The 70052-nt window shown below is 48.4% G+C and overlaps 2 protein-coding genes across 6 annotated transcripts; one reads left to right on the top strand and one right to left on the bottom strand.

The window, feature by feature from the left end:
- The first annotated feature begins 13516 nt into the window (after window positions 1–13516).
- CLSTN1 (calsyntenin 1) lies at window positions 13517–53131 on the top strand. The gene is made up of 19 exons (XM_065895721.1): window positions 13517–13547; window positions 15436–15558; window positions 27126–27155; window positions 28326–28521; window positions 29871–30079; window positions 33172–33321; window positions 33435–33620; window positions 36642–36890; window positions 37231–37352; window positions 42526–42688; window positions 46599–46655; window positions 47953–48110; window positions 49154–49302; window positions 49595–49821; window positions 50310–50480; window positions 50821–50966; window positions 51999–52134; window positions 52411–52595; window positions 52928–53131. Exons 1-19 carry the CDS (start codon window positions 13517–13519, stop codon window positions 53129–53131), a joined length of 2892 nt encoding a protein of 963 aa, XP_065751793.1.
- A 3306-nt stretch (window positions 53132–56437) lies between these two features.
- On the bottom strand, window positions 56438–67546 carry PIK3CD (phosphatidylinositol-4,5-bisphosphate 3-kinase catalytic subunit delta). 5 transcript variants are annotated; one of them, XM_065895268.1, is made up of 22 exons: window positions 67406–67546; window positions 66075–66303; window positions 65740–65969; window positions 65142–65321; window positions 64697–64846; window positions 64151–64240; window positions 62921–63142; window positions 61944–62040; window positions 61709–61839; window positions 61166–61216; window positions 60917–61084; window positions 60704–60825; window positions 60362–60505; window positions 60092–60191; window positions 59769–59947; window positions 59562–59674; window positions 59258–59336; window positions 58545–58712; window positions 57837–57960; window positions 57514–57659; window positions 57238–57370; window positions 56438–56575 (listed from the first exon to the last, which is right to left on the bottom strand). In XM_065895268.1, exons 1-22 carry the CDS (start codon window positions 67544–67546, stop codon window positions 56438–56440), a joined length of 3135 nt encoding a protein of 1044 aa, XP_065751340.1. The 5 variants fall into 5 exon arrangements, with proteins under 5 accessions (XP_065751340.1, XP_065751349.1, XP_065751357.1 ...); XM_065895277.1 differs by having other exon boundaries at window positions 60917–61081; XM_065895285.1 differs by having other exon boundaries at window positions 64697–64759.
- Window positions 67547–70052: the final 2506 nt, after the last annotated feature.

The following is a 70052-nucleotide window of genomic DNA, read 5'->3' as shown; positions in this document are numbered from 1 at the left end:
TATTTGGCCATGCTGTGCGGCATGTGGGATCTTATTAGCTCCCTGACCGGGGATCGAACCTGTGCTCCCTGCATTGGAAGCGTGGAGTCTTAACCACTGGACCATCAGGGAAGTCCCTAGGTAGCCTATTTAAATGTTAAAAAAATATTTGTTGGAGGCTGCTTTAAAATATTCACATTTTCCTGATAATTGTGAGTAAAATATGCTAAATACCTCCCTTAATGGCTTCGGATCGGTTATTATACTGTGTTGTGGATGGTACATGTAGATCTTCGTGGACCCATCTAGAGAGCAGACCTGGAACTTGTTTAAAGAAGGATATCCTTATTCTATTGCCTATCCATCCATCTGCCCATCTGCCCACCCACCCACCCAGTTTCCTTTTCATCTTTCTCATAACAGTGAAGTAAGAATGTTTAACTATGTAACCTTCTGACTAGTGTAACAAAGATGCTTTTCTATAAAACTAATTAGGGGAACAAGATGGAAGCAGCTCTCTTGGAAGTTATTTTTTTTTATTATTCTCAATAAAAGCATAAGACTTCTGTCTTTATCACTTGGGCTTTTCACCATTATTCAAAGCATACTCTATCATTTCAGCTTCAAATTAACTTCTTTATTACTTTCAGCCTCTCTGTGTCACTAGCCTTTACTTTCTTTAAAAATTCGTCAAGTGTCTTTCCTAATTTGTATTTCTTCCTTGGCTCTCTCCTGGGGTCATGTGGGGAAGTCTCCATGAACTTTTTTTTTTTTTTTTTTCCGGACGCGCAGGCTCAGTGGCCATGGCTCGCGGGCCCAGCCGCTCCATGGCATGTGGGATCCTCCTGGACCGGGGCACGAACCCAGTCCCCTGCATCGGCAGGTGGACTCTCAACCACTGCGCCACCAGGGAGGCCCTCCATGAACTATTAAGATATTGCTGCTGAAGACTGAAATACAAGTACAATTTGAGAACCACAAGCATAAAAGAAATGTAGTTTTACACTTTGATTTCCAGTTACATCAAGGTGCTAGGTGAAGACGCCAGGTTTCTGAGGGTCAGCTGATAGAGATTTCACTGTGTTTGGGAATAGTGATTCTTACCTGGACTGGTGTCAGCAGTCGTATGAAGCCCCTAAAACCTCCCGCCATGTGCCACATGTGTCTTCGCATTTTTACCTTGGGAGGGGGTTCGTGCCTTTCATTAGATTCTCAAAAGAGTCCATGATCTGAAAAGGTCCTGAACGTTGTTTTAGGAGGACCTGCCTCTTTACTAACAGACCTTCAGTTATTTGTCTCTTAGGTGTGTGGGGATGCTATGTTTAAGCTAGATTTAATATCAGAAATTCCAGTTGGCTTTTTTTTAGTCCTAATTTTTCAAAAGCACATTTGAGATCATCACACCCTGATTGCTCAAAAACAGCACTGTGACTGTTGCTGTCTCCTGCCCCATGGTGTAGCTACATCTTTTAGGAAATCAGTCTCAGTGGCAAGTAAAATTGAGCATATACAGTGCCTGGCACATAGTCAGTGCTCAGAAAATAAGTGTTGTATTTGATGTTGAATCTACAGAACTAGATATATTCAAGCCAGTAGAATTTTCAGGTCAGAACAGAAGCAAATTGAAATATATTGATGAAAAAAATTTTTTAATGACAGTCTCAATAAACAAATACAAAGTAAAATTCCTCTGTACAACATCAGGAAATCAAATCCAACAGTATATCAATACAAAAAAAAATTATACACCATGACCAAATGGGATTTATTCTATGTGCACAAGGCTGTTTCAGCATTAAAAAATCAGTAATCCACCTTATCAACAGGTTAAAAAAAATCATTATCATATGAATGAATGCAGAAATAGCATTTGACAAAATCCAACACTCGTTCATGGTAAAAACTCCAGCAAGTTAGGAATAGAGGGGAACTATCTCAACCTGATAACATCTACAAAAAAACCTACTTAAATAAACATACTTAATGGTGAAACAAAAATTGGGAGGTTGTGGAAACCATTAAAGCTTTATTGATTAAGTGTGATCAATGGTTTAAAGTTTTTTTCTTTCATAGCAGTCAAATTCATGATGAAACATCACAGACAGAGAGATGTATTGAGTTAAATTATTTGATATACCAAAACAGATTAGTATGAATCCTGACTGGATATTTGATGATATTAATTATTGTGAATTTTTAGGTGATAGTGCCATTATGGTTGGTTTCCAAAAGAGTCATCTTTTAGAGATGTATGTTGAAGTATTGAGGGGTGAAGTTATATGATGTCTGGGATATGTGTCAAAATATCTGAAATTGGTGATAGGAACGGGGGTGTATAAATCAAACAAGATTGGCCCTTTGTTGATAATTGTAGTGGTTGAATCATGGTTCCGTGGGGTTCATTATTCTAGTCTGTCTACTTTTATATCTTACATAATATAAAAAGATAAAATTACATGATATAGAACTTGTTTCGTCTCACCCATTAGGATGGCTGCTATCAAAATCCAGAAAGTAACAAGTGTTGGTGAGTATGTGGAGAAATTGGAACCTGTGCACTGCTGGTGGGAAATGTAAAATGATGCAGCCACTATGGAAAACAGGATGGCAGTTCCTCAAAAAATTATAAATAGAATTAATGTATGATCCATCAATCCCACTTCTGGGTATGTAGCCAGAAGAATTGAAAGCAGGGTCTCGATACATGTACACACATGTTCATGACAGCATTATTCACAGTAGCCAAAAGATGGCAGCAACCCAAGTGCCCATTGATGGATGAATGGATAAACAAAATGTGGTATATACATACAGTGGAATATTACTCAGCCTTAAAAAGGAAGGGAATTCTGACACATGCTATAACATCAGTGAACCTCAAGGACATTATGCTGATTGAAATAAATCAGTCATAAAAGGACAAATATCCGATTATGTGAGATCCCTAGAGTAGTCAGATTCATAAGAGACAGAAAGTAGACTGGTATTTGCTGGGGGCTGGAATGACAAGGGTACAGAATCATTGTTCAGTGGGGACAGAGTTCCAGTTTTGCAGGATGAAAACAGTTCTGGAGGTGAATGTACTTAATGCCATCGAGCGGTACACTGATAAAGGTTAAGATGGTAAATTTTAAGTTGTGTATTTTACAACAATTAAAAAATTTTGGAATTTGGAGGAATAAATAGAAGGCTCCCTTTAAGCTTGGAAAAGTTGGAATTGTAGAAAATGTAATTTTGCTCCCTATGAATGAATTCTTTTGCAGCATGTACTTAAAACTTGTCAACCATCACATAAGCTGTATGGGGGGCAGGGAGTGTTCTCTTCGCTATTATTTCCTCAGCACTTAGAAGACTACCTGGGGCTCATTAGAGATGGATGGATGGGATGATGGATGGATGGATGGACGGTGCATGGCTGGATGATGGATGGATGGATGATGGATGGACGGTGGGTGGATGGATGGATGATGGATGGTGAATGGATGAATGATGGATGGATGATGGATGGATGGACGGTGGATGGATGGACTATGGATGGATGGACGGTGGGTGGATGGATGGATGATGGATGGGTGGACGGTGGACAGATGGGTGATGGATGGATGGATGGTGGATGGGTGGGTGATGGATGGATGGATGATGGATGATGGATGGATGGACTGTGGATAGAAGGAAGGGAAAAGAAAGAAGCACCTTTTGCTGGATTCTCCCCAGGCTGTCGTCTCCTTAACTGTCAGTCCAGGATGGGAACAGCTGTCCCATCAGCCATGTGCTATGGAAGCCTAGACACCAAACCACAGTCTTGGGTCAGCCCCTTCAGCCATTTACTGTTTCTTATCTTGTCCTGACGTCTTTTACTGATTTCTCTGATTCCATTCTTGCCCCTTCCTGTCACCTCCAGCCTGAGGCAGGTGGTCTTCCCTCAGGCGCCCCATCACGTCTCTCCTTTGCTTCCATCTGCATTGGCTCCCCCCATTCACATTGATGTAATACACATAAGTTATAAAATTATAAAATACACAAACTATAAAAAATAATTCGGATTATTTTTGAAGTCCTCAAATGATTTTAATGTGGAAGACCTTGGTTTTCCTTAAGGTGGTGGATCTAAGTCAGTGGCCCTAGGGCAGCTGGGGGGGCGGTTGCATTTTGAACTTGGGAGAAGGGCACCCAGGCTCCTCCCTGTTCCATTCTTCCTTACTCTTTGGTCTCGCCTAGTGACACGCATCCTGTTCCCTGACACGTGGAACTACGGGTAGCATGGGCAGGTCACCAGCCTCCTCTCGTAAAATGGCACCGCTTAACACGTAGGGCTGCATGTTCATGGTAGGTGAAATGTGAATAAACACAAGCAATGTTTCACTGTACCATTAAAAAGGTTGTTCGTTTGCTTAATTTAAGGATTTATTTTATTTTTATTTTTTAAGGATTTATTTTACACTGAAATGTGATTTTATTTTAAAAATGAACTTCATATTGATGTAATACACAAATTATAAAAAATTCAAATTCTTTTTGAAGTCCTCAGATGATTTTAATGTGGAAAAACCTTGGTTTTCCTTAAGGTGGTGGATCTAAGTCAATGGCTCTAGGGCAGCTGGGGAGGGTGTTTGCCCCCAGTGGAGTCTTGGCAGAGTCTGGAGACATTTTTGGTTGTCACAGCTGGGGAGGTGCTACTGGCATCTAGTGGATAGAGGCCAGGGATTCTGCTAACCATCCTGCAGTGCACAGAATGGGCCACACCTGAAAAGTATCTGGCTCAGAATATCAGCGGTGCTGAGGTTGAGAAACACTGATCTAAACAATATCTAACGCATATAGATTTTTCCAGCACTTTGACATTAAATTTATTTGGGATTGCGATGAAGAGGCCCTTAAGACTGCTTACAGAATTTGTCTAGAGATTCTTTGGACATGTTCAGTTTTAATTATTTATTTAAAAAATATTTTATTGGAGTGCAGTTGATTTACGCTGTTGTGTATCTGTTGTACGGCAAAGTGAATCAGTTATACACGTCTCCACTCTTTTAAAAATTCTTTTCCCGCATAGGTCATTACAGAATATTGAGTAGAGTTCCCTGTGCTCTACAGCAGGTCCTTATTAGTTATCTATTTTATATATAGTAGTGTGTATATGTCCATCCCAACCTTCCAATTTATTCCCCTCCCCCATTTTACCCCGGTAACCATGTTTGTTTTTACATCTGTGACTCTATTTCTGTTTTGTAAATAAGTTCATTTGTACCATTTTTTTAGATTCCACATATAAGTACATGTCAAAGACATGTCAAATATCATGTCAAAGACATGATATTTCATGTCAAAGACACGATATTTGTCTTTGACTTACTTCACTCAGTATGACAGTCTCTGGGCCCATCCATGTTGCTGTAAATGGCATTATTTCGTTCTTTTTTTATGGCTGAGTACTATTCCATGGTATATATACACTGCATCTTCTTTATCCATTCATCTGTCAATGGACATTTAGGTTGCTTCCATGTCCTGGCTGTTGTAAATAGTGCTGCAGTGAACATTGGGGTGCATGTATCTTTTCAAATTGTGGTTTTCTCCAGGGAAGTATTCAGTTTTAGAAAAAAATTAAGAGTAATACAAAATATATTTTACAAAGTCAGAGGAAACTAATGCTGTATTAGCTAAAACCATTACCAGGAATAACCTCAGCTGAAAAGGAGAGCTGTGTATAAATTTCATGCAGTGTAACTTTGGTTGATTAAAAAGTTTCCTTTTTTGGTTAAAAAAAAATCGCCAGGTGTTTTTGGTTTGCTTTTTGTTTTACACTTAACAGTATCACTCTGTATAATGCTACTTCTCTCTTTTCTTTTGCCAAATAAAGGGGATAAAATGAGGCCAACGCAGGGTCTGAGGCTGTAGGGATCTCCTTTTGCTGTAGGTTGTATTCAGGAAGATGATGAGAGGGAGGTCGTCATGGAAACACCTCCTGAGTCTCCTAAGCTCTGGTCTTTCTGCCCTCGCAGTTATTTCTAAAACATAGCTACTGCTTATGATTAACTTATCAGCAAGTGTTTGTTGAACGCCCGTGTGTCAGGCATAGAGTGGGCCCTTCGCTTACCTCATTTATAATCCTCCAAACAAGGTTATGGAAGGTGGTCTCATCCCCCACTTAGGATGAAGAAGTAGGTACAGGATGGTTAAATAATCTGCCCCTAGTTACAGAGGGAGTGAGAGACAGAATTTATTCGTTAACTAAGTTCTGTCTGATCCCAAAGTTCCTGCCTTTTCTGCCAGACCACATTGTTTATAGCTTTTAACAGCTTCTTACTGTCTTAAAGAATTGAGAGAGCTCATTGGTGTAGCACAGAAGAGGGATGCTCCCCATGTTACCCTAAAATCACAGACCAAGCCCCCGTCCAGCTGTACCTCCTTATACGCTTAGAGCCATGCGTTCATCGCAGTCTTGCTAGTCCCAGAATGAGCCACATCTTTCTCTACCTTTCTACCTTATATGTATTTTTTATAACTATTTTTAAATCGAAGTATAATTTACAATGTTGTGTTAGTTTCAGGTATACAGCAAAGTGATTCAGTTATATATATGTGTGTGTGTATGTGTGTGTATATATATATATATGTTCTTTTTCAGATTCTTTTCCATTATAAGTTATTACAAGATATTGAATATAGTTCCCTGTGCTATATAGTAGGCCCTTGTTGTTTCTCTATTTTATATATAGTAGTGTGTATCTGTTAATCCCAAGCTCCTGATTTATCCCTCCCCTCTTTCCCCTTTGGTGTAACCATAAGTTTGTTTTCTGTCTGTGAGTCTATTTCTGTTTTATAAATAAGTTCATTTGTATAATTTTTTAAGATTCCACATATAAGCGATAGCATATGATACTTGTCTTTGTCTGACTTACCTCACTAAGTATGATCATCTCTGGGTTCATCTATGTTGCTGCAAATGGCATGATTTCATTCTTTTTTATGGCTGAGTAATATTCCATTGTATATATACACCACATCTTCTTTATCCATTCACATATCCATGGACATTTAGGTTGCTTCCATGTCTTGGCTATTGTAAATAGTGGCCCTGTGAACATTGATATGCCTGTATCTTTTCAAATTAGAGTTTTCTCCGGATATATGCCCAGGAGTGGGATTGCCGGATCATATGGCAACTCTCTTTTTAGCTTTTTAAGAAACGCTTATATGTATTCTTATTCTGTTTAAAATACTCCCTCACAGCTGAGAAACCTCACTTACCCTTTTAGGGGTGTCCCTGGGGCTGTCTCCACTTGTACTTCTGGTAGTCCCTAGAGTTGACCTCAGATATTTCCAGCTCTCTTTCCAGACACGTAGAATGGCACTTCCCCACCCTGGGGAATTTGGGTGAGGCTGTGTGACTAGTTCTGGCCATGAATTAGGAGCAAAAGTGACTTGTGTCCCTTTTGGGTGGAAGGTTCAGCTCCCACCGGGAGCTGAACCTCCAGAGCGCTCTCTTTCCCTCTAGCAAGGGGCGTGGCCACATTTGGGATGGTGGCTCCTTGGTCATCTTGGTCCCTGCTGATTGATGAAGTTCCTGGCACACCTCATAACCCCTTAGTTGTAGCCACATCATTTAGAATGTAGACGGTCTTTGACATGATTGTGTTCTCCAGAGATTGTGCCACGATTCCCCGAGAGCCCAGCACCTTGCCGTGTGCTTATGCGTAGCAGGTGTTCAGGGAAGATCTCTTGGAACAAACTCCAAGTCAGTGGTGATGTGAAGCTGAAAGGACCTTTGATGTTAAGCTGCTTTGAAGAATCAGGGATGGTCAGATCTAAATAAGAGTATTCAACCGGGACAGTACTGAGAGAGTCCCAGAGAATGTATGCTTTTTTATATTTTGCTTTGGGCCCTATGAATATTTTATTATAGTTTTCGAGAAAAAAATCGGCTGGAGATTTTATACGCATATAATTTAAGACACTTTTCTATACATACCATCTTTAACAAAGGGCCTGCTGACTCAGATTACATTCTGCTCCTTTGGTAAGTAAAGAGCTAGATTTTTAATCGAAGCCCGATAATTTGCAGCATGGACTCGGAGGCACCTGTCGCCACCTAGTGTCAGTGTTCCTTAATTGCAGATTGAGGTTAAACACTGAATCTGCAAATAAAACATGGAACAGCATCTAAGATATACCAGCAAAATGCCTATAATCCCTTAAAACTAAGTCACCTGTCATTATTTATTATGATATCAATATTGGCCCGATATGACCAAGCTAAGTGTTCTGGAATGCGGAGGGGCAAACTGGATTGATGTCAAGGCCACTGCACACAGGCTTTGGAACCACCTTGCCTGAGTCTGTGATTTGTGTGTCCTGGGTAAGGGGCCATCCTCTCTTTAGTCCAGAGAGTTGGGATGTACTTAGGGAGATGAAAGTTTCATATTTCAAGTTAATCCTGAAATTGACTCTTATATTCTTTTTATTTTGATTTTTAAATTGGTGGCAATTTCTAATGATTAAAGTCTACCACAGCCACCGAAACTAGCCGTGTCCTAAAATGATAGGTGTGTTCCCCAGGTATAGCCTACATTTATAGGGTTGATTGCTAACCTTGTTAATTTGATAGGGATGCATTGAATCTGTAGACTGCCTTGGATAGTAGAGTCATTTTGTCCATATTGAATCCTCCAATCCAAGAACATGGTATGTCTCTCCATCTTGTTTGTGTCATCTTCAGTTTCTTTCATCAGTGTCTTTTAGTTTTCTGAGTACAGGTCTTTTGCCTCCTTAGGTAGGTTTATTCCTAGGTATTTTATTCTTTTTGATGCAGTGGTAGATGGGAGTATGTCCTTAATTTCTCTTTCTGTTCTTTTGTTGTTAGTGTATAGAAATGCAACAGATTTCTGTGTATTAATTTTGTATCCAGCAACTTTACCAAATTCATTGATGAGCTCTAGTAGTTTTCTGGTAGCATCTTCAGGATTTTCTATGTATAGTATCATGTCATCTGCAAACAGTGACAGTGTTACTTCTTTTCCAATTTGGATTCCTTTTATTTCTTTTTCTTCTCTGATTGCCGTGGCTAGGACTTCCAATACAATAAGAGTGGCGAGAGTGGACATCCTTGTCTTGTTCCTGATCTTAGTGGAAATGCTTTCAGTTTTTCACCATTGAGTATGATGTTTGCTGTGGGTTTGTCATATATGGCCTTTATTATGTGGCGGTAGGTTCCCTCTGTGCCCACTTTCTGGAGAGGTGTTTTTCTTTTTTTATTTATTTTTGGCTGTGCGTGGGCTTTCTCTAGTTGTGAGTGGGGGCTACTCTTTGTTGCGGTGCACAGGCTTCATTGCGGTGGCTTCTTTTGTTGTGGAGCACGGGCTCTAGGCGTGTGGGCTTCAGTAGTTGTGGCACGCAGGATCAGTAGTTGTGGCTCACAGGCTCTAGAGCGCAGGCTCAGTAGTTGTGGTACACGGGCTTAGTTGCTCTGCGGTATGTGGGATCTTCCCGGACCAGGGCTTGAACCCGTGTCCCCTGCATTGGCAGGTGGATTCTTAACCACTGCACCACCAGGGAAGCCCTCTGGAGAGTTTTTATCATAAATGGGTGTTGAATTTTATCAAAAGCTTTGTCTGCATCTACTGAGATGATCATATTGTTTAGCCTTGCTATTCTGTGATTTTGGTTAATGCTATGCCATTCAAAACTTAGTTGGCTTTTTTATGATCTAGAATGTAATGAAATGAATTGGGTAAAGACTCTGAACATGGGTGACCTGCTCCTAGACTTATGGCCTGTAGTCTCATGTCTTTCTTTATGACTTTTTTTGGATGATTACAGGAACGTCAGTCATTTGTTTCCATAAATGTTTTATAATGCCAATTGAATGTGATGAAATATTTAAAATATCATTTATTAAATATTTAAAAGCTCAGTCAATGGAACTGGCCAAATCTCTTCATTCTGTCAGCTCAAGGAGCAATTTAGAAATTTTGAGTTATAAAATTAGAATAGTGGGGAAAAATAAAAGAACGGGGACCAGCTATTCAGTTATTATTCCCCTTGAACCATTAGCCATTTTCAGCTGCAGGCCTTTCCATTAGGGTAGGCAGAAATGCATCACAGGTTTTCTGCAATTCGCTTTGCCTAGTATTTTTACTTTTCTACTAGGCTAAATAAATCCACTTAGTTTAAGTCTCAGGGGTTTTATGGACTCACATATTGGAATAGTTTTCTTCAGTTTTATTTGATGTGCTTATAATCTTATTAATAAAATCTTAAATGTGAAAATAAATTGGAATTGAATATTGCTGTTAATAGTACATTATCAATAGTGAATTGAACTAATAGCCTCTCTGTTTCAAAATTAGTGACAAACGACGGAGGTTTTGGAGTTTTCTTTGATGGTCTTTTTTTTGTCACAACTCACACACACACACTGTATTTTATTTTTACAAGAGATAAATAAACTGACACCAAGCATTGTAAATGGATGACCACAACAGAATCGACAATGATTGCAATTACCAAACACGAAACACGCTCATACTATGTCTTAATATTGACATTCAGTCCAGGAATCCTCCACTGTAACAGCTCCTTTACTTTTGGAGTACTTTCTTTAAAATGGCCTGTTTATCTGTATTAGGTCTGTAACTCCAGGCAGTGTTCCAGCCTCTCTCGTAGGATAGTTTAACAAGGCCTGGAGAGGACGGGACTTTCAGCAGTTAGGGAAAACATTCAACCTGATTGCAAAGCGAGGCTCTTTTCTGTGCTCACTGGAGCCCTCTCAGCTCAAAGGCTGCAGCCAGCTGTGCGGCCCGTGCAGACCACTGTGCCAGTTAACTTACTACTGTCCTGGGCGGTATTTCAGAAGGAGAAGGGCAGGTGTACCACAACCAGCTGAACTCTCTCCACCAAATCTCTTGTCCCGGGAGCAGCTCTTGTGAGGGGAGATGTTTTCCAGAGGCACTATAAACTTTTGGCCCTTGTGACCTGGATTTGGGCTCAGCTTACTTTGCAGGCAGACCCCTCGGTATTTTGATGTATGCGATGCCTCCGGATTCTTGTCTCCTTTGCTTAGAAAATCCACCTTCCAGAAACAAAAAATAAAAAACATCTTCCCAATGTCTAAAACACCAAATCGTACCTTTTTTTTAAATCCTCAGCACCAAAACTTTCTTCTCTGTGAGAGAATTTATAAACCAGGGCACTGATTTTATTTGTACTCTACATGGGGTTCCTTATATACTCACTTACCAGCTATTTCCTGAGGAGTGAGATGCTATTGTGGCCCGAGGTACTGGGAATTAGCAGAGAACAAAGGTCACACCCTCCTGGAATCTCTGGTTTTGTACCAGTATATGTGCAGGAGAAGTAACAACACAACCCCTTTGTGGCATCTACTGAGCACCCGACACTGTCCTGAGCATTTTACACATGACTGGTTTGATCACACAGGAACCTACCAGGTGGGTACTGTTGCTGTCCCCAGTTTACGGGTGAGGAAACTGAGGCCAAGGGAAGCCAGGTAATCTGCCCCACGTCCCAGGCTGACTGCCTGTGGTCGGGAGGAGTAGCAGAGAAAAGAAGAAGGAAGTGGGGGGCTAGAGGGCAGAGCAGCAGATGCAGTTATAATTGGAGGAGGAAACATTTGAAGAGGCCTGAAGTGAGGGACCTTGTCAGGGCATTTGAGAGGTCAAAGCTATTTTATTTTATTATTATTATTTTTTTTGCGGTACGCGGGCCTCTCACTGTCGTGGCCTCTCCCGCCGCGGAGCACAGGCTCCGGACGCGCAGGCTCAGCGGCCACGGCTCACGGGCCCAGCCGCTTCATGGCACGTGGGATCCTCCCGGACCGGGGCACGAACCCGCGTCCCCTGCATCGGCAGGCGGACTCCCAACCACTGCGCCACCAGGGGAGCCCTCAAAGCTATTTTAATTATATTAAGATATGACTTGCCTTTTCCTCATTTTCTCATGAGTGTGCAGTGGAGTTCTCTAGAGGCTGCATGACGTGTCATAAGCATTATTGGCTGCAGGAGTGGCGGTGAGAACCCAGCTGTCTTCTCCTAAGCCAGAAGGTGAAAGGGTTTGCAAAAGTATAAAACATTGCCAGTCTTCTTAGTAAACTCTGTTTTAAAAAATAGTTATTTTCATTAAAATATTATGATAACTTACAATGGGGTTTTTTTTTAATGATAAATACTAACGTTTTTCTTAGTTTTAACTTCCAGCACAGTAAATACTGATAGATAGATGGGCCCCACCTAAGCCAAAGCTGTTTGGGGTCCTCAGTACCTTTGGTGTAGACAGGTTCTGAGAGCACAGGCCTTGAGCCACCCCCGTGTGAGAAGCGGTCCCCCAGCCACCGTGGGAAGGAAGAGTCAGTGCAGGAGGCAAGGATGAAGCGGTTACTTGGCTTTTGTAGTAGATCTAAGTGGGCAGTAGAGAGGATGAGAAATGGCTGCGTCTGCGTTTATTTTGTGGGTGTGGATTTTTAAAGAATGTGGAAAAATACCCGTAACATAAAATTTCCCATTGTAACCATTTTTTTTTTTTTTTTTTTTTTTTTTGTGGTACGCGGGCCTCTCACTGTTGTGGCCTCTCCCGTTGCGGAGCACAGGCTCCGGACGCACAGGCTCAGCGGCCATGGCTCACGGGCCCAGCCGCTCTGCGGCACGTGGGATCCTCCCGGACCGGGGCGCGAACCCGTGTCCCCTGCATCGGCAGGCGGACTCTCAACCACTGCACCACCAGGGAGGCCCTGTAACCATTTTTAAGTGTGCAAGTCAGTAGTGTTGAGTTTGTTCTTTCATACTGTTGTGCAGCCAACTCCTGGAACTCTTTTCGTCTTGCAAAACCGAAACTCTGTACTCTTTAACCAACTCCCCGTGGGTCTGGGTTTACTTCGAAAATGAAGGCAGAAGGATTTGCTCTTGGCTTGGATGCAGCATGTGTAAAATGTCTGGTGGATGCGTCATTAAGTAGAGAGATGGTAGCTTTTTTTTCTGCCTCGCAGGCATAGGCCTACACACGCCTGCCCATTTGGGATTTCACATGTGAGCGCACTGCTCCTCCAATAGGTCACGAGGGAGTTAAGTGCAGGTGAGGCTCAGGTGCTTCTGACCCTCACCTTCTCCCATCATCACATGACAGCAAAAAAAGTAGTATCACATCATGGTCACATTGTATTAAAGATGGTTAAACATTTAAATTTATTTTCAGTTACTTCTGGGTTGACTTAAACTTACTGAAGAGAATCTGGGTAGTTAATTCAAGAAATAGGCACCGACTATGTGGAAATAAAGTTTCATAACATCCCTTTTAATCAGATCAGCTTCAGGAGTCTTCCATGGTTAATTACATAGCCTGAGGTTATAATGTGAACATTCAGAAGGTGAAAGTAAAAGGAAAATGGAAAGGTTCCAACTGTGAGATGAGCCCAAAACAAGCTGGTGGAGATAGGAACCTGGGGAGGGGCTTGGTGGCCACAACCAGGGAAAGTCGCAGCACAGACCCCCCCCCCCCCCCCCGGGGGCAAAGCCCGGGGCAGAACGAAATGGACAGAAACTACAAATTCATTTTCTCAGGTAAGCAGACTGCCAGAGCAGATGTTCTTACCTTAAAAACAAAAGTAACAGTGCTAGTGCCTAATTGAGCAGGAAAAACACTTCTCCAGTTATCTACCCCAGCCCTGTGGGTTGTGGGGTGTCCCTGGTTCATAAAAGAGGAAATTGAGATCAGGAGAGGTCAGTTATATACTCCAGGTCACGCAGCAAATAACAGAGGAGAGCTGGACTCTGAGTGCAAGCTGGCCCAATCCCAAAGGGGTTTTTTTTTTTTTTTGGCTGCGCTGGGTCTTCGTTGCTGCGCGCGGGCTTTCTCTAGTTGTGGCGAGCGGGGGCTACTCTTCGTTGCGGTGCATGGGCTTCTCATTGTGGTGGCTTCTCTTGTTGCGGAGCACGGGCTTTAGGCGCGGAGGCTTCAGTAGTTGTAGCACGCGGGCTCGGTAGTTGTGGCTTGCGGGCTCTGGAGCGCAGGCTCAGTAGTTGTGGCGCATGGGCTTAGTTGCTCCGCAGCATGTGGGATCTTCCGGGACCGGGGCACGAACCCACGTCCCCTGCATTGGCAGGCGGACTCTCAACCACTGCGCCACCAGGGAAGCCCTTATTTTCTTTTAATACCTCATATTTGTAATTTTATATTCATAAGTCTTGTTTCACCTCTTTTATGTTTTTGTTTGTAATGCTAACTTTAAATAAATAATGTATTATTATTGTTATAAAGAAATAACATTTTTAAATTGAAGTGTAGTTGATTTACAGTATTAGTTTCAGGTGTACAACATAGTGGTTCAGTAATTTTTAGATTACACTCCTTTAAAGATTATACTCCTAGGGACTTCCCTGATGGTGCAGTAGTTAAGAATCCACCTGCCAATGCAGGGGACACGGGTTTGAGCCCTGGTCGGGGAAGATCCCACATGCTGCGGAGCAACTAAGCCCGTGTGCCGCAACTGCTGAGCCTGTGCTCTAGAGCCCGCGAGCCACAACTGCTGAGCCCGTGCTCCACAATGAGAAGCCATCGCAGTGAGAAGCCTATGCACTGCAACGAAGAATAGCCCCTGCTTGCCACAACTAGAGAGAGCCTGCACACAGCAACGAAGACCCCAAAGCAGCCAAAAATAAATAAATAAATTTAAAAAATAAAGTTTCACCTAATAATGGCTATATTTCTCTGTGCCGTACAATATATTCTTGTTGTGTATCTATTTTATACGTAGTAGTTTGTATGTCTTTAAAAAAATTTTTTTTTGAAGTATGGTTGATTTACAATGTGTTAGTTTCTGGTATACAGCAGAGTGATTCTGTCTTTTTATATATATATATATAAAATGTATATATATATATATATATATATATATATATTCTTTATACATTAGGTTGGCCAAGAAGTTCATTCGGGGTTTTCCATAACATCTTACAGAAAAATCCATACAAACTTTTTGTCCAACCAAATATATTATTCTTTCTCAGATTCTTTTCCATTATAGTTTATTAGAAGATACTGAATATAGTTCCCTGTGCTATGCAGTAGGACCTTGTTTAGTTTGTATCTCTTAATCCAAGAAACAACATATTTTATTTGTAACTTTTCTGAGAGGCAGAAAACAGAGATAGTAAGATATGATACCGTCCATAACCATCAGTCTTTTTTCTTTCTTTCAATTTCTAGAGCAATTTATTTCTTATTTTTGGTTGCTTCATGGCCTCAGATAATTTCTACATCACTTTAGAATTTCATCCCATTTGGGCGTTGATACCAAACTTGGCCACAAAAAATAGCAGTGTGGCCTTCCGAACTCATGAGAGTTTTATTGTTTTAATAATGGATGTGTGTCTTCAAAAGAAGTCGAGTTGAAAATAGTAATTCTAACCTGGCCTATGTCCTTTCTCCTTTTTCTATTTTTGAACACAGTCAACAAGCACAAGCCGTGGCTGGAGCCCACGTATCACGGCTTAGTTACGGAGAGTGACAGCACCGTGCTCCTCGACCCGCCACTGATCGCCCTGGACAAAGATGCACCTCTACGCTTTGCAGGTACCAGCGTGTCTTTGTTCACTCCCCATGAGCTTGGGCTTGTGGGAAGCATTTCACACATCCCCTTTGGGTTGTTTCTGAGCCTTTCTGAGAATGTCTTGATAGCGAAGGGTTGTGTGTGGCCCCCATGTACCATTTTTTTTCCCTTTTAATTTTAAGAGTTGGGGTACCTGACCCCCCCCCCCCCAAAAAGCCTGTACTTGTTGAAAAGCAAAATATTTAATTGCATCACTGTGTTCCTTGTCTGGATGTAACCAGAGAGAGAGCATCTAGACCAGTGCATCTCAAACTTCAGCTTTCATGCAGAGCACAGGGATCGTGTTAAAATGCAACCTTAAAAAAAAAAAATGCAAGTTTAGATACAGTGGGTCTGGGAGGACCTGGGATTCTGCCTTTCTAACCTGTTCCCTGGTGCTACTGGTCCATGCACGGCGAGGATCTAGGTAATTACAGCTTAAGATTTTCCTTGCACTGCCTAGGTTTCAGTTACCTGAAAAGACTTATTTAAAGGCATTGAACAATCTTTTATAAATGAATTCTTTGGGCTTAGATTTTACTTTCAGTAAATTTTTAACTTGAGTTACTTCATAAGATTGTCAGCTAAGTGTTTATAGGGACAAATCTCTAGGGTTGCTTTGGAGATTTGCTGCTTTGCTAGCATTCAGTAGCACTTTGCAAATCAGAACTGTCCTTGCTTTACGTCGGGGCCATAGTAACTTCCTTAACTGGTGGAGGAACGGGCTGCTTCACCCTTTCTTTGTCAGAATTGACTGTCAATTCTGATAGTCAGAATTGACGTCGCGAAGTTAATCTTTAAAGAGCAGTTTCTGCATGATGTTTCTCCAGAACAAAATTTCTGTTTGTTCTGTTTGCCTCGGGACAAATGAGAAAAATTCAGTAGCTCTTGTAGATCATTCCATACGTTAAATTTAGTATGGTAAATGGCGGCAGTGAATGTGAGGCTGCCTCTGAAGAGCTATTTAAAAAATGAATTTGTTCTTCTTTCTGTTCAAGTGCCACATCCCATTTCCAGGAAAGTAACCAGAGAAGCAGCTTATGGTATTGGAGTCAGTTCCAGTTAGTTTTACTTGTTTTTTGGTTTTTAGACAGAAATCCAGTTAGATGGATGGTAGAGGAAGTGCTCTGTGCTAGGCGTACAGTATCTGTCTGGTAGCCAAGGGGATTTTTTTGTTTGTTTGTTCCCCCCCACCCCCGATTTAAAATCATTTTTAGCATTACCTAGTGGTTTCCTCTGTGAATAGCTAGATTTTTGAGTGTTTGCATATACATATATACACACACTTTGCATGCAACACCTTTGGTTATTATATGCAGTTCCTCCTTATGGGTGTGATGTTTCAGTGCCTTGTAAATAACCTTAATGGGGTTATCTAGCTCATGTTTCTGAGGGGACTTGTACATCCCTGACATCTCACATATTCTGAGAAGTGATTGCTGTCAGGAGTTTTGTATTTACTCCCCCAGGCCTCTCTTTATGAATTCTCATCTGTGTCCAGTCCTGTTGCTGGTGGAGCTCTGTCCCATTACATCACTCATGATATATAACACTTATAAAGCGTTCTGTGTCCCAGGCACTGTTGTAAGTGCTTTACAAATACGCATTTGTGTTTAATCCACAGCAACCTTTTGAGGTAAGTATGCTTCCTGCCACCCCTGTTTTAAAAAGAGGAAGCCAAGGCACAGAGCTGCTAACTTTGCTCTGGGTCACACAGCTAGTATGTGGCAGAGGCCAGATTCCAACCCAGGCAGGATGGCTCTTCACTCTGATGCTGTATATGGCACCACAGGAAGGTACAAAGGAAGGGAAGTAGGAAATGAAATGTACATTGAATGCTAACTTTGAAGTCATATTAATAAAGTTAACTTAGTTTTTCTTTCTCGTTGGATTTAATTTTATTGGGTCATTTATCAAAACTTAATGTATTACTGTGAATGAAATAATACTTATAAAGTTTTATGTTTTTAGAGATTCTCAGGTATTTTTTTATTGATGTGCCAAAGTTATATATTGGGATTTTAAGAAACGATATAGAGAAGTACTTTAGAGCCAAGTATAGTGGTAACTTGATTGTATTTGCCATAGTGGACAGAAAAAGTAAGTATTTTCCTTCTGGAGATTTTCACAGGGGAGCACAGTTGCTCTTATATTCTTTTTTTAAAAATACAATTCATGTACCATAATGTATACAGTTTTTAAAGTATACAGTTCACTGGTTTTTAGTATATTCATAAGATTGTCCAGCCATCAGCCACTGTCTAGTTCCACAACACTTCATCTCCCCCAAAAGAAACCCTTGCACCTGCTAGCAATCACTCCCCTTGGCAACCACTAGTCTGCTACTTGTTTATGGATTTGCCTTTTCTGGATATTTCATATAAATACAACATGTGGCTTTTTGTGACTAGCGTCTTTCACTTAGCATGATGATTTGAAGGTTCACCCATGTTGTGGCATGCCCTTCATTCCTTTTTATTGCCAAATAATATTTCGATGTATGGATGGACCACATTTCATTCATTCGTCCATCAGTAATGGGCATCAGAATTGTTTCCACTTTGTAGTGATTGTGAATAATGCTGCTGTGAACATTCGTGTACAAGTTTCTGTGTGGACATCAGTTTTCAGTTCTCTTGGTTATACACCCAGGGGTGGAATTGATGCTCATCTACTCTTCCTGGAGCATGGTCCTCATCCTACCAAAGTGAGTAGCTGCACAGTCCAGGGAAGGGAACACCTGTCTCCTTCCCTCTTCTGTTGCCATGGTACCCATCCAACTACCCATCCAGCTGCTATACAGAACACTGCCCCCACGAGGCTGTAGCAGACGGGTACGTAGGAAAACAGACCCTAGAGCCAGCAGCCTGTGCTTGAATCCTGGCTCTGAAACTTACTGGCTGTGTGGCTTTGGGCAAGTTACGTAACATCTCTGTGCCTCACTTTTCATCTCTTGTAAAATGAGGATAATATCACATACCTTACAGGGTTTGGGGAATATTAACTTATTTATGTATAAATATGAAGAGCTTAAAACAATGCCTGCTATGTAGTAGGTACTGTGTACAGTGTTTGCTGCTGCTGTTATGAACCTTTTAAAAATATTTCTTTACTTAACGTTCTGTGAGAACTGTTTTTCCATCTTTCTCTAATAGTCTTCATAGTGTTCCATTTTCTCACTGATTTCTTAAATAACTTTGGTGTAAAGCAGAGGCTAGGTCTGGAGCCTTATTTTGATCTTAGGTTGGTTTTGGGGGCAACGTTGAGTTTATTTTAACACCATGATGATGGTGGTGGTGGAGGCAGCGGGCACATCTGACATTTATTGAGCTCTTCAGTGTGGCCGAGGGTGTTCTCAGGGCTCTGCACAGTTACTCTGTCTGATTCCTTCCAGCAATCTCACGCGGTGGGTACTCTCATGCCCCCATTTTCCATATGAAGAAACGGAGACTCAGAGCATGCCCGTCAGCAGCATGACTACCGTATTCTCCATTTAATCCCTGGTCCCTAGACCAGCACCTGAGACTAGTTGACGCTTCCATAGATATTTGTAGAAGGAACGAGTGAGTTTGCCCAAGATTGCACAGCTCACAAACAGCCGCGCTGCCTTCGAGCCAGGCGGTCAGACGGCAGCGTGGTTCTTAGTTTCACCGGGTCAGCTCTCGTGATATTGACTTCACCACGTTGTAAACATTCTGGTCCACGGTCTCATCCCATCACAGGACCTGTGTGTGGGTAACCGCCGGCGATTACTCATGCAGCCTCCGAGATAAATACGTGTGTGATGTGGGAAGCCTGGTCACCAGAGTGTTGTAAGTTGTCACTCATCACATTCATGTGGAGCCCACAGGGTCTGGCCCACATTGTTTTCTTGGGGGTAAAACTAAGAGAATAAAGTCTTGCTATTTGTCATGTATTTTAGGAAATCGAAACGACTCAATTCCTTATTCAGCCCCTTTTCCTTAATCTGCTGAAAGCCTGAGTAGAGGTGAGGGTAAGAACATGTATTGTATGTTTTATATATTTAATGGGGAGTTAGAAGCTGGGACCACTTCACAGGCCACGTTGTTGCTGTTTCGACGGTTACCCCTTCTTCACTGCCTGTATCGGAAGCTGAACACCCTGCACTCCCCACCCCCCTCCCACCCCCTTTTTTTTTTTTTTTGCAGTACGTGGGCCTCTCACTGTTGTGGCCTCTCCCGTTGCGGAGCACAGGCTCCGGACGCGCAGGCTCAGCGGCCATGGCTCACGGGCCCAGCCGCTCCGCGGCATGTGGGATCTTCCCAGACTGGGGCACAGACCCGCGTTCCCCGCATCGGCAGGCGGACTCTCAACCACTGCGCCACCAGGGAAGCCCCCCGTCCCCCTTTTTGAAGCTCTTCCCTTTAGTAGGTGGTTCCAGAAGCATTCTTTTTCCTGCCTTCCTAGACTGAGTACAGACATTCTACAAGGTTAGTTAAAACAATTATGATACGAATGGAATCCAAAAGAAATTTCAGGGCGAGAACGGGAAGTTTACTTTTGTTGATATTAGAACCAACTCAGATCTGTGCTACTTTTCTCCATAGGGCTTCACTACCACACCTCTCTGCCCAGTTTTGCTTTTTCAGCATGTGCAACTGGGCTGGCATTGTGTTTGCAGCAATGAGTTGGATGTGTTAGGTTAAGCCACATGAATATGCCATTTTTGTATGTTGAAAATGTCAAAATATTTGAGAAAATGGAATGTGAGAAATTTTATGTGAATCAGCCTGGTATAAGGCAGTTATCAGCTGAGTAGCCGTTTTAACGAGGTAAGGATCCGGATGTCAGGACAGAAACTTCCTATTAACAGTTACTGACTAGAGTGAACTCATGTTGCATGCCTTTGCCTCCAGGAAAGGTTTGAGATCAATAATCATTAGATATGAGGTAGCTTTGCTAAGTCTTCCAGAGAATGCAAAGAAGCATTTCTCAAAACACTGATCATCTAGGTGGGAAGGCAAAACCAGCATTGTCAGAGAGTTAAGCAGGGTTGCCGGGATGTTTATAGTTCAGTGTCAGGTGAGAGAGGCAGAGCGGTGTGGACTGGAGTTCATGGAAAGGCAAGGTGATGGGGGTTAAAAAAGGAAAGGGGGGCTTCCCCGGTGGCGCAGTGGTTGAGAATCTGCCTGCCAATGCAGGGGACACGGACTCGAGCCCTGGTCTGGGAGGATCCCAAATGCCACAGAGCGGCTGGGCCCATGAGCCACAACTACTGAGCCTGCGCATCTAGAGCCTGTGCTCCGCAACAAGAGAGGCCGCGATAGTGAGAGGCCCGCGCACCGCGATGAAGCGTGGCCGCCGCTTGCCGCAACTAGAGAACGCCCTCGCACAGAAATGAAAGACTCAACACAGCCAAAAATAAATAAATAAATTTAAAAAAAAAAAAAAGGAAAGGAGGTGATTTCCAAAGGTAGGCTTGAGCTCCTGTCAAGGATGGGAAGGAGGTCCAAGGGCAGTGAAGGGCGGAGGAGAGGCTGGGGCAGAGGTGGGAGCTGGCAGGGCTTCCAAAGAGGTGGGTGAATAGTTAGCTCGTGTGGCTTGTGGAGGCGCAGAGGGTTGGAAGTGAGCTCAGGGCTGCACGGTTTCTGTTGTTAAGTTGAATGGACGGGGTGTTACCTTGCACGTGGTTTTCTAATCAAGTTTCTGTCCTGACATCCGGATCCTTACTTATTTAAAACGGCTACTCAGCTGATTACTGCCTTATGCCAGGCTGAATCACATAACATTTCTCACATTCCATTTTCTCAAATATTTTGACATTTTCAACATACAAAAATGGCATATTCATGTGGGTTAACCTAATACATTCATCTAGATGGTCCTGGGGCCCATCCGTTGAGTGCAGGTTCCCCTGTTCTACTCTTGCCTGTGTGAGTCTGTACTTGCAGGAGCACAGTTTAGAAATCTGTAACCAGCCCGTGAGGTTTGGAAACCACTGATGGGCCAGTCTCTCAGGTACGCCCTGCAGCCCATCTGCATTGGAGCCACCTGGCAGTGCTTATCAGATTACTGAGCTCTGCCTCGGAGCTGCTGAGCCAGAAGTTCTGGGAATGGGACTCGGCAGACTGCATTTTCAACGAGCTTCTGAGGCAGTTCTTGGCACACTGGAATTTGAGAACCATTGCGGTAGTCTGAGGAGCTTGGAGGACATAACCCTTGGGTGTATGCTTTTTGTACTTTTAAGGTATCTTGAAAACCTGTTCTGATTAGAGCCACACGTGAGCTTGTTGTAGAAACAAGCCTGGACCAGTAAACAAGGAAGTCAAAAGTCGCCATAAATAAGAGTCAGCCTGGATGTCCAGCTGGTGGGTGTGGAGAGATGCCAAGGAGAGAGAAGGGAGGAGAGTTGGATTAGCGGGGACGTTGTAGTGGACACTTGCTGCTCAGGAAATGTCCATTTTCCCTTAACAGCCCCTGGTCTCTTTCCTGTCGGGTCCAGGTCGGTGGCTCTACAACCCGTCACCCTGCTTTCCCCAGCCAGGCACACGCATGAGCCTAGCAGGGCCGACCGGGTGCTCCCTCTTGGGATGTGAATATAGAGCAGAGGGACAAAGGCGCTGATACCAGGTGTGGTCACATTCATTCCTGTCCAGACCATTTTGCTCTGGGACTGTTGTGGCTCCTCTTTGCTGGTCTCTCAAGCTGCCTTGGTTTCTGACAGTTTCCTAAGTCCCTTTCTTTGGCCTGCAGTCAATTCCATGAGTTCCCAGTGGCTCTTCAGTGAAGGCCCTTTCGCTGAGTTAGCTGGAATGGATATCTGTTGCCACCAGAGGATGGGTTTTTTTTTTTTTTTTTCTTTTTCCCCCGCGTCATGGCTTGTGGGATCTCAGTTCCCTGACCAGGGACCAAACATGTTTTCCCCTGCGGTGAAATCGTGGAGTCCTAACCACTGGACCTCCAGGGGCTTCCCTGAGCCCTAAGTGTTGGAGTGGCGCCCATGATCTCCATTAGCAGTGCGGTGTGAGGGCAGGACGGCACCAGAGCTGGTGAGGCTGCAGGAGAGGCTCTAGAGACACCCCTCTCGTTTGGGGAAGAGTTTGAGACCAAATTCAGATTTGGAAGAAGACGGAGAAAGAATGCCAGGCCAGCCAGAAACCCAAGGGACAGAAGAGAAAACACTGTCAGCCAGGAACCTGGATGCAGCTGGATGGCGAGAAGTCATATCTCTACTTTGCTGGGTTCACCCATTGTTATATTTTTATGTTTTGCTTTTTAAAAATTCTTTTGACTATTTTAGATGACCTAAAGGGAATGAAGAGTGGAGAGAGACAAGGGAGGGTTTGGTGCATTCTGAGGCCATCACAGCTAGAGGGGTCGTCCAGGAAACCTGGTGGGGCATTTCAGATATGACGGGATTCATCTAGCGGAGCAATGGTACGTGGTCTGGATTGAGTGGGAAGGAACAGGACAGAAAGAAAACAATACGAGAGGTGATTTTGAGGGGTCCTTCTTTGCTGAGGTTGGGAGAAGGCTGAGGATGCAGAGGGCAGAGGTGCACTTTCTGTGTCATCCCCATGGTGCAGCTCCACCTGATACATGCGGCTCCCACGTAACCACGTGTATGTAACGGTCATACGTGTGTCACTAGGAGAACGGTACGCACAAGTGTGAAGGAGAGGGGAGGAGAATGAATCAACGACCACTTGAAAGTTTAGAAAGGTCAGCTCCCAGGAGAATTATTGACAGAAATTGGTCCCTGGTTTGGAGGAGGAAAATCATAAACTGAACGAGAGGCAGTAGGACACTCCCTATGAAAATGTCCAAGGGATTATTGTTCATTTTGTTGGCTGTGTAATGTGATTGTAGTTACGTTAAAGAGAAAGGTCTTTATCTGCATCCAGTGAATGTTGTATGGATGAAAGAGATTAATGTGGGGCTTTAAAATCTTCCAACAAACAAACAAGCGAGAAGTTTGCTTGGGATAAACAGGCCAAACACCTTTTTCGTGAATCTTCTCCTCTTTTCTCTGCACCTCAGTTCCCTAAAGGGCACCGTCAGCTGAAAACCCGGGTGTTCCTCCCAACCCTCTCACTCTCTCTGCCCAGTGGGCTGCAAAGTCCTGTCCATCCTCCTGAAATCCCTTAAATATTTCCTGCTGACACCGCCTTAGTCTAGCCCTCGTCAGATCTCATCTGAAATACTGCAGTTGCTTTCACTCATTCACTCGCCCCTCGCCTGCTCCAGTCGGATCCGTCTTCCTCATTAGAATCGGGGTCCCTGGTTGGACGAGTAGATGGACCCCGAGAAATGCGTGTACTGGCCAGTGTGCAGACGATGGCTTAGAAGACCCAGCAGAGACACGAAGGCCACGCAGGGGGTACGGAAAGCCCAGGTCTGCCCGGGGTGGACTTCATGCTGCCCCTGTTGCATCAGGCTGCCAGCTGGCGAGATGGTTTTTAAGTCATTCCAGGCAAAAGGACCCAGTTGACCTAGCTGCGTAAGGAGCACCGTGGATCTGAGGCACCAGATCCTAACGATGTAGCCCATTTGAGTAGTGACTTAGGTACAGTCGGTGGGGTATGTGGCGAAGGTAGCACGTGTACGTTTTTGCTGTTCTCGTTGTAAATAGTTCCTGTCTTCTAGAGAGCAGCCTGGAAATACCTGAGTTTCAGAATAACGTCTATTCTTATTTGATATTCATCCGTTTGAGGTGTTATTCCGTAACAAATCCTGGTAGAGGCACGTGTTCAAAGCGGAAGTACAACCCTCCATTCCTCCCTCCGGACCTTCCTTCCGTGGTTTCTCCCCATGTCGGCTGAAGGTGACTTCATCCTTTGCAGTTTCTCACTCAGAATCCCTCAGCCTTGGCCTTACTTTCAAAACCCATCTGACCACTTCCCAGCGTCCCATGTCCTCCCTGCTCTGTCCTTCAGCATCTCTGCCTGGGTCACTCCAGTATCTCCACCTTTGCCCTCTGACAGACTTATTTTCGGCACAGCAATCAGATGGATTCTTTCAGACTGTGAGCCGTATTTATTTATTTCTCTGCTCAGAACTCTCCAGTCATGCCCTCCTCACTTGGGGGAGAAGCAGCAATTGTGTAGTAGCTGCCGTAGCTTCAGGTTGCTAGTCTGTATCTCACCTCATCTTTTGTCCTCCCCTGTGCTCAGCCACTGAGCAGCACACGCCTCCTTGTTCCTGAGCCGGGCCAGGCCCAGGTCTGCCTCAGGACCTTTGCACTCACTGTTCCCTCTCTGTGGAACTCTTCCCCAGCTGAGCGTGTGGTGTGCTCCCTTAGTTTCCTCTGGTTTCTACTCGGACGTTACCTTATCAACGCAGCCTTCCCCGGACACCTGAAGTATCGACTGGAAACACCCCGGTGCCTTCCTACCCTCGGAGTCCTCCCTCCCCCTCCTCCTAGCCTGATAGCCCGAAGGAGTGACTGAGGGAGTTTCAGCTTTTGGCAAACAGTTCCACTCTCCTCATAATCTCAGAAACAGTCTCAAGGACATTGCCCGAATGATGGGTGTCTTTAAACTCTTACTCAGCAATGCACCAAGTAGGCGGCATCACCCAGGTCAGACGCTTCGTCCCAGGGTCTTAAATCTCACTTCCCTACACAGCCGCCTTGTCGGCAAAGCACGTGCTGTTGCGGTGAGCGATGTGGGGCGGCCTCACCGTTTTCTCTTCGGAACAGCAAACTCCAAGTCAAAAACCGAGACGTTACCTGTGAATTCAAGCAGGGCAACTTGATTTACCCTAACGTGTCCTATGCTGTGTTAGTATACACCCGAAAAGTGTGAATGCAAGCTAGTGACTTAGCGTTGTGGAAAACAGTTGGACGCAGCTGGTATCCAGCAGTTGTGCTCATGGTGGATTCCAGAGCACTGATCAGCCAGCCTTTCTGTCAAAAGCTGGTAGTGAGATTCCGAGGCTTTGCAGCCCACAGGGTCTCTTTGGCAGTGACCCAACTGTGCCACTATCGGGGGAGGGGAAAGCAGCCCTAGACAAGACATTAGTAGGTCTGTGTCCTGATAAAACATTACTTATGGACACTGAAGTTTGAATTTCATGTAATTTTCTCGTGTCCTGAAGTGATACACAGGAGCCATTTTCAGCTCGCAGGCCGTTCAAAGTCGTGCCCTGGCTGGACGTGACCTGCGGGTTTGCCCCCACCACTCCGAGCAGTGCTGTCCCGTAGAGCTTGTGATGGTGGTGGGATTCCCTGTCCACGTCTCCATTCAGTAGTTACTAGTCACGTGTGCCCGTTGAGCTCTTGAAATGCAGCCACTGCGACCGAGGAACTGAGTTTTTAATATCACGCACTAAAATACGAATTTTAGTTCAATTTTTAGCGGCCCCACGTGGCTAGTGGCTGCGGTACCGGGCAGCACAGATCTGGAGAGAGCCTGTGTATGTGCCCAGGAAGCAGGACAGAAGGACCCACCGTAGCCTTGTTCACACACAGCAAAGCACTGGAGTTACGGTGTGTTCACACAATGGGAAATAATTACAGTGGCAGCAAGCGTTCGCGGGGCGCTTTCTTTGTGCCGGGCAATGTTTTAAGAGCTTATGTTTTAACTCACTGGGTTCTCCACTGTGCGTGCTGGTGAGAGTGAGTGAACTATGTGACTGCATATGCCAACGAGGACGAAGGCATCTCAGACACACACGGTTGGAAAAGGTCAAGTGAAAAAGCAAGTCACAAAAATTGCGCACCATATGATGGCCATTTTTTGAAACTCAAAAATAAACAAAATGAAACAACACTGTTGAGGGATATGCAAATATGTGGTAAAACCATTAAAGAAAAAAAAAAACAAAACAAAACAGGGAATTGAGGCTGTGTAACCTCTGGTGGGAGGGACGGTTTCCCCGGCGAAGCCACGCTGCGTCCGGGGAGAGGGCCTCCTGATCGTCTCGTTTCTGCTCTGTAGGGGTCGCAGGGTGAGGTGAGCAGGATTTATATTGACTTGGGAGAAGAGCTGTTTTCACAGAATAAAAGCCATGATCGTTGTAGCATCGCTACAGTTAGTACCGAATCTGGTTTCGGTTCGCATTTAAGTATATGTTCCATTAGAAGAGGGCTTTGTGTTTGTTGCCTTGGTTGGGTACTTTAGGTGAGAACACATTGTTATGCAGCTCAAGAACAAAGGGTTAAAGTAAAACCCTTTCCTCCATCTGTTCTGTTAAATCTAAGGACCAGTTGAAAGTTACCAGAATCTAGCCACTGAGAACTTAGCTTGAAAATGAAAATCCGAAAACTGTAAAATAACAAGTAGACTTACTTAGAAACCGTTATCATCAAAGCAGTCACGAAGAGTAAAATCCTCATGACACCTGAGGGTGTGAGGAGACTTTATAGCAGTATTTCATCACTAGGCTAGTGTAATCTGTGGTAAGTCGGATTCATAGAGATGTTTTGTTACTGAAGATGCAGTTCTGCTAAAGCTGGCTACTGAATTTGTTGTTAAATTATGTCACGCTTTTCTGTGTAATATGTACATCTTTGACTTTTTTTTTCCTTATTGTTTCGGCTTCCTACTTTCCTGTATTACTGACACGGGTTTATCTTTTCTCCCTTTAGAGAGTTTTGAGGTGACAGTCACCAAAGAAGGTGATAAAGGGTTCTTTCTATGCCTCTTATGAACATTAACCCACTAACTTTGTTTATAAAATTGGGAATCAGCCCTTAAACAGAAGGAACTGTCATGTTCTCTTACCCCTATTTATTCTCCTACTTTATTTCTATTTTTAAGTATATTGATGGAAATTGTATGTAACCAGACCCTTGGTTAGAAATATCTGGAAATCAGACATCCATTTGAACTATATGGATAATGCTGTTCCTTTTTTTAAAATTGGATTGAAGAGATTCACTTTGTAACCATTTTCTACTCGTTGTAATTTTGGAAGAGTTCAGTTTTATTTTTATGTGAAATATACTCTGTGAAGTTTTATACATACATCAAAGTATTTATATGTATTCTCCCATGGGCCAGAATGGAAATCTAGGTTTTAACTCCTAAATAAGCTTGTAGACCAACTTGGATGTGCTTACGTTCCCAGGCAGGCTTCTTTTTCAGGTCTGATAGGATAAAGTCCGAAACAAGGCAAGTCTAGCAAATCCCTCCCGAGAATGGAAACTGTATCTTAATTGTAGCTGATAGCTGTTGAAATGGATGCCTGAAAAGTTGGTATTTCTACCGTTTTCTCATTCAGTAGCTTGTTTTGATTCCCTAATTTTAGCCAGGCTCATTGCACAGGAAGACTTGTTTCTTCGATATATTTTTTTTTTTTGACAGACTTTCTGTAATAATGGTGCTGAACCTATGCCTCACTGCTTCTTCCTCTCTCAACACTTAACTGTGCCTTCTAGCCTCCTCTCTGGTCCAAATCAAAATAGCCGCCCAGCCCTCCCAGGTAGCTGGGCAGTTTTCTCCGTGTTATCAGGCCTTGGCTGTTTGCTAATGAAACTACTTTGCCCTGGAGCTCTCTTAAGTACTCCTGTGAAATGCCTGTCTATATTTTTTCTCTTTCTCTTTTGTATTCCTGCATGAATGGATGCAAAGTTTAAACAAGTTGCTTGGAAAGCCAGAACATGCTTCTTTTTACTAAAGCCCCAGAACTTACCCCCTGTCCAAGCACAAGTGCCCTTGCTTTGTTCACAGACCCCCTAAACCCCTGGCTGCCAAATTGTTGTTGTTTATTTTCTTTGGGGGAGGAGGGGAGTGTGCCCTTGGTTTGTGTGGCGGAAACTCTAACCCATGCTCTTTTGACTCCCTAGGTGAGATTTGTGGATTTAAAATTCATGGGCAGAATGTCCCCTTTGATGCAGTAGTGGTGGATAAATCCACTGGCGAGGGAATCATTCGCTCAAAAGAGAAACTGGACTGTGAACTCCAGAAGGACTACACATTCGCCATCCAGGCCTACGACTGCGGGAAGGGGCCTGACGGGGCCAACGTGAAAAAGTCTCATAAGTAAGTGAGCTGGACAGAGAGCGCGTGTGTAAGGAAAGTGGTGACAGTTGCCGCTGCCCCAAGACTTCTTGTTTTTGAAACATGAGGCAGAGGCTAGTTCCCAATTGTCCCCAGTGAGATTGTAAGCTCTTTGAGGGCAGGTATCCTGTTTACCCTTGTGTATGGCTCCCAGCAAGTGCCTGGCACATAGTAGGTGTTGAATAAATGAGTAATTTTGTCCCACCAGATACTCTAGTAAAGAAACTAGGGCCTTACATTGAAAATTCAAAAAGCCTACTTTTACCCAGAGGAAGGTATTTTGTTGTTACGTTTATCTTTTTTTTTTTTTTTTTTTCTGTAAATTTAAAGGGCATGAAATGCTTTTGAGCTGGTGGAAGAGAGCTGGCTTCTGCACCCCATCCTGGGTGTGTTCACATCGTTCCTGCCAGTTGAGAACTACCGGTGTAACGGAGAAGATTGAACAAGACTTGGATTTAGCCTTTTTCTAGTCTTTTCTCCGCCACTTACTAGCCCTTCGACATTAGGCAAATTTAATTTTGTCGTGTCTCAGTTTCTCCTTAGTGTATTGGCTAAGGAAGGAGGACACATAGGTGAGGTGAGGTCGTGTAACCCATTGTGAGGGTCAGGATGGATGGGTAGCATTGGGGTGTGGAGGGTCTTGGTGAACAGTGGGAGTGCTGCATGCCAGCGAATCATGCCTCATCCTTTTTACAAAATGTGATATTATCATTTTCCCTGAAAAAGACCTCATTTCAGTCAGGGACCTTGTCTGATTCAGAAACATGCCCTGGTCAGTAGCACATGAGACTGACAGTTTTCTGTTTGTAGCCTGGTCTGATGATGTCCTAGTTTTCTTGTGCCGGGGCTGGGGAGATGGAACATGGAACCAGGAAGGGCAAGTAGAGGTCCTTCATTTGTTGGGTCAGCAGTGGATGCTGTCCCAGCAGTGGGTTCCTGATGGTCTCTATTCCTTAGAAGCAGGGCAGAACTTGTTTTAATGCTCATAATTTCCCATCTTCTATCTGTACTTCTTAACCCTTCTTCCTAATTTTTTTCCAGATTTTGCAGCAAAACATTTTTAACTTTTTGATTGGAGAGCAAACAGATGTCTAATATAGTTTATCTCCCTTCTGCCAGCCCTGCCACACATTGTCAAGAAAATCCCAAGTCTCTTATTTCATATTACTGCCTTTTTACCAGCTCTCTTACTCGCTAGGACTTGGAAGAATCAACCAGATTCCTATTTTAACTTTAAAAGTTAAAGGAAATTTAAGAATAGGGCGGAATTTTATTCTTGGGGTAAAAAAACAAGGAAAACACACAGCCTTTCTCCTCCCGCCTTCTTCCAGAGCAACTGTCCATATTCAGGTGAACGACGTGAACGAGTACGCCCCTGTATTCAAGGAGAAGTCCTACAAAGCCACGGTGGTAGAGGGGAAGCAGTATGACAGCATCCTGAGGGTGGAGGCAGTGGACGCAGACTGCTCCCCCCAGTTCAGCCAGATTTGCAGCTATGAGATTGTCACCCCGGATGTGCCATTTGCTGTCGACAAAGATGGTGAGCACCCAGGAGCGTTCTTTCCTCACTGTGGGGGAGATGGGGTAGGCAGCCCCTCTATGCCAATCGGCTTCAAACCCAAACTTTGTCTGCCCTTCGGTGAAACTCACAGTTAGTCCGTTCAGGCTGCTCTAACAAAATACCATAGACCTGGGGGGCCGAAACAGCAGACACTTACTTTTCACAGTTCTGGAGGCTGAGAAGTCCAAGATCAAGGTGCCAAACGTCAATGAGGACCTGCTTCTTGCTGTGTCCTCTCGTGGCAGGGAGAAAGCTCTAGTCTCTTTCTCTTGTAAGGACACTAGTCTCGTCATGAGGGCTCCACCCTCATGACCTCGTCTAAACCTCATCACCTCCCAGAGGCCCCACCTCCTACTGCCATCACATTGAGAGTCAAGAGTTCAACATAAGAATTTGTGGGGACACACACATTCAGTCCATAGCAAGACCTAACTTGGTGTGTCTGTCTCACATTTAAGTTTTGTTTTTTAGTTAAAGTGTAGTTGATTTACAGTGTTGTGTTAGTTTCAGGCATACTGCAAAGTGATTCAGTTTTATATATATATATATTTTTTTTTTTTCCAGATTCTTTTCCCTTATGTGTTATTATAAAATATTGACTATATAGTTCCCTGTGCTATACAGTAGGTCCTTGTTGGTTATCTTTTTTTTTTTAATTAATTAATTTATTTTTGGCTGCACTGGGACTTTGTTGCTGCAGGTGGACTTTCTCTAGTTGTGGTGAGCAGGGGCTACTCTTCATTGCAGTGCGCGGGCTTCTCATTGCGGTGGCTTCTCTTGTTGTGGAGCATGGGCTCTAGGCACGCAGGCTTCAGTAGTTGTGGCACGTGGGCTCAGTAGTTGTGGCTCATGGGCTCTAGAGCGCAGGCTCAGTAGTTGTGGCACATGGGCTTAGTTGCTCCGTGGCACGTGGGATCTTCCCGGACCAGGGCTTAAACCCTTGCCCTCTGCACTGGCAGGGTGATTCTTAATCACTGGGCCACAAGGGAAGCCCTATTTTATATATAGTAGTGTGTGTATGTTTATCCCAATCTCCTAATTTATTTCCCCCCCTTCCCCTTTGGTAACCATAAGTTTGTTTTCTATGTCTGTGGGTCTGTTTCTGTTTTGTATGTAAGTTCATTTGTATAATTGTTTTTAAACATTCCACATTTAAGGCATATCATGATATTTGTCCTTCTCTGTCTGGCTTACTTCACTTAGTATGATAACTGGTAGGTCCATCCACGTTGCTGCAAATGGCATTATTTCATTCTTTTTTATGGCTGAGTAATATTCCTTTGTATACATATACCACATCTTTATCCATTCATCTGTCGATGGACATTTAGGTTGCTTCCATGTCCTGGCTGTTGTAAGCATTGTTGCAATGAACATTGGGGTGCAGGTATCTTTTTGAATTGTGGTTTTCTCCAGATATATGCCCAGGAGTGGGATTGCTGGGTCATATAGTAGCTCTATTTTTAGTTTTTTAAGGACCCTCCATACTGTTCTCCACAGTGGCTGCACCAATTTACATTCCCAGCAACAGTGTAGGAGGGTTCCCTTTTCTCCACACCCTCTCCAGCATTTATTATTTGTAGACTTTTTGATGATGGCCATTCTGACTGGTGTGAGGTGATACCTCATGGTAGTTTTGATTTGCATTTCTCTAATAAATAGCAATGTTGAGCATCTTTTCATGCATGTACCTTTTGGCCATCTGTGTCTTTGGAGAAGTGTCTATTTAGGTCATGTTTAAGTTTTTACTCTGTCCCCTGAAAGCCTCTTTTCTGGCACCAAATCTTGTGTTCTCTTATAGGGTGATCCTCTATTTCCTTTCCCACCAAAATCTAATAAAAATCCCCCACCTAAGGTGTTTTCATTTTTTTATCTCCCTACCTTTCCGTCAGCGTGCATCCGAATGAGACTGCCTCTTAGTCAGTTTCGTTTTCTGTTCTCCATCAGAGTTGGCTTTTCTGCCTCATCTTGAAGATGAAGGTTGATACCTCGCTGCCAGACACCCCGCCATCCTTAGTAACTGACTAGAATTAACTTATTCTGGAGTGCAGCTTCTTTATTAGGTTATGGCTTCTTGATGATGCTGTGGTGTCTCCATTGTTAATGTGTAGTCCAGAATCTTCGATGAAATGATGGACATTGAAAACACTTTGCAGACATTTGCACTCACGTTCAAAAAGCAGGCTTCTGTTCTACTGGCTGAGGGTAGGAAATCTCTCTCTAACAAAGCAAATCTTTTAGCAAGAAGTATTTAATGCAGCTCCATCTTGTATTTTTATAAATTTATTTATTTATTTATTTTTGTTTCTGGCTGTGTTGGGTCTTCGTTGCTGCGTGCCGGCTTTCTCTAGTTGCGGTGAGCAGGGGCTACTCTTCTTTGTGGTGCGCAGGCTTCTCATTGCGGTGGCTTCTCTTGTTGCGGAGCACGGGCTCTAGGTGCACAGGCTTCAGTAGTTGTGGCACGTGAGCTTTAGAGCGCAGGCTCAGTAGTTGTGGCGCACGGGCTTAGTTGTTCCGCGGCATGTGGGATCTTCCTGGACCAGGGCTCGAACCTGTGTCCCCTGCATCGGCAGGCCGATTCTTAACACTGCGCCACCAGGGAGGCCCTCCATCTTGTATTTAATATTTGAAATACTTGAATTATTTTGTCTCTTTTATTCTCTTACATGTTAACTATTAAATCTTAAATATAAAACCAAATACAACTATAAGAATAAATGGAGGCTGAATTCTGTAGACTCACTCCTCTGCTTAAATAATCCTTCAAGGTGGATTTAGTGTGCGTTCAAGCTCAGGAAAGCATGGATGTTAATTATCTCAAGCATCCGCTTATTTCTGTGTCAGTGTTTCCACGGCTGAAACACGTGCATTTTGTGTTTCAGCATAGGACGACAGAAGTCAAAAACAGTGGGTTTGAAAATAATTGGGGAAAAAAATATATATATATATCTGAATCACTTTGCTGTACACCTGAAACTGACACAATCAACTCTACGTCAATTAAAAAAAAAAAGTCAGAAGAGAGAAGCAGAATGGGTTTGGGTTCTCACTGTTGTTTTTCCTCTTGGAAGGTTATATAAAAAACACAGAGAAGCTGAACTCCAGGAAAGAGCAACAGTACAAGCTGACAGTCACGGCCTACGACTGTGGGAAGAAGAGGGCAACAGAGGATGTTTTGGTGAAGATCAGCATCAAACCCACCTGCACCCCTGGGTGGCAAGGTGAGCCTCACTGTCTCTCTGCTGCTGTCACACCTGCTCTGAAAATCTGTTCACCACGGAGACCTAACAGGAGTTTTCTTCCCCCCCCACCGCCCGTGTGTGGGCCCACACAGGATGGAACAACAGGGTCGAGTACGAGCCTGGCACTGGTGCTTTGGCGCTCTTCCCAAACGTCCACCTGGAGACATGTGGTGAATCGGTGGCCTCAGTGCAGGTGACGGTGGAGCTGGAGACCAGCCACATAGGGAAGGGCTGTGACCGCGACACCTACTCCGAGAAGTCCCTCCACCGGCTCTGTGGTAAGGAGGCGAGAGAGGGACCCTGAACCCCTAAAAGTCTGTTCAGAAGAGAGAGAGAGTGTGTGTGTGTGTGTGTGTGTGTGTGTGTGTGTGTGTGTGTGTGTGCATTTTAAGAACCACTGATTTGAAGCAAGTATTTCTCTAACATGCATTGAGAATCATCAAAATAGGCATTCTATAAGTGGAGTGAGCTTTTTTTTGCGGTATGTGGGCCTCACTGTTGTGGCCTCTCCCGTTGCGGAGCACAGGCTCCGGACGCGCAGGCTCAGCGGCCATGGCTCACGGGTCCAGCCGCCCCACGGCATGTGGGATCTTCCCGGACCAGGGCACGAACCTGTGTCCCCTTCATCGGCAGGTGGATGGAGTGAGCTTTAAATGAAATGAGACGTTTATGTAAGGACTGAAGGAAAAAAAAAGCTATAGGTAATGCAATAGCTTTTGGCAAACATGAAGTAGAAAATGGAAACTAAGGAAACCTGCATCGAATTTATAGTCTTTATATCCCACAAACAAGGTGTGGAGCAGCTGAGAGACAGAATGATCGCAGACCTGACCCAAGGCTAGTTCTCCATCTTCACCGTCAGTTTGGATATTTTCCTGGTCTGTCTGAATGAGGTAAAGGTGAGGTATGGATGCCTCTTGGGGAAGATGCTGAGGAGGAATGTTCCGCTTGGCCGGTGGTAAAACACCAGTAACTTCAGTGGCCTCTTGATGCTCGGGAGGGCCTTTCGTAGGGAGCGTTTTCCAGTTCTCATCCGTCTTTTCACTAAGTGATAATGACAGTTAGATTTAGGCAACCAGTTTTCTTTCATAATTGGAAATTGTCATATGAAGAATAAGCAAAAGGGAAAAAGTATGTTCTCTGTGGCTCGTCCTGATTCTGAATCCAAATATTCATAATCATGTACCTAAATGTAGGTAAGTAAAGAGGTCTGGAATATTGTCTGTTTTATACTATGTAAGTGTAAAAAACGTACTTTCTCGCAATGCCATTATTTTCTATGGTATTAAATGAACATCCTCTCAGCAGAACAGTTTAAAGGTAGAAAGAATTTTATGTTTGAGTGCTTACTGTACGCTAGGTCCTTCCACATGTGTTATTTCATTTAATCTTCCCATCAGGCCTACAAAGGTGGTAGCATTGGCCTTGTCTTTACAGAAGAATTAGTTGAGACTGAGGGAGGCTGAGTCGCTTGCCCAAGGTCACACTTTTAGGAAGTGGCTGAGCTGGGATTTGGACCAAGATCGTATGATACTCAAAAGACCAGGCTGTCCCAGCCAAGTCATGCTGCCCCTAGGAATAGAGAAGTCAAGGGCCCAGTGGCTGTGAAAGGTTGCAAAATCCTCTGTGGATGAATTTAAAAGAAAATCGAGCCTGGCAATGTGTAACGAAAGTTGTTTCATGTTCTTTGGCTTAGTATCCCATTTCTAGGAGTTTATCCTAAGGGAATAATCATGGAGACACACAGAAGTCCTGGTCAAGCCAAGGTTTGTCACAGAGAAAAAATAGGGACAACTCCGTGTGCACAGGACAGATCAGTTAAATATATCACAGCACAAATTCTATACAGTGAAATGCTATTCAGACAGTTTAAATTATGCTGTAAAGAATATTACTGGGAGGGCTTCCTTGGTGGTGCAGTGGTTGAGAGTCCGCCTGCCGATGCAGGGGACACGGGTTCGTGCCCTGGTCCGGGAAGATCCCACATGCCGCGGAGCGGCTGGGCCCGTGAGCCATGGCCGCTGAGCCTGCATGTCCGGAGCCTGGGCTCCGCAATGGGAGAGGCCACAACAGTGAGAGGCGCGTGTACTGCAAAAAAAAAAAAAAAAAAAAAAAGAATATTACTGGGAATATATGTAGGTATGTACATAGCAGGACTCCATTTTTATAATATATTCATATTATACATATTTTATGACACATATTCGTATGTATTATACATATTTTAATAATATGTGTACATTCATAAAGAAAGGACTGGAAGTGTTTATACCCAAATGTTAATAGTGGATATATTGGGGTGGGATCACAAGTAATGCTTCTTTTTTTCTCTTTTCTTTATTTTTTTATTGAAGTATAGTTGCTGTACAACATAGTGATTCACAGTTTTTAAAGGTTATACTCCTCTTTTTTTCTTCCTTTAAAAAAAATTAATGGTTATTATTTATGAATCTTTTTAATAATAAAAACCCTTATCTTTGAGGAAAAGTAAACTGGAACTAGCAAACTGTATTACCACTAAGATAAAAGTGGTACCTTAATACATGCACTCCAGTGTTCATAGCAGCACTGTTTATAATAACCAAGACATGGAACTCACCTAACTGTCCATTGACAGATGAATGGGTAAAGAAGATATGTATATATATATATATATGTGTGTATGTGTATTATATATGTATACGCACGCACACACACACACACACACACACACACACACACACACACACACACAGAGTGGAATATTACTCAGCCATAAAAAAGAATGAAATATTGCCATTTGCAGCAACATGGGTGGACCTAGAGATTATCATATTAAGTGAAGTAAGTCAGACAAAGACAGATATCATATGCTATCGCTTATATGTAGAATCTAAAAAAATTATACAAATGAACTTATTTATAAAACAGAAATAGACTCACAGACATAGGAAACAAACTATGGTTACCAAAGGTGGGGAGAGGAGGGATAAATTAGGACTTTGGGATAAATATATACACGCTACGATATATAAAATAGATAAACAAGGACCTACTGTATAGCACAGGGAACTATACTCAATATCTTGTACTAACCTATAACAGAAGAGAATGTAAAAAAAAGAATATATATATTTATATATGTATATATAACTGAATCACTTTGCTGTACACCTGAAACTAACACAACATTGTAAATCAATTCTAGTTCAATTTAAAAAAAACAAAAAAACAAAGACAGTACCTTAGTGTGGCTTTGAAATGCTTATCCCTCTTGAGTTCGTCGCATGATGCATAGTGAGTGTCTCCATGTTGCTTAGGCGCTGCGTCTGGCACAGCTGAGCTGCTCCCTTCCCCGGGCAGCTCCTTGAACTGGACCATCGGCCTCCCCACTGACAATGGCCACGACAGCGACCAGGTCTTCGAGTTCAATGGCACTCAAGGGGTGAGGGTCCCAGATGGCGTCGTTTCCGTCAACCCCAAGGAGCCTTTTACAATCTCTGTGTGGATGAGGCACGGGCCGTTTGGCAGGAAGAAGGAGACGGTCCTTTGCAGCTCAGACAAAACAGGTGGGTGAGCTTTGCTGTAAGGGGCGTCCGCTGTAGTGGTGCCTGGAGGTGGGCACATTATTCTAACCCTAAAGGCTCCCACACGCTCTTGGTGACACACGTTGTTCTGTGCTCAAGACACTGCACTGGTCCTCTGGGCGTTTGTTAGCTTTGCTCAGTGGATTGGGCCCCTCTTCTCAGTAAAGCCCAAGCGTAGTTTTTCCTAAACCCTGCCTTGGCCCACCATGGAGAGTTCACCCATGCTGATAAAACTGTGTTTTCAAGATCCATTCAAGAAATAGCTTTTAGTTCTCCTTTGGGTCTTAAGTCGGCAGTTTACTAGTAGAATTACTCTTCGCAGATATGAACCGACACCATTATTCACTCTATGTCCACGGCTGCCGGCTTATTTTCCTCCTCCGTCAGGATCCTTCAGAAGAGAAGAAATACAGACCTGCAGAATTCCACTGGAAGTTGAATCAGGTGAGTGCATGGAAAACTCAGTGCCGTGGGTGTTTTTCAGAGAGATTAAACGGGCACTGCGACCGTGAACAGGACCAGCTGTTTATGGGCAGGGTTTATTTACGATTTTATGATTTCTGTGTCTGTGGCTAATAGGACAGCAAATTAAATCCACTGAACTGCTTTTTACTGAAAGCCTAAGTTTGTTTTTTACCTGTACGTGTTTCATACATAAACTGTTAATACAGGCGTACCTCATTTTATTGCGCTCCACAGATAATTGCAGTTTTTATAAATTGAAGGCTTGTGGCAACCCTGCCGTGTCAGATGTTAGCATTTTTTAGCAGTATTTTTTAATGAAGGTATGTACACTGTTATTTTTTAGACATAATGTAGTTGCACACTTAATAGACCACAGTATAGTGTAAACATAAATTTATATGCACTGGGAAACGAAAATAAATTCGTAAGACTCGCTTTATTGTGATACTCGATTTATTGGTGTGGTCTGGAACCAAACCTGTGATATCTCCAAGGTGTGCCTGTATAAAGAAATGATATGTTTTAAATCCCAAATGTCGTGTTATAATTTCTTGAGATAAGCAGCACTTGCTTCAAAATTGGGATTGAGGTCCTTGTATTCGTTTATTATTTAAGGCCCTGCCTCCCAAGTTGTGCCAAGGACCCTGGTTGCCTCAGCAGATTCGAGGGTGCGATGGGATATTTTAAATATTCAAGGAACCAGCAATCTTGACATCTTTCGGACATCACATGAACTGTTAGCTCGTGGGAATTTATAGTTGCAACGTTAGAGCACATTATACTTCTTGTGATGATGTCATATCTTTGCAAAGCTGATTTCCTAACAGTTGTTGTGATAAAAATCAAGTGCAAAGAATCAGTGTGTTACAGGAAATGAGGAGATGCTGTAAACTGAGAAAGCCTTTTCATTAAAATCACAGCAGGTCATTTCCTCTTGTGATTTAGAGTTGGGGCAAGAAGGAAACCTGAGCTTAATTTGTTTGCCTCATGGAGTTTGTGGATAAGAGCTGACGTAGTGTTACATGTGCCTGTAGTTGGTAAAATATAACATTGTCTGAAACAGTTACAAGATGGATACATAAGAGCACATATGAGAAAGGAAAAAAGTATGTGATGGTGGAAAGATGAAGTGACTGTCCGGCAGTGTTCATCTCTTACTGGTGTAATTTTTATTTACATAAATCATTTCTTTCTCGGAAACTTTTGTCATCAGTTTTTTCAAGAAACTAAGGAAGGTATCATACAGAAAAAAACGTTGCAATGTAGGTAGACATTTTAGATATAGTTCTGTTTTAGTAACCACAGTCTACACTTAGATATTCAGTTTCTTCTGATGACATGTTTTAGAAACTTTATCATGGAAAATTTCACACATAGGTAAAGGTGGACAGATTAGTGTAAGGAACAACTCCACACCCCTGGCTTCAATAATTATCAGCTCTTGGTCAACCTTGTTTCATTGCTACTTCCACTATTAAGAATTTTTTGTTCAAATTGTCTCATAGATGTTTTCGTGTTTACAAATTTGTTTGTTTGAATCAGGATCCAAATAAGGGGCCTTACACTGGGATTGGCTGATAGACCTTTTGAGTTTATTTTAATCTGTAGATTTTCCTCTTCTCTCTTGGAGTTTCTTTGGTGACAGAACATGCTCCCCTCTCTGTGGTGTCATTTACCACTCCTCTCTCTTCCTTATACCCTGTAAATTGGGACTGGGCTGTAAAGGCTTGATCAGAATGGGGTTTGCATGTTTCTGATCTGTTTAAGCTCCGTCGGGTTGTTTCTCTTTGTGATTTAAGCAGCCGTCAGTGGTCAGTGTCACCACCCTTGTGGCACTTGATCTCTGGTCACTTGGGTCGTAGGAAGTGTGTTCTCAGGAAGGGCTCATGGAAACAGTTAATTCCTGAGTTCTTACGTGTTGTTTTAATAGTTTGTCTGTGGCCTTTATACTGAAGGTCACTTTGGCTGGATATAACATCTCTGGCTCCGATGTAAGATTTCCAAGAACAGAAAATCTGTCTCTCCATTGAGTTCTGATGTAAAATGTTGCTGTTAAAATCTGACAACAGCTTGATTTTCTTTCCTTTATAAAACACTCAGTCTTGGGCTTCCCCTGGTGGCGAAGTGGTTGAGAGTCTGCCCGCCGATGCAGGGGACACGGGTTCGTGCCCCGGTCCGGGAAGATCCCACATGCCGCGGAGCGGCTGGGCCTGTGAGCCACGGCCGCTGAGCCTGAGCATCCGGAGCCTGTGCTCCGCAACGGGAGAGGCCACAACAGCGAGAGGCCCGCGTACCAAAAAAAAAAAAAGAAAAGAAAAACACTCAGTCTTTTTGTTTGGATGACCATGGGATGTGTTTTTTTTTTTTTTCCTTCTTCTTCTTTTCTTTAAGGTCATTTAATTTTACGAATATGTCTTGGTTGTCTTAGGTCTGTTTTCCCAAATATGTGGTATGCCTTTTAGTATCTAGTTTCAAACGTTTTGGCATTTCAGGAAAGTTTTTGTTATAGTTTTTAGTATTCTCTTCTATTGCTTTGGTTTTCCTCTCTGGGGACTCCTCTTGTCTTTTGTTGATATTCTTTACCTGTTTTCTGTATCTTTCCCTTTTGTTTAAATCATTCCTGTGCTTTGTCACCTCATTTCTGAGTTGCTCTAATTACAAACTATGTTCTTTTGTTTTGTCATTTTCCTCATGTCTTTTAGCGTGTTTTGAAATAACAGATTATCATTTTCATCTCTTTTGTTAGGTATGTCTTTCAGGTGTGGTTTCATTATCTGAAGGGAGGTTATTCCCTTTGGTTGTCTTTTTTTTTTTTCTTTTAAAAACTTTTTGGGATTGAGTCGTGATCATTTCCCCCCCCTCAATTTTACATGAAATTAGCTTTCCTACACTTTGAAAAGCATGACTTTTTTTTTTTCCTAGCTTTAGGGTTTGATCTCTCCCTTCTGTTGTTTTCATAAAATATTTTTTTAAAAATGTGGCTTCACACACTCTGGTATCACCTGGATCAGAAGCCCTGTTGCTTTCCTCCACCCGACTTGTTTCAGCATTCATGTAGTCACTTTGTCACCAGTATTGTCGTGGGTGTTGTCTGTGGTTTGGGGTTTTACTACCCTAATCACCGTGTTTTCAAGGAAATTAAAAAATTATACTAATTCTCCTACTCTCGTCTCAGAATATGCTCATGGTATTTCCCAAGAAACCCGTACTATTTTAAAAACGGGGGGTGTGATATAAATTACTTTCTGAAGCAGCATATATTATAGAACTTGTTTTAAATAAAGAAACTAAAATTAAGATCTTATCTGTCTCAAAAGTGAATTACTGTGCAATGTCTTCTTGTTGTTGTTGTTTTTGTTTTTTGCGGTACGCGGGCCTCTCATTGCTGTGGCCTCTCCCACTGCAGAGCACAGGCTCCGAACGCGGAGGCCCAGCGGCCATGGCCCACAGGCTCAGCCGCTTCGCGGCATGTGGGATACTCCCGGACCGGGACACGAACCCGTGTCCCCTGCATCGGCAGGCAGACTCTCAACCACTGCGCCACCAGGGAAGCCCTGTGCAATTTCTTTATTTAGAAATATGTGATTATACATTTATACACACATACATTATGCGTATATAAGAAACATATATACGATATTAGAGATTTGAATTTTTTCCTCAGACTTATCAAGAGCAGCTGCTTTTCTTTTGGGGATAATCTTTGGTAATTTCTTCATTTATTTTGATGTTTCTGGTCTGTTTTAGCTCTTGATTTCTCCTTGGTTCAGTTTCTTAGAATTTAAAGGTAAATTGGGCAAGCTTTTTATTTATTTATTATTTCTAAATATTTATTTTTGGCTGCGTCGGGTCTTAGTTGTGGCATGCGAGCTATTCGTTGCGGCACGTGGGCTTCTCTCTAGTTGTGATGCAGGGGCTTCTCTATAGTTGCGGTGTGCAGGCTCAGTAGTTGTGGTGTGCGGGCTTAGTTGCCCTGCTGCATGTGGGATCTTAGTTCCCCAATCAGGGATCAAACTCACGTCCCCTGCATTGGAAGGCAGATATCTTAACCACTGGACCACACAGGGAAGTCCCTGGGCAGGCTTTTTAAAAATACAGTTTTAGAAATTTCATCCCGTAGCATCTCCTTCTCTGCCTGTCCCTGTTCTTGCATGTCTGCCTCTTCCTCTAAAGCCAGAAATCAGGGAATGCCAGACCAGCCAGGCCTTGGAGACTGCAGACCAGCACCCCACGTGACAACAAGGGAGATACTGGGGAGCTGCTCCTTCATGATAGGAGAGGAGCTCAGTTGAATTTGGCCATCTGAGCTGTATGTTCGTATTTATTTAGACCATCACCTTTGAACCGAAAAAGAAAGCACATGTGCTGTAGTGGGCTTCGTTCAGAAACTGGAGGCATTTTTCATTTTTAAAAAAATATTTATTTATTTATTTATGGCTGTGTTGGGTCTTCGTTGCTGCACGTGGCTTTCTCTAGTTGCGGCGAGCAGGGGCTACTCTTCGTTGTGGTGCGTGGGCTCTCGTTGCGGTGGCTTCTCGTTGCAGAGCACGGGCTCTAAGTGCGCGGGCTTCAGTAGTTGCAGCACGTGGGCTCAGTAGTTGTGGCTCGCGGGCTCTAGAGCTCAGGCTCAGTAGCTGTGGTGCACGGGCTTAGTTGCTCCGTGGCATGTGGGATCTTTCCGGACCAGGGCTCGAACCCGTGGCCCCTGCATTGGCAGGCGGATTCTTAACCACTGCGCCACAGTGCTTAATGTGGAAGTGCCACATTTTTCATTTTGATCCAGAAAAGGAATGGCCAGCCCCCTGGGTGGTGTCCATCCTGCTGATACTAGAATTTCCTGGTGTCATGCTCTTGGCAGAAGGGAATCGGGCAGCTCCCTGTCTGGGGTCCTGTCACATGACGAATGAGTAGCGCCCCCAAGTCTGAAGTGTCCTAGAGATGGTAATGTCACCTTGGCCTTTTGGGGTGAGATGCGGTGGGATGAGACGTATTTTGTTGTTGTCATTTTAAGTCTCTTCCTTTTTAGGAAGACAGAGGTTCATTCTGGGTGACTTGTTCTTGTGTCCAGTTATGTCACTCTCATGGCTGCGTCTTTGGGTGAGAGGGAAGGTGGACATTTCACACTTAACCACCCACCCCCTTGGCCTTGTAGGTCTGTGACGAGGAATGGCATCACTATGTCCTCAACGTGGAAATCCCAAACGTGACTCTTTACGTGGACGGCGTCTCTCACAAGCCCTTCTCTGTGACTGAAGACTACCCGCTTCATGCGTCCAAGATCGAAACCCAGCTCATGGTTGGAGCTTGCTGGCAAGGTAACGGTCGTCGGCACCCCGTCCCCTCCAGGCTTCGAGAATTCAGTACTTCTTCTCTGCTCTGTTGGTGGAAACAGGCTCCTCTCAGAGTCTCACATCCCTTACTGTCCTCTCCTTTCTCTTCATTCCTTTGCCTGGTGTAGCCTTTCTGGGGGGCACGGCTGCTGCCAGGCTCAAGGAGGGCTCTATTTACGATGCTTGATGAAGGCGTTAAAGGATGGGAGCTCCTTTCCCGGGGGTCCAGGAGGAGATATGCAGAGGGAGAGTGTCATTGAGGACCTTGTTTATAAATTATTTATAAATTAACCTGTTCGTTGGAAAGTTTACAAAAACAGGGAGGCAACCGTCAGGCACAGACACGTGAGTTGCTCCGGCCAGGAGGGCTCGTCAGAGTGATTAGCACTTGATAACCTGGCGGGAGCACCTTCAGTGAGGATTGGGGGAGAGTCCGTGGCCGTCTCTGCTGGAAGACCAGGACGGGATGTGATGACAGCCACCAGCGAGACACCTTTTATTCTTGTTTTCTGAGTGGCAGGCTGTGTGCCAATGGCTTCACATACATTATCTCATTAATCCTAATAATATGTTTGCGGGGCAGCAGCTCTTTTTATCCCTATTTCATAGCTGAAAAACCGGGGCTCAGAGAAGTAGTGAGCTGTGTTACCAGCTGGTTACGTGGTGCTAGGATTTGAACCACTGGAGCCAGTGCACTCAGGCCCAGTGTTCTGACCCACCAAACCAGGGGCGCTAACCTTTTCTGTGCCACGGAGTCCTTTGGTGGTCTGTGAAGCCTATGGACCTTTCTCAGGATAATTTCTTATTAGTCTATGAAACAAGATGAAATACATAGGATTTCATAGGCGACCAATTAAACTGAAATACAGTTATCAAAGTACTAAAAGGCTAAATTTGTAAAGTAGTAACACCTGTGCCGCTTTATTAACTCACGAAGATCAGGCACCTCCATAAACTTCCAGGAGGCAGAGCAGGAGGGGCTTTGTAACCATGCTGTGTACCTGCAACAGAGCAGCTGGTAGGACAAGATACCTGGCGGCACAGTCACAGTTTCTTCTAATATTCCTGTGATTTGTAGCTGACATTTATAACCAAAGGGAAAACTAAATTTTAGAAGTTAGTAAAAATTAAGCATGTGGGGCTTCCCTGGTGGCGCAGTGGTTGGGAGTCCGCCTGCCGATGCAGGGGACACGGGTTTGTGCCCCGGTCCGGGAGGATCCCACATGCCGCGGAGCGGCTGGGCCCGTGAGCCATGGCCGCTGGGCCTGCGCGTCCGGAGCCTGTGCTCCGCACCGGGAGAGGCCCCAACAGTGAGAGGCCCGTGTACCACAAAAAAATAAATAAATAAAAATAAAAAGGATGTTCTCTTCTGGGAACAGAACATCCTTATAAAAAAAAAAATGTTTAAAAAAAAAAAAAAAAAAAATTAAGCATGTGATTTTTCCCAGACCCCTTGGTCTGCTCTCAAGGTTCATGGGCCCCCCCCTCCAACTTTGCCCATGACTGTGTGTTGTGTCACTTCAGGGTGTCATCATCACTACATGTACCTGCTAAATAGGCCTTCTTTTTCCTTCCCTTTGGAAACATTATACCTTGAGTTAGGTTAGAAATTTGTGAAAGAGCCTAAATGCCAAGACAGTTTTGCTGCTTTTAGGAGAATTTGCATTTCATAATTTTCCTGCAGATCCTTCCATATGAAAAAGAAGAAGACAGTATTTCACAGTGAACTTCTTCAGCAAATTCCCAGATTTATTACTGGTGACAGTCCATCTGTGAGAAAGTAGAACGTGAGACCAAGGAATGAGGAATAAACTATTAGAAAGTTTTTAGTTGTTACCCTTAAAATTTCAGGAAGCTTATAATTGTTACTCTTAAAATTTTAGTTCAAACTTCCTTCCCAAATTAAACAATAATTTCTGAGTAATGATTTTAAAAATAAGAATAAGAATACAAGGGACTTCCCTGGGTGTCCAGTGGTTAAGACTCTGCGCTTCCACTGATCCCTGGTCAGGGAACTAAGTAAGATCCCACATGCTGCATGGCGCGGCCAAAAAAAAACAAAGAATAAGAACACAAGTGTGGGGAATTCCCTGGTGGCGCAGTGGTTAAGAATCCACCTGCCAGTGTAGGGGACAGAGGTTTGAGCTCTGGTCTGGGAAGATCCCACATGCCGCGGAGCAGCTAAGCCCGTGCGCCACAACTACTGAGCCTGCGCTCTAGAGCCTGCAAGCCGCAACTCCTGAGCCTGCGTGCTGCAACTACTGAAGTCTGCGCGCCTAGAGCCCGTGCTCTGCAGCAAGAGAAGCCACCGCAGTGAGAAGCCTGCGCACCACAACCAAGAGTAGCCCCCGCTCGCCACAAGTAGAGAAAGCCCGCGCGCAGCAACAAAAACCCAACGCAGCCATAAATAAATAAATAAATAAAAAGTTTTAAAAAGGCATGATATTTACATATTTAAAAAAAAGAATACAAGTGTGAACCTAAATGTTATTTTGTATTCTGGAAACTTTGTTACATGGGTTAAAATACCCCACCCCCACCCCCACCACCCCGTCCCACCCTGCCTTCCTCTCCACGTCACAGTGTCTCTGCCGTCAGATGGCAATCAGTTTTCATCCTTTCTCATCTCTTTCTACCTCAGCCCTCTCAGCATCCTCAGCCAGAAGAATCTGCCTATAAATTTCCAAACCAAACACAAGTTTTAAACATTTTAGTTAATGGGGGAAGAAGATCTCCTTTCTTCCTTTCAGGGGATTTGAAGTCCCTTTCCCTTCAAGTTCACTGTGGGGAGCCTGGGCTGGAGGCCCGCTTCATGGGATCAACGGAAACGTCAGTTGTAACTGTGTGTTAGGGGGACGTAGGAGCCGTGTGGGCTCCGGGGCTCAACTGTGCACACCTGGCCTCGTCCCCATGTGGCCGCGGCAGGAAAGGTGGTGAGGCCTGCACCGTGGGGTGGGGCGGGGAGAGGGAAGTAGTGTACCCACCGCGTGGTCTGGAGAGTGGAAATTCTGTCCTCCGTCGCTGGGCGGGTGCCTCGACCCAGAACGCTGGTCGGGAACCACAGCCGCTGTCCCCAGGCCCATCACCGATTATGTTTCTGTGGGTGAGTTCCTTAACCTCCGACTCTCCCTTTCTGTTCAGAAAAACTGGTTAAAAATGCCTTCTTTCGTCTGTCACTTGGATGTGAGTGACATCCAAGTGTGAACCGATGTGAACTCCTTTTGAGCTTTCAAAAAAGACATACATGTTCACTACATACCAGGCTTTGGACGCTGACATGTGTCTTCCCCATTAAAAAGGCTGGCGCTGTGGTCCAGGGTGGGTGCCTTTTGCACCAGGTACGTCTCTGCCGTCAGCGCTAGCTGCCACCTCCCAGTGTCCTGCCTGGACAGGTTGAGGAGATCAGTGAATTCAGTGCACAGCTCTTACTCATCTCATTTTGAATCTGACCTGTGTTTTGGCAAGGAGGCTGCCGGAAGGTGGAATAAAAGAATGGAAAGAGATAAACAATAAGGTCCTACTGTGTAGCCCAGGGAACTGCAGTATATTCAATATCCTGTGATAAACCGTAATGGAAAAGAATATGAAAAAGAATATATACATGTGTGAGTGAATCGCTTTGCTGTAAAATTAACACAATATTGTAAATCAACTGTACTTAAATAAAATATATTTAAAAAAAAAGAATGGAAAGGAGCACGGGAGTGGTAAATATCCCTTTGGGAAAAGGTGATCAAGTACAGTTTTCATTCAGGTGTGGAGTGTGTCCCCAGGAGGGATGGGAGGGCAATTTTTCTCTTTGTGTTTGGTAGCTTTTCAAAACTAATTTTCAGGGTCCAGTTTGAAGAGCCTAATCTCTTGGTCCTTTTCTATTGTCTGTCTTGCTTTTCTACAGAGTATTCAGGAGTTGAAAATGACAATGAAACTGAGCCTGTGCCTGTGGCCTCTGCAGGTTGCTGGACTTCCTTGCCTACGGTTCACTATTGTGTTTCATTTAAAGACGAGACATCCATTCATTGTGCATTTCGCATGAGACACCCAAGTTGCATTTTGGTCCCAGACACTATTTGAGCTGCTGCTTTGCCTTATGCTACCCCACTGCATCATGGGATTTCCCTTTTCTGCCCATTCTGATCCCGGTTGAAGTGAGAACAAATGACTCATTAATGCAATGTACTAATGGGAATTTTTTCTTTTCCTCATCAAATTTTACCCCATCCCACTGCGTGAGGCGCCCCGCTGAAATCTCACAGGCTAAGTTTGGTTGGGAGGCCACCTCCTGCTTCTCGTGTGTCTGAACCAGGAGACAGGAAAAGACTCGTGGCTAGATATCCTGTCCTGACTGATAATAAGTTTTAAATAATGTTTCTTAGAAATCTCGATCCCTAGTGACGATTTAGTGTCTAACGTCCCTTATCCGGAGTGAGGCAGGCTGCTGACAATTGGTCTCTCCTCCTCCTCCAGTGTAAGAACAGGGTTTAGTACCTCCTGGTTTTGGCTCTTTGTTACAGTCTGTCAGGGGCCACCTTCTGGCTTTTTCTTGTAACATCTTCACTCTTCCCAGTTATCCTCAGTAGTAGGAGACAGGCACACAGGGACTCAACAAAATAGCCCGTGTTGGCGGCCTTGATACTAGGCTTTGTGCAGGGTAGGATTTTAGCATTCCTCTTACCTTTCTACTCCTGCCTGTGTACGTTCATCCCCAAGTCTGTGTGTATTCCCCGAGTATGCTCAGTTAGAAAAAGCAGCCCAGGGGAATTACCTGGCGGTCCAATGGTTAGGACTTGGCGCTTTCGGTGCAGGGACCGGGGTTTGATCCCTGGTCGCGATGCAGCCAAAAAAAAAGAAAAGGAAAAAAAAAAAGAAACCCAGCGCCGGATCCAGGCAGTGGTTGAAGAGGCTGGCGCTGGTAGGACATCGCTTGTGTACCATGATGCCGGGTGCAGCGAGGGCCACCCTTACCAGGAAGTGGCCGCATGTGTGGGGACACTCACGGGACCTCTTGGCTTCTGGGCTTCTGGGGAGGGACCCCCAGCTCCTCTCTTCTCCGGACCACGTGCATGACCATAAACCATTTAATTTCCTCATTGTGCTTCCATGTCGATTGCAAGGCTAACAGGATCCGGTAGGAACTAACCCGCATGTCCACCCATCAGGCTGCCGCCACCGGTAACATGACATTGAAAAGTGAAGCAGGAGGCCCTGGGCTACACTCACAACTTCTGCTTTTCCACCCCCGTGTTCTGCAGGTGGTGACCTGTACATGACTCAGTTTTTCCGAGGTAATCTGGCTGGCCTGACAATCCGTTCCGGGAAGCTCACAGATAAAAAAGTGATTGACTGTCTGTATACCTGTAAAGAGGGGCTAGACCTGCACATCCCCGAAGACGGCGGCAGCGGTGTCAAGGTAACACCAGCACCCACCTGCATGGCACCCACGACTTCCTCCAGCACAAGTGCGGAGGCTGTTGGCATAAGGATTGATCGGTGATTGGTCCTGAGCTGCTTTTACTCACAGCATCTCCGATACTACACGTGTGGGGTGTCTTTCTCACACCAGTTCTCCAGCTCCTGGACCCCGACTCCCCAGGCGTCCTGTAATCCAGTTCAGTCCTGACGCTAACTGGGCACCAGGCCCCACTGCCCCCCACGTGCCTGCTCCTCTGGTGCCAGCTGCAAGGATCTGGGCCTCTGGTACCCACACTTGGCTGAAAAAAGTCGAGGCTTCCCACAATCCCTCGCCCTTTTCAGGTTCAATAATTTGCTAGAACTGCTCAGAAAACAGTTCACTTACTGGTTTATTATGAAGGATACAACTCAGGAACAAGCAGGTGGAAGGGAGGCCCAGGGCCAGGAGTGGAGAAGGGTGCACGGGCCTTCCACGCCCCCTCCAGGTGCACCACCCTCCCGGCACCTCGCTGTGTCCACCAGCCCAGAAGCTCTCCAGACCCTGTTGTTGAGAAGTTTTTGTGGAGGGTCTGTTATGTAGGTATGATTGACCAAATCATTGACGACTGTTGATTAATTAACTCAATCTCCAGTCTCTGTCCCCTCCCCAGAGTTTAGAGGTGAGGCTGAAGGTCCGATGTAATCACGTGGTTGGTTTCTTTGGCAACCAGTCCGCATCCAAGAGTCACCTCATTAAGGTAAATTCTGGGGGTGGCTGAAAGGGGCTTATTAGGAATAAAAAAAAGATGCCCCTATCCGTCAGGAAATTCCAAAAGTTTTAGGAGCTCTGTGCCAGAAACCTGGGACAGATCTGTCTGTGCCTTAGATATTTACCATCATATAATAGGGTCACAGTCACTGGAATTACGTGAGCTTTTCTTCTCCAAGTCACCAATTCACATCAGTCCCAAGCTCATCCTCTTTGTTAAAGTGTTGTGGTTTCAGCTTCTTGCCGTTAGAACCTTATTCTGTTCCTGTCTCTCTGTTCTGGTGCCATTTCAGATCCAAGCCAACCCCAGTCAGTCAGTGTTGACCTTGGAGGGAGAGGATGTAGCGGAGTTGGATAAGGCTATGCAGCACACTTCCTACCTGAATTCACGACAGTTCCCCACACCCGGGATCCGAAGACTCAGAATCACCAGCGTGGTCAAGTATGTGCTGGCTTTTAACAATAAACCTGTCTTTGCTCAGTGACCCTTGAGAAGAAAATGTGTGTATTTAGGTTTTTAAGTCACCCCAGCCTCCCTTCTGTAAGGAAAGGTGATCTGTCCCTCGTTACCAGAAAGTTTAAGTGATGTTTGGAAGCACATTCTGGGAGTGGCCGGCGTCTTGTCCGCTAGGTGGTTGTGGAATCCTGTGGTCCACCTCCGAGCGCCTTTGTCTGTGTGGCTTGAGAAGCCGCCTCTTAAAGCCTGACCCTTCCATCCCCTTCCTCGTTGGCAGGTGTTTTAACGAGGCCGCCTGCCTCGCAGTCCCCGTGTTGGATGGCTACGTGATGGTTTTGCAGCCGGAAGAGCCCAAGATCAGTCTGAGTGGCATCCACCATTTTGCTCGAGCGGCTTCCGAATTTGAAAGTTCGGAGGGGGTTTTCCTTTTCCCCGAGCTTCGGATCATTAGCACCATCACGAGAGAGGTGGAGCCCGAAGGAGAAGGGGACGAGGACCCCACAGGTGACAGCCTAGACCAGTCGCCCAAAAGTGGGCGGCTGAAACCCCACTGCTGCTACTTACTTCTTGGCCCTTTACCTCTGTGATTTTGTAGACTTGAATGTTTTAATGCTGTTCTTGGGTCTGCTTCTGGAATCTGACCCGTGGGCTAGAGCTCATTATGATCTTTGGAAAGCCACCTAGAGGGTCCTTTCATCTTTTTTCCAGTTTGACGTCAGTATCTGGGATGGCTCTTGTGGGTTGAGAGGGCAGGGGTTGCTGCTGTAGGGGTTCTCCTGCTGGCTGGCCCCCCATTCTCGGGCCTTCCTGGTGGTGGCCAGTCCTCCTAGACACATAAAGCAGCCCCAATTCTTGAAAATGACTGTCCTGTACCTCCATCCGTGGTCCCTAAAAGGCCTCTGTGAGTTGGGGGATGAGCAGACAGGCTGTCGCTGTGAGCACCTCCCTGGGCTCCACAGCCTCTGCTATTTCCGGTTGGGCCATCTTTGCAGTTCAAGAGTCACTGGTGTCAGAGGAGATTGTCCACGACCTAGACACCTGCGAGGTCACGGTGGAGGGAGAGGAACTGAACCGAGAGCAGGAGAGCCTAGAAGTGGACACGGCCCACCTGCAGCAGAAGGGCATCGAAGTGAGCAGCTCTGACCTGGGTGTGGTCTTCACAGGTGAGAGGCCAGACCCCAGACTGGGAGAGTGAAGGCTCAGAGCTCAGCGCCCACCTCCTCCCAGCTCAGCAGCTGGAGAGAGTCCTGGAGGAGGTGGGAAAGGATGAGTGGTGGCCACGCACCTTCTCCCAGACGGGACGGGGAGCACAGCTCTGCCTGGTGTCCAGTCCTCATAACGGGTGGAAGTTTGGGCGTGTGTGGTACCTGCCCCTCAGCAGGGGACAACGCCCCCGCAGTTGGCAAGCCAGACGCGCGGCCGGGTGGCTCTGGGGCCCGCCTGCAGCCTGCCTTCGCCCTCGGCCTGTGTCCCTAAGCTCAGCCACTGCTGTCTTCCCCGCAGGTGTCGACACCATGGCTAGCTACGAGGAGGTCTTGCACCTCCTGCGCTATCGGAACTGGCACACCAGGTCCTTGCTCGACCGGAAGTTCAAGCTCGTCTGCTCCGAGCTGAATGGTCGCTACGTCAGCAACGAGTTCCAGGTGGAGGTGGGTCCCGGGCTGTGCTGAGCAGGGCAGCAGCGTGGTGACCGGGTGCCTCGCTCATGGCCCTGATGTTTGCCAATGCCGATTTTTAGAGCATTCGTGTTTAGGTTCATCCTGGGGTGGGTTGCCTTTCCCAGCCGGGGGGCTGCTCCCCATTAGACCTGCAGAGGTTTGGGGGGACAGGTTATACACGGGGTGGGCTGGGGCCCAGCACGGTGCCCCCCCTTCACAGGCTGCCTTAGCCTGAGAGTCAGCGGGGCCTCTGGAGGGAGGTGGTCAGGACCGAGTGGCGGTCCGTGCCTCGGGCTGAGGGGCAAGGTTGTTTCTTGAGATTTGACACTGCTTTCACCGGGGGAGCCGGGGCTGCTTTGCAGATGGCTGGCCCTGCCGTGAATAGATCCTTGGCGCAGGGCGAGGGTTGCCGCCGGCACCGGCAGGGCTGCTGTCCACTGAACGTGGTCGTGGGGACTTAGGCCGCAATGGCCAGAGGGCACGCGTCCTGCTGGGACACCTTTCGTATCACTCGGAGCTTCTGTGCCCTGGAGAAACGGACCCAAAGTTACTCTCAGCAACTGAACGCCTCCGTCGTGACCCCGTTGCAGCAGAATTAAACTCACAGGGCTGAAGAGCCCATGAGTGTGTTCTTTGAGCCAAAGGGTAGCAGATTTGAAAGGAAATAAAGGCCCTGATTTGTGCTCTCTTTCACGTGGCTGTAGCTTTGGGAAAAGAGGGGCAATGTGGTGTGCCCGGGCTTCTCGAACCACCCGTGGTGAAGGGCCAGTGGTGGTGCTTGTGTCTTCTCCAGTCTGTGGTGGATGAATTATTTTATTAGATACAATAAAAGTGAGCTATTCCAACAGCAGAATGTTCTTGGCTGTGTGACAGCATCACATGGTCACAGCAGCCTCCCCGGCCGCTTCTGTTCTTCTCTCTGCCCGCCAGCACCGGTCCAGGGCCCACTTCGGTGGTGCTGGTCAAGTGCATGTCCACTCCATCCGCGGACACATTCAGGCTGCCCTTGTGTCTCCGCTGCAGGTAAACGTCATCCACACGGCCAACCCCGTGGAGCACGCCAGCCACATGGCCGCGCAGCCGCAGTTCGTGCACCCCGAGCACCGCTCCTTCATTGACCTCTCAGGTCACAACCTGGCCAACCCCCACCCGTTCGCAGGTAGGCCTGGGACGCCCCTCCCCGACTCCTGCCGTGAGCTCAGCCCCGCTCTTCCCCCACCGCCGCTCAGAACAGCCACCAGCGGCCTGGCTGTTATTCCACGTCACACGAGGAAACCGGAGCACGGACGGGGCGGTGGGGGCCCGAACCCAGACTTGAACCCGTGCTCCTCCCGTTCTCTGGGGGGCGCACGGAGCAAGCAGTGGAGGCCGAGGGCACACGGCAGGTCGGGTCGGGTCTCGTCCTCACAGCCGTCCTGTCTCCTCCCCCCCGCAGTCGTCCCCAGCACCGCAACCGTCGTCATCGTGGTGTGTGTCAGCTTCCTGGTTTTCATGATCATCCTGGGAGTGTTCCGGATCCGGGCTGCTCACCAGAGGACCATGCGGGACCAGGACAGCGGCAAGGAGAACGAGATGGATTGGGACGACTCTGCCCTGACCATCACCGTGAACCCCATGGAGGTAGGTGAGGGCGGCGACGCCCCGACTGAGAACCCCTGCAGGCCAGGGCCCCAGGGAGGCTCAACTCACCTTCAAGCTCACATGCTTTGCGTGGTCCGCACCATGACCCCGCGTGGGCAAACTGAGGCCTGGGGGGGCCTGCTTTAGGGTCACGGTCCGGCTGTGGCTGGTGCCCGGAGCTGTGCTTCCCTTCGTCTTTGGTGAGGAGCCTAGTCCAGCCCCTCTTGCTGGGTCGTGGGATGTGGCTTCCAGCCGGTGGACAAACCCTGGGTCACCAGCTGGGGCGCGGGAGGGGCTGGATTCATCGCCTGGTCGCCATGTCTCTCTGTCAGACATACGAGGACCAGCACAGCAGCGAGGAGGAGGAGGAGGAGGAGGAGGAGGAGGAGGAGGAGAGCGAGGCCGGGGACGAGGAGGATGACATCACCAGCGCCGAGTCGGAGAGCAGCGAGGAGGAGGGAGTGGAGCCCGGCGACCGGCAGACTGCGAGCCGGCAGCAGCAGCTGGAGTGGGACGACTCCACCCTCAGCTACTGAGCCGCGGCCGTGCCCGCCCGCCGTCGCCTTCTTTCCTGCTTCAGGAGGCCCTGCTGTCATCCCTGTGCCCACCCCAAGGGTCCACGATGTACAGAGTCATCCTGGCCAGTAGGTCTGCAGAGCCTCCCCGTCGCCGATCTCCGCCCACGCTTGGTGTATAGGACCATAGGCTCCCCCTTGCTCCCTCCCTTCGTCCGCCCTGCTCGCTCTTAAGTTATGTGAGGAGCTGACGCTCGCTCTGTGGCTGATGTCAACTCCAGAAAAGCTGCAGTGACTGGACTCCTTGACAAAGGGTTAGAGTTGCTCGCTCCTACCTGGTAGTCCTCTTCTTTTTTTTTTTAAAAAAAAAAGTTTTTATTTTTTCCAAACTAGTGCATGTATAAAATGGCAGAATGGGGTTAATATGTAGATGATGAACTGACTTTTTAATATTTTGTAAATAAATTGGGATTCCTCATGTCTTTTGTGCTAGCATAATCCGGGGCTGGATGCAAAGTGGAGCGGAGACACTGAGCGTGGGAGGGGAGGGACCGGAGACCCTGCCCATCCCACCCCGCCCCCCACCCCGCCCCAAGATGAGGAGAAAGGAGCACAGACATTGATCTGCTGCCCGGCAGGAGGGGGCCGGATCAGGGACCCCTCTTTGGAGGCTGGAAATGGCCAGGTCTTTTCTTTGGGATTCTACTCATTGAGGGCTGCGGGGAGCTGGGGTCCCTGGCCATGTTTGCTCCCTTCTCCAAGGACTGGCATTTCCTCATGCAGGAACCTGGACTCAGGTGCAGCCTTGGGGTCCATACTGAATAGATGCAGGTTTCCTTGCTGGTGAGAGTATGTTTCGATCATGTGGGTGGTGCAGACCCTCTGACCACTTGGTCTGGAGACAGCAACAGGCCTGGGGGATCCGTACTCAGAACCTGGCGGAAATGACGCCCAATGGCCTGAAGGCAGTGCTCGATTCCCCGAGCACCTGCGCCCCTCCTCCCCAGAGCCCCCGGGGGGTGAAACCCATGCCCAGTAGGTGGTGAAGGGAGAGAACCGCAGTCAGGAGCGAAAACCCCTACAGCACGTGGTTTTTAATTTACGTGTAAATTTTTAGATTTCTAAAACGGGGGGAAAATAATTTTGAACGCTGTTCTGTGATCATAACTGCTAGTTTCGGGGACACTGCCAGCTGTCCTGTGTCGTGTGTGGCCACCCCTCCATGTACTGTCACCGTCGCTGCTCTGTTTAGACCGTGGATAGACGCTAACGCGTAGACGGGACCCTCCGCGCTGTCTGTAGCCGCCGTGGTATCACTTTTCAGATGTGTATATTGATGATAGGTCAGAAAGTGTATACATACAATAAAGTCTGTTCTAACTCCAGTGGGAGAGCCGTTTGCTTTTGGTCTTGTTTTCATTTTAATCCTGCATTCTGTTTCTTTCTGAGCCAAGAACATAACATACCAAGGATTTTATTTCTTTTAATCTGTTTTTACCTCTCATTTCAAGGTTTCAGACTGTTGAACCTACATCAGTTACGCTGAACTCACCTTCCCCACACAGAAACATCAAATGAGTTAAAAAAAATAGAAAATACTCTTCTCGTCAGGCACACAGGCCACGCACCCAACCGGCTGTTGCTGTGTACATGCAGTGTGCTGCCCACACCACGAAGCACAGACTCGTCCAAATAAATAACAAGTAGACACACACTCGGCTTTTCCTGTTTCCAAACAGGTGGACGGGTCTGATGAATTCAGCACTTAGTTGGGAACCAGAGTCTGGTCAGTGGGGCTCTGTGGGTGGCGTGGATTGCTATGGGCAGTGCCTCTCGGCCACCTCTCGTGAACCAAGAAACAGAGTTGGCACCTGGACTCTTCTGGAAGCCGTGCACCAGGGCTGCTGACAGGGCAGCTACTTCTGGCTCTGCTGAGCCGTGCAAAGCCTTTTGAGAGGTAAGTGGTGTCGCCCCTGCGGGTCCCGAGTCGGCTGCTAATACATGAAGCTCACCTGTGGGCTTCCGGAAGCCCAGGTTCTTAGCCCCATCTCCAGAGTTGGCTCCAGAAGGCTGAGGGGGGCCCGGGAACCTGCATTTCTCGAGCTCCTCAGATGCACCTAAGGCCGAGCCTGAATCATTTCAAGCTAAGTACCGTCAGAGGACAAGATGCCACCACACCCCTAACTCTCACGCTTCTGCTGCCTGGGTACTGGGAGCAGGTTCTCAAAGGTGAGCGTTCTGGAGAGGAGATCAGGTCTTTCATGACCTAAAACCTGCTTTAGGAGGAGGGAGGTTACATACAATTGCACAAAGTACTCGCACCTGCTTGTGTCTTGATCCATGACCAGGATGGGCTAAATCAAGCTCAGACCTTTTTAATGTGTCTCGAGGACCAGCGTGCGCTATATGTGATGGGCGCTGGGGCCTTTCTCCCGAGCCGTAGAGGTTCAGTAAAGTAGTTTGGCTATTTTTTTTCTCACCCGCAAACAAAATCACTTTACAGCAGAGATGCGTTCCCGTACCCAGGAGTCGCTTTAAAAGTGGAAAGCAGGGCTTCCCTAGTGGTGCAGTGGTTGGGAGTCCGCCTGCCAATGCAGGGGACACGGGTTCGTGCCCCGGTCCGGGAGGATCCCACATGCCGCGGAGCGGCTGGGCCCGTGAACCATAGCCGCTGAGCCTGCGCGTCCAGAGCCTGTGCTCCGCAACACGAGAGGCCATAACAGTAAGAGGCCCACGTACCGCAAAAAAAAAAAAAAAAAAAAAAAGTGGAAAGCAATCATCCCTGAATCTAGAGGGTACCCAGGCCTCCTCTGGGGGCTGCCCAGAACTCAGTCAGTGGAGGGCACGCAGGTGGAGGGGGTGAACAGGCGTGGGTGCCCTGTCTGGACAGCAGGTACCGGGTCACTGCCAGGCACCAAGACCGGTGTAGCACGGCAGGAGCCTGGGGAGGAGGCAGCTCCCGGACGGGAGAATCATCTCTGCCGGCTCCAGACCCACCAGCTGGAAGACTTGAGGTCACAGATCCTCGGCGAGATGCGGCCTCGAGGTGCCGGGTTCACAGTGTCTTCCCATCAAAGCCCAGGGCTTGGATGGGGAAGTGGGAGGACGGTGCCCCTCCCCACATTAGGGTACATTTCCATGTATGGCTGTTTAGCTCCCGAAACATTTCAAGTCATAAATAAATAACCAGTGTAAACAAAAGGCAGTTGTGTAGGTTCTTTCCCAAGGATGCCGTCCAGCCTTTCAGGTCCCGGAGGGTGGCCGAGGATGCCCGGCTCCCAAGACTGGCAGCTCGGTTGTCTCCAGGCCCAGGGCTTGGACGGGCTGCTATTGCCTGTTATCTTTGGACACGTTGTGGGCCAGCCAGTTCACTTTGGTTTTCCAGCTCTCCCGGAGGGCTTCGTTAAACTTCACCCGGAAGTGCTTTAGAGCCTCCTCCTCCGTCTTCCCCAATGCCAGAGAATCCTGAGGTAAGATGGAAGCAATGGGCGTCCCACGGAGGGGCCTGGGCCCTGCTCAGCAGGGAGCCCCGTCTCCCTGCACCTCCACCCTCTCTGGGCAGGTAACGCTCCCTCCTAAGAGAACTGCACCAAGGGAGCCAGGAGGGCACCTACCCAGCACCTCCCCCGGAAGAGCTCTTCGTTCCGACCCCAACCAAGGCGGCCCCCGCCCCGCCCCATCCTCAAAATAAGATGCCAACTTGAGCCCGGAGGTCTTGGCCCCGAAGGCGGGCGGCTTGGCCTTCTCCACTGGAAGCTGGCAAGAGGAAGAAGGGAGGGAGCAGCTTCTTCCCAGGAACTCGGGGGCCATGGCCCCCCCCCCCCCCCCCGCCACCTCAGTCCCCACCCCAGCGTCTCATAAACTGAAAAGACGCAGGAAGGAAAGACAGTTTTTAACCATGGAGGGAACCCTCTTGTACAAGTGGAAACGCCCACAGCCTGCGGAGGACGGGAGGGTGGGCCAGAGCCGGTGGCTTCCTGCCAGACCTGGGTCCCAGGCCGGTGTGAGCACACGCGAGTCAGGAGGGCCCTGTGGGTCCACCACGCTCGGGGGTTGGGGGCGTGGTGCCTCGAGGAGTCCGGGGCTCCCTGGTCTCCTGCCTGGCGGGGCCCCGCCCTGGCGTTTACCTTGAGGTACTGGATGTCTTTGGAGCAGCTGAGCTCGGGCAGGCCTGCCGCCCGCATGAGAGCAAAGAGGTGGAGAAAGAGCAGCCCGTGGCGCCGCAGGATGGTGTAGGCCCTTTCACAGTAGCCCCGGAACCTGTAGTGGGAGGTCAGGGAGCGGGCCGTGGGTCCTCCCGTCCCCCCGCACCCTGGAAGGAGCCGTGCCCACAGAGCCCCAGCGTCCTCTGACTGACCGCCCCCGGCACCAAGGAGCATCGCGGGGGTCTGAGGCACCCTCACCTTTCAAATTTCTCACTATTATTCGTCTTCCCCTGCTGGATCACGTGCACAAAGTCATAGGTGAGGATGAACGGGACTCGCTCACGGTTGATTCCAAACTTGGTCTTGAAATTCCCCAGAAAGTGGCCGAAATCAATGTGGAACAGCTGAGGGGAGGGAAGAGCAAAGACCCAAAAGGAGTCAAAAGGGAGGGTGCCTCACCCAGAGGAGCCTGGGGAGGGAGAGGGAGCTGGAAGGGCTTGGATGTGCGCAGAGCAGAACGGCCAGCGGGCCGGCACCGGGCAGCAGGCACCGTGCTCACGGCAGCCCCGCGCCACCCCTACCTGCCCGTTCTCCCGGATCATGATGTTGTCGCTGTGCCGATCGCCGATGCCCAGCACGTATGTGGCCACGCAGTAGCCAGCGCAGGAGAGGGTGAACTCCTCAATGGCTCGATCCAGGGCCTCCCTGGGGGGCAGGGATGGAAACCACGGCCACACCATTTTGCAGCTTCCTCTACCAAGAGGTGGTGTCTATGTCCCCTGCCCTTGAATCTGGCCTTGTGACTTGCTTGGACCAACAGAACATGGAGGAAGTGATGCTGGGCACCTTCCAGAGCCTGGGCCTTAAGACACCTTGCAGTTCCTGAACCTCCCCTACTGTCATGGAAGGAAGCTGAGGCTAGAATGAGAGGCCACATGGAGAGAAGCCTCAGACGTGCAATCCTCCAGGCCCAGTCAAACTACCAGATGAGAGCAGTTGTGTGAGTGATTAAAGCAGAAGAACCACTCAGCTGAGCCAGCTCAAGTTGCAGATTTGTGATTTAGGCCCCTAAGTTCGGGGTGGTTGTTATGCGGCAATAACTAACTGATACATGTGGGAACAGAGACCTGACCCACTCCCCCACCCCCTACCCCACAGCATCTATGGGATGGCCCTCAGCTGAGCCAAGAAGCCACAGAGACAGTCAAAGTCCCTCCTCCTTGCCTTTGATTCCCGAGGTCTGCCTCTTGGGAAGGGGAGGGCGTCTGTCCCTTGGGCCTGAAACCTACCCAGGGTTCTTGGACTTGAGCCAGTTGAGCAGAGCATCCTTGTTGAAGGCAGCCGTGGCCGCCATGTTGCTCTTGTTCAGCTGGATGTTGGCGATGGTGTCTGAGTGAAGCACCACCTCGATGAGGCCTGTGTGGTCCCCGGTGGAGAGGCAGCCGTAAGGGGTCATCCTAGCCAGGTGGGAGGAGGGGCAGGTGGACACAGTGGTCAAGGGCTGTCCCAGGGGCTTCTTGACCCCGAGGAGCTTAACCCAAAAAGGCTGCAGGAGAGGCTACTCAAGTTGCTGAAAAGAGGAGGCAGGTACTAGGGGCGAGCCCTTGACTCCCAGGGCTCCAGGGAAGGTTCCTTGGAGAGGTCACACCAGTACCCAGGATGCAGAGAGGAAGAGTCGGCACCTTGGCTGAACTCATGTTTGCTCAGAAAGAAAAATCCAGGTGGCTTGGAAGATGATGGGGCAGGAAGCCAGGGATGCTTGAGGGAAAGGGACCAATGGAGGGAGACAGTGCAAAGGGCCAGGGCTGGCCTTCTCCACCCTCATCCTGCGGCCCTATCGCCTCCCTGACCCCGAGTTTCAAACTGGTCCCTGCTCTTCTTAGAAGAGCCAGTCTTTTTTCCAGCTGAGGTGGTAATGTCAGCTTTGACAGGGGACCCCCTCCAACAGGGTATGGTCCTAGGCCTGGTGCAGGCACAAGTGGATGACGGGAGGGCCTCTCACCTCAGGTCCAAGCCCTCCTGCTTCCACAGAACGTCCATCAGCTGGATCATCTGCAGGGTCAGCATGTCCTGGCGGAGGTCTGTGCAGCCGCCCCCGGGGAGGAAAGGCATGAGTTTCAGGTGGGTTCTCCAATCCCAGCCATGCCCAGGCCCCGGAGTCCCAAGACTCTGTGTTTTCATCAGCTCGCCCTCCAGGAGATCTGCCCCTGGCCCCCACTGCAAGGTGCCCCCGCCGAGGGTAGTATGGCAGGGCGAGGGGAAGCCAAGTCCTCAGCGGGTCCCTGCCCGGGGCCCGGCCTGCTCACCATCCCCATTCTTAAAGATGATGCCCACGGTGCCATCGCTGCCCGCCTCCTCATTGCTGTACATGACCCACAGGGGCTTCATCTTGGAGTCCATGAAGGTGCACTGCTCCACGCTGCCGGACCAGACAGCAGTCAGCAGTGGGCCCTCCTCAGGGCCTGGGGGGAGGGGAGGGGGTGGGGAGGCCCCGGCTGGGGCCTGGGGCTCACCAGACTTCAGCCAGCAGGGTGCTGGGGTCGAGTGGGGACTGCAGGTGGGAGAGGGCCTCCAGGTAGGTCTCCTGGCGCAGGCACAGCTGCATCAGCTCCTTGGTCTGGGGCTTGGTGGTCTTCTGGGAGCTCACTTTGACGACGTCGTTCAGGGCTTTCAGCTTGCTCAGCGCTTCCCCCTGGCCAGGAGGACGGGAGGGCAGCGTGGGCAGGCTGGGAGGGGCAGGCTCCGAGCCTCGGCCTGGCCCACACGGTTCTACAGGGGCCGGGGCAACTGCCCCAAAGCAGAGCCCGGGCAGGGGTGCGGGAGCCCCGAGCCTCACCTGTTTCATCAGCACCTTCATGTGATGGGTGCTGCCCCTGCAGTAGGCCTCCATGATGAGGCCGAAGCGCAGGGCCACCGAGGGCACGTGCATCTCGGAGCTGGAGAGAGGAAGAAGGGGCTGAGCCTCGCCTCGCCAGGCGGGGCCACACAGCCCCTCCCAGCCCGGCAGGACCCAGCCACCGAGGACACCGGGGCTGGCCGGCGGAGACGCGAGGCCCGCAGGCAAGAGGCCCCTCCTCCCCGTGGCCTTCCAGGTGAGTCCAGCTACCGCAGGTGCCAGAAGAGGAAGTGGCCGATCTTGCGATTGGCCAGGGCCCGGTCCAGCAGGAATTTGGTCAGCTCGCAGTCGAGGTAGGACTCGTACTTGAGCACCTGCACCAGCTGCAGCAGGTACTGGAAAAGCTCGTCGTCCCTGCAGAGAAGGGGGGCGGCTTGGCCCGGAGCTGCACGGCTCGGGAGAGGGTCTGCAGCTGGCGAGGGGGCAGGGTAGGGGCGGGAGGCCAGCCTCACCTGATGAGCAGGCCCCCAGGAGAGGTCTCCAGCCAGCGGCTAGACCCGGGCCATTGGGGCAAAGCCGCCCTCTGAAGATGGGGAAGTCCGCGGGACTCACGTCAGTTTCCGCAGGGACTTGATGGCAAAGGAGCCCACGTGGCGGTCAGGGAAGCTGAAGTCCAGCAGCTCCAGGGCGCTCAGGACGGGCAGCTCGGGCCAGGAGCACAGCAGGTAGAGCATCTGGGGGGTGCCGGTGGTCAGGGCAGGGGGCGCAGGCTGCGGTCTGGCTCCAGACTCTGCCCCCTCCCCCGGCCCCGGCCCTGCCGCCCACCTGGGCCACGTCCTCGTGCTTGTTCCACTTGGTGACCAGCAGCAACCGGGCCAGCGCCTCGGGGAAGTGCTCCTGGATCTCGTGCCGCATCTTCCACACCAGGTCCTTCTCGTGCTCGTATAGCTCCCCGGACCCCCGGCGCTCCAGGATCTCCCGCAGCTGCAGCTGCTGAGGGGCACAGGTGGAGGTGGGGGGGCGGTGAGGGCTGCAGCCAGGTCCACGCCCCACCGCCCACGGCCCCCAGCTCACCTCCTCCTCCGTGAAGCGCCCGTGCTCCCCATGCCGCCCCAGCTCTAGGATCTGCAAGAGCGACCCTGCTGTCAGCGGCAACCCCGGGGCCTGGGCCAGCCTGGCCGGGGGGGGCCCCCGGGGCGGGCGTCAACACCTCGGCACTGCTGACTTTGTGTGCCAATGACTCTCAGTGGTGGGGACTCTCCCGCGTGCTGTAGGGCGTTTAGCAGCATCCCTGACCTCCGCCCATGAGATGCCAGGTGCATCTCTCCCACTAGTTGTGACAACCAAAAATGCCTTTGGACATTGCCCAAAGTCCCCTGGGGGGCAAAGCGGCCCCCGGTTGAGAATCACTGCTCTAGGACACATGAGGATTCCAGAGAGTCAAGGAAGCCCCCAAGCGTGTGTGGGCACCCAGCTCCCAGCCCGGGCAACTCACGGGGTGCAGGGACCATGTCCTGGGGAGCCCCAGAGGCAGGGTCAGGACAGTTAACCTTTAGCTTCGAGGTTTCTGGGCAGGGTGGGTCCTGGACCCCAAATGGCGAGGGCCCCCTCACTGACCTTGTCCAGGGCAGGGTAGTATACAGGGTGGGGGGCCACCTCAGGGAGAAAGATGACCAGGGCGGCTGCGCTCTCAGTGTTGGGGTTACTCCGCACGGTCCCACAGGGGTTCAGTAGCTCCCCTTTCTCGTCTGGATACAAGGACAGATGGGAGTTGCAAGGGGAATGTCATCACGTGTGGGACCCACCTCCCCAATCCCCTGGCCTCTGCCTCTCCCTCCTGGCCTGGGCCAACCTGGGACGGAGGGCCACATGTAGAGGCAGCGCTCGCCGGTCTTGAGCTGGTTCTTGTAATCAAACAGCATGAGGTTGGCCCAGGCGATGGGGCAGTCCTGGGAGAGAAACCGGGCAGGTCACAGCCAGCCGCCAGAAAGCCTCCGTTTGCTCATCTGCAGGATGGGCCCAGCCAGACCATGCTTCCCACCCTTGCCCAGACTCCCTTTGAAGCAGCTAGCAGAGTCAGTCACCCCTCGACTCCCTTCTGCTCCCGGATGCATCCCACTCTCGGCTTCTTGAGGAAGCCTCAAACAAACCACATAGGCCCTAGGGAGCTGGCCCAGCTCAGCTACGAGTGAGTCAGGGTGGCTCGGTGGTCAGTCACATCCTGGGCCCAGTGACTCAGTGCTCGACCACCACTCTGTCTCCAACTGGCTGCTGACTCAGGCCACCCCGCTCCCTGCAAGGACACTGCATTTGTCCTTCCAGGGCAGGGAGCTCCCTCCAGGTTCCCACAAGGACCAAAGGCCCAGGCCCAGATATTCCGAGTCACTGTGCTCATAAACCCAGGAACCCAGCACCATCACACGGCAGGCAGGGGTGGTGGCGAGCGCGCGCGTGCGTGCGTGCGTGTGTGCGCGTGCGCGGTGTGGAGAGGCTGGGCTTCCCAGCACCATCACACGGCAGGCAGGAGTGGTGGCGAGCGCGCGCGTGCGTGCGTGCGTGCGTGTGTGCGCGTGCGCGGTGTGGAGAGGCTGGGCTTCCCAGCACCATCACACGGCAGGCAGGGGTGGTGGCGAGCGCGTGCGTGCGTGCGTGCGTGTGTGTGTGCGCGTGTGCGGTGTGCAGAGGCTGGGCTTCACAGGCCCTCCTGGACCCCATCCCCAGGCTGCGTGCCAGCTGGGATGCTGGGAACGGGGTGAGCAGTGGCCCCGGGGCGGGCTCCGGGACTGGACTGGGACCATCACGGAGCGCCTCCCAACCGGCCCCACCCACCGCCTTCTTGGACTTCTTCTTGGTGGAGCGAGCCTTCTTGGCCTTCTCGATCACCGCGTAGAGCGCAAAGCAGAGGCGGGCCATGCGCGGTAGATCGCAGATGTTGATGTCGAACTCCAGCCGCTGCTTCCACACAGGCTCTGAGCACACGCTCACCTCCGAGCTGGACACCGTCTTGCACAGCGTCTCGTTGCCGTGGAAGAGGCCGGCCTGCACCACCAGCTGGGGAAGGCGCGGTGCGGGTGGCAGGCGGCAGAGGCCCAGCCTCCCTCTCCCGCCCGGGTGTCCCTCCCACCTAAGGCTCGAATCTCCTCTGGAAAGGTCCTCATTTCACGTGGGTCTGAACCCTCCCCCGCCAGGTGCTTGAAGGTGGTCCGGAAAAGGGAGGGCTGGCTGCCTGAGGGGGAGGTGTGGTCCTGGGGGGAAGGGGAGGGCGGCGTGGGCTGTGCTCCCCACTGACTGCGGGACCCTGGGGCGTGTTGGCTCCCTGCTCTGGGCCTCAGTTTCCCCATCAGGGCTCGGGAACTCCAGGGGTCCTTCTAGCTTAAGCACCCAAGGGTGCCCCCACTGCTCAGAATGGCATGAGCCCCTGTAGGCAGGGAAGGACTTAATGCCGCCTGCACATCTCACCCTGCCTCCTCATGGCCCGGCCAGAAAGCTGCCCCAGGCAGCCCTCCAGGATTCATCCATGGGAGCCCACGCCTGCCCTGCTTGTGAAATTACCCCAACCAAAAAGTGCTCCCCAAAGAGCCCCGACCTCCTTGGACCCGGGATTCCTGTCCTGCAAATGGGACGAGAAAACCTGCACCCTCACAGGGCCGTCCTGAGGCCAGAGGAGGTGGGCGTGTGAACGACCCAGAGGTGGCCGTGGCCTTGGCCCCGGCCCAGCTGGAGCGGCTCCCCTTCTGCGCCTGTCACCTCTCAGGCTCTGCGGTTCCTCTATCCCTGGGCTGGGCCTGGCCCCACTACCTCCACCAAAGTCAATACCCAGAACTCGCTGGGCCCGGTTTCTCCGAATTGTCCTCTCTGGCCGGCTGGCCTGCTCCCCTCCCCCCTTCCTGTTTTGAAGCAGCTCATCACCACCCCCGGCAGGGATGCTGGGTAATGTGGTCAGGTGGCTTTCGTGTGACACCCCCCCCTTCTTCCTCCGCCACCCATCCAGGCCACAGCCACCGTGTTTGTGCAAAAAACACGCACTCCCCGGGCCCTTCCCGGCCCAGGAGCCCCTACCTTCATCCGCTCATCGGCATTCACTTTGCTGCCCTGGATCAGCTCGATGCAGAAAGGCTGTTCCAGGGACCACAGGGACACCGAGGCGGGCTGGGCGGGGTGGAGGGGAGAAGCGGGGGCGTTAAAGCAGGGGAATTCAGGGGAGGCTTGCGCTCTCGGTCGCTGCCAGGGCGCGTGGCCACCGCGGTGGCAAGGGTGTTGCAGATTCCTGCCCGCAACGCCATCCTTTACCAGAAAACCTGCCGTGCAGGCGCCCCAGGGGGCCCAAGACCCCCCGAGCGCTGCAGGGCATGGAGTTCTGCCTACAGCACGGGAGACAGGAGGGGCAGGCGGCCAAGCGCCAGGCCTAGAGGCTGCCCCAGGAGTCCAGACAGGAGTCCACCCCAGCCCAGAGGCCTAACTCTCAACCCCGAGCAACCAGAAGGCATGAGACACGGGGCCCCTGGACCTATGGCTGGTCCAGGGCGATGCCCAATAGGCGCCTGGGCTGGACCTCAGGTGGGAAGGAGGGCTGCAGGGGAGGGTAAGTGCAGGGCGCCAGCTCACCTTCTTCAGAGGAATGGGGGGCGGTTTGGCGCGTGGCTTTTGGACTTGGGGGGCGGGGTCGCTCTGCTCGTCCCGCATGGCGAGGATGGAAGAGGAGTGCACCATGGTCAGGTGGGGGGTCAGCCCGCTGTGCAGGCAGCTGCAGATGTACTGAGATGGGGGGCGGGGTGAGTGGCTCCACTGTTCCCTGGACGACTGGCTACCCAGGGATGCCCCACGCTGGCCCCTGCCCACGCCAGGCCTTCTGGGGCCTCTCCTGCTGGCCCTTCCTGCCCCCGCCCACCTCCCTGTGCTCACGGGGAGAGCCAGCCCAGCAAGGGAGCACTCTCACCGTGACCCCCAAGGTCTGGCTTGTCGGGCTCGAGAGGGGCCGAGGACCAGCTCCCGCCCCCCCGCCGCCCCAACCCAGGCCCCAGGCCAGGACTGCAGGGACCCCAGGCCTCACCTGGAACTGGCAGAGGGGGTGGCTGCCGTACAGGTACTCGTGCTTCCCGTTCACCTGCAGTGTGTAGTCCTCGGGCTGCTCTACCAGCGGCTGCCGGAACACCGTGGCCTTCTTCCGGAGCGCGCAGGCCATCAGTGCCAGGGGCACATCCTTGGTGGACACCTGGAAGGTGAAGCTCTCCTAGGGGGAGGAGGGAGGGTCAGTCCTCCACGCCTGCCAAGAGCCCATGGGGTTCTGGGGCACAGGGGGTGGGCTGGCCCGTCTGCAAGTATTAGGCGCCCCCTGCCCCCTGAATGTGAGCTCCACGACGGCAGGCTCTGATGATGGCACGTGGCCGACACCAGGAAATACCTGTTGGATGCGTGAGTGGACCGAGGACCAAAGCCTCTTGGTCACTCTGCCTTGTGGAACTCGCCGGGTGGGACGTTTGGCCAAGCCCCTCGTATGCAATGGATACCCTACAAATACCACCCGATGTTGCTGGGAGGAGGGTGAACTGGGGAGGCTGGTGGGTGACCGGGAGTCTCACAGGGGAAGTGTCCCCCGTGGACACGGCAGCCTGCATGCAGCACACGGGCCGGCGTGAGCCACCGCTCACCTCGCTGCCCTCGAACTTGACGTTGACGAGCAGGGCCCGGTTGGGGACGCGCAGGGTGCCCGGCCCCCAGCTCCGCGCCGAGGGCTCCAGCTGCAGGGGGAAGCTGTACTGCAGCCAGGCCTCCCAGCCCAGCTGCTGCCGGTGCGCGGCCACCTCCTCGCAGAACTGGCGCATCTTGGCTCGGAAGTCATTCACCTCTGGGTCTTGCAAGGAGTCAAACTCGTGGAGGCCTGAGGGGCAGGGGAGCCGGGTCAGCGTGGGGCTCGGGGGCGGGGCGGGGCGGGGGCGGGGGGCAGGCCCAGCGGAGGTGGGACGGCCTGGCCTCCGCAGGGCACCTTTGCCGATGAGCAAGCTGATCTGCGAGTTGATGAGCTTCTTCACCCGGTCACCCTCCCGGGCCACCAGGCGCAGGACGGGCAGGAAGGGCTGGATGTCGCATAGCCGCCGCTGCTCGTCCTCCAGCTCCTGCTGCTCCGCGGTCTGGTTGACGCAGGTGAACACGTAGGCCTCGGGGTCACTGAGCATGTGGAACAGCGGCTCATACTGGGCTCGGTGCCACAACACCTGGAAGGGAAGTGGCCGGTCAGCTCCTCCCCTACGGTGGGCGGGGCCCCAGGGAGCCGGGAGGCGGGTGGAGGCTGGTCTCACGACCCTGACAAGGGGGCAAAGGCAAGATCCCAGGACCACTACTCTCTCCGTCCCTTGAGCATTGACCACAGGGTCACCGGGAGTCGCCGTCCCTGCCCTTCTACGAACGGGGCCAGGTAGGCTCTAAACCTGGAGCAGAGCGGTGGGTCCTACGGTCTCCCCTGTAGGCTACCCTGAGAGATGGCCATCCAGACTTGACCTCCAGGCACCCAGCTAATCGTTCCTGGTTCATCACCCTGGTCTTTAAATGACGGCAAGTAATTCAGAAAAGTTTCACACACCGAGGGGGCCATAAACGCCTCTGCGGGCTGTGTCCAGTATGTGGCCTCGGGGTGAGGAGTCCCCAGGGATCACAGGAGCGCCACTGGGGCACCAAGTGTTACTGCAAAGGTGCTCACCGCTGAGTCACAGAGAAGATGGAAAAGGAGAGAACAGCTCTACTTTTCTTCCACGGGGGATGGATAATTACGGTCCATCAATGCAAACGGATAGCACAGGCGTGTGACCCAGAATCTAAGGATACCTGAACTTCCAGGGAATTCCCATATCTTTTTTTTTTTTTAATTTACTTGTTTTATAATTTATTTTATTTTTTAAGATTTTTGGCTGTGTTGGGTCTTCGTTGTGGTGCGCGGGCTCTCTCTAGGTGCCACGAGTAGGGGCTACTCTTCGTTGCGATTCGCGTGCTTCTCATCGCGGTGGCTTCTCTTGTTACGGAGCACGGGCTCTAGGTGCGCGGGCTTCAGTTGTGACTCGCGGGCTCTAGAGCTCAGGCTCAGTAGTTGTGGCGCACGGGCTTAGTTGCTCCGTGGCATGTGGGATCTTCCTGGACCAGGGCTCGAACCAATGTCCCCTGCATTGGCAGGCGGATTCTTAACAACTGTGCCACTAGGGAAGCCCCCCCCCATATCTTTTAAAATTCATAGCTGAGGATCTCAAATCTGAGAGTTGCAGAGTCCATCTGTCTGCTTCTCTGAGTTCCAAGCTCTGAGAACTAGTTTTAAGGTCAAGATTGTACCTTCTTGATGGTGCTGAGGTTGGCATTTCGGGACACAGGGAAGTTCAGATAGACCCCCGTGGGCAGCAAGAAATCAACGGCCACGCTCTGATTCTCCTCCTTGGTCCAGAATTCCATGGGGCAGTCAACCCCGGGGGGCATCCTGCTCTTTTAATTCTCGGATACCAATCGTCCTGCAAAGGAAGCAAAGGCAAAGTGAGGCCCTAAGGTGTGCTGGGTGAGTCCTTTAATAGGACCCTTTGGAAAACAGGATTTCAGGACTTTTGTCAGCAGGAAGCTTGGGATGGAGTCCCAGCCGGGAGGTAGCTTGTGGCTCCTGCTGCCCCAGGCCACTGTCTAGGCTGAGCTGCAGGCACTCCGTCTGCATCCTTCACGGCGGTGCCCCCAGTTTAAACCACCAACAAACCCATGCCAAATCGTTTTTTCTCAGGAACACACACACGTGGGAGACCTCACCATGGCCACCAGCCAGCAAAGATGGAAAATGGCAGGATCACTGGGCAGACAACCCCAGACTTGAGAGGGAGCGAAGGATGACGTTCTTTGAAACTTTTTGACCAGAAACCAAATGGCTTGAAAATGGCTTTAGCCATCAAACAAGCTGTTGAACTATCTCAGCCATACCAAACCCACTGCCCGGTAAGTAACAAAATGTTACAGACACAATAAGAGGTCTTTGAGTCTCTCTCCCACTTCAGGGTTACCACCACCTGGATTCTGGTTGTTTATAGTTTCCATGCATGTTCTTATCCTTTTATTATACTAAAATGTGTCCACAAACAATTCCTAATATTTTTCCATGCTTTAAAGCATTGTATGATTACTGAGTCTTCTGCCCTTGTTTTTGCCACTCAGCGCTGCAATCTCGATTTATCCATGCTGATACATGTAGCTCTAGTTCATTCATATTAACTCCTGGGAGATATTTCACTGTGTAAATAAACAATTTATTTACCCCCCTCTCTTGCTAAGGAACCTCAAGGTTTGTGTCTACTCATTTTGGTTATTACAAACGATGCTGCAATGTATGTTCCTGCACACATCACCTTGTGTACAAGTGAGAGTCTTGGTGAACACTGTCTAAGAGAGATATTATGTGAGCCACACGTGGAATGTCTAAGTTACCAGTAGCCACATTTTTAAAAAGTAAAAAGACACAGATAAAATTCAGTTAGTAATCTATTTTATTTAACTCAATATATCCAAACTATGGTCATTTCAATGTTATCAGTACAGAAAAATGACAAGATATTTTACATTTTTTTGGTGCTAAGTCTTTGAAATCTGGTGTGTATTTTACACTTACAGGACAATTCGGACGCTAGGTTTTCATCAGAAGTATTTCATCTTATGTAGACTTCATACAATTAACAGGTTAAAAAAGTAGGTTGACAGAATCAAGTTGTTCCAAATATACTTAAAAGTTTTCCAATAACCAAATCGAGTATGAATTCTTACGTTTAAATGAATTAAAATTAAATAAAATGTTTAAAAATTCCATTCCTCAATCATACTGTCCACATTTCAAGTGCTCAAGAAATACATGTGGCTGGTGGCTGCCACACTGGGCAGTGCAGGTAGAGGGTATATGCCTAGGAGTGGAATTGTCAGATCATAAATATAACCTACGACAGGTATAACCACATCCTTAACTTTTTAATCTCCGTATCTTTGCCAGCACTTGGTACTGTCAAATTTACCCATTTCTGCCAATCTGGTGGGCGTGAAATGCTCTCTTGTTTTAATTTGCATTTCTCTGATTATCCATAAAATGTTTACCTTCTGCAAATATCCAGCTTATAAACTTTGCCCATTTTTTCTGTGGGGTTGTCTTTTTCTTACTGCTTGGCAGGGTTTCTTACATTCTCTAGATTCAGTTCTTTTGTTGCTTGAGTGAGTTGGCAATATCTGATTTGAGTCATCTTTTCACTTTGTTTATGTGTCTTTTTAAGGAGCAGAAGTTTTGAATGTTGATGTAGGCAAATCTTTTTCCTTCATGTTTTATCGTTTTTATTCTTTAAACAAATACTTCCTTACCCTAGGGTCACATCCTTCGAGATTTAAGTAACTTTTTAAAATAGTTGAAAGGAAGTGTTTAGTTTGAGAGAGATGTTTTTCTGGTGGCTCTGCCAGCTGGCTCCAGGCCTCACCCTCAGTTAGATGCAGAAGCTGCTCTAAGCAGCAGGGCAGCATGTCACCCTGTGCTACCATGTTACCACTGTTGGGATCCACTTCTTCTGATTGTAAAACCACATCCTACTTTGGGTTCCTCTTTCTGAGAATGGCCAGGCCAAAGGCTGTTTTTTTTGACTCAAAATGTGGAGGACAGTCAGGAATTCTGGAAAATCCATTTACAATGCTTTGGCCAAGCTCAGGAAGGCATCTTTGGCCACTCAGTCCCGAGGCTAAGACGAGCACATGCAGTAGGAACTCCCCAGGACTCTAGCCAAAGGGATGGATGGGGCTACCTCAGCGCTGTGGAAACGAAGCCTTCGACTACACTCATCCATCTGGGATGCAGGGAAACACTCTGATATTAAAAACTCATTCCTAAAAGAGGAAGACTCAGGATAGTGTGGGCAGGACAGAATCAAATACCAGAGAGGGGACAGGAGAAGGATGGGAATTCTTTCCCTCTTTGTGGGCC

The sequence above is a fragment of the Phocoena phocoena genome, chromosome 1 (genome assembly GCF_963924675.1).
Source record: "Phocoena phocoena chromosome 1, mPhoPho1.1, whole genome shotgun sequence".
In the NCBI taxonomy this organism is placed as follows: Eukaryota; Metazoa; Chordata; class Mammalia; order Artiodactyla; family Phocoenidae; genus Phocoena; species Phocoena phocoena.
Note: the sequence above shows the minus strand (reverse complement) of the source record. Positions and strands in the feature narration are given on the sequence as shown.

Excerpts from the sequence above, each read along its gene's own strand:
- CLSTN1 (XM_065895721.1), top strand. The coding sequence starts at position 13,517 with ATGGACAGAAACTACAAATTCATTTTCTCAG. Across the intron at positions 28,522-29,870 it reads AACGTGAAAAAGTCTCATAA|AGCAACTGTCCATATTCAGG; the intron begins GTAAGTGAGCTG and ends GCCTTCTTCCAG. Across the intron at positions 42,689-46,598 it reads GGTTGGAGCTTGCTGGCAAG|AGTATTCAGGAGTTGAAAAT; the intron begins GTAACGGTCGTC and ends GCTTTTCTACAG.
- PIK3CD (XM_065895259.1), bottom strand. The coding sequence starts at position 67,546 with ATGCCCCCCGGGGTTGACTGCCCCATGGAATTCTGGACCAAGGAGGAG. Across the intron at positions 64,847-65,141 it reads ACCCCCTCTGCCAGTTCCAG|TACATCTGCAGCTGCCTGCA; the intron begins GTGAGGCCTGGG and ends CCCCCATCTCAG. Across the intron at positions 57,961-58,544 it reads CTCAAGTCCAAGAACCCTGG|GGAGGCCCTGGATCGAGCCA; the intron begins GTAGGTTTCAGG and ends CCTGCCCCCCAG.